Source organism: Acromyrmex echinatior, chromosome 1 (genome assembly GCF_024713525.1).
Source record: "Acromyrmex echinatior isolate Ae372 chromosome 1, ASM2471352v2, whole genome shotgun sequence".
Classification (NCBI taxonomy): Eukaryota; Metazoa; Arthropoda; class Insecta; order Hymenoptera; family Formicidae; genus Acromyrmex; species Acromyrmex echinatior.
In genome coordinates, this window is record NC_141852.1 from 3,514,286 (window position 1) to 3,586,374 (window position 72,089).

Below are 72,089 nucleotides of genomic sequence, written 5' to 3' on the forward strand. Positions count from 1 at the left end.
CATAGGATGTACTTGAGACGTACTTCATCGTTATAATTTTTTTGCTATAAAACAGGTAACGATTCTATTCTTTTATTATATATTCCGATTAGAAAATATTAATGATATACAAATTGATTTTAAATTAGAATCTGGAAATTCTCGTTCTACACTTTTCGTGATAAGACTTTGGGCGTTTTAACATTATTGTATGAAGCATATTCTCATAGAAATGAACACGTTTATACAATCACAACATACGACAGTTGAATTTAATGCCAACTAGATGTAACTCTGCGTCTTAAGAATATTATGAATTTACTGAAGATGGCCAGATTGTGGCCGAAACGTTTAATGTTTTAATTGATGTAATAATAATTAAATATCACAATCTACAACTTGTGCTGTGGTTTCTTATGCTCTTCTTTTTATACTTGTTAAATTTTAAATATTTTGAAGAGATTTTGTCTATCAGTATAAGAAAATAAGCGTTTTTTAAGTATAACTTTGCCAAAAAATCTCCAAAGAGTAACTTCGCCGCAGTACGATAGTCTTCTAATTTAAAATGTTTTGTTATAATAAACTTATATATATTTAACTTTTTTAAATTTAAAATAAATCTAAAAGTTCAGGTTTTGGGATTAAGAAGTATGACGATATGAACCGGGAACTTTTCAAAATACAAGGCCTAACCGCCCCTAATAATAAAAGATTATCAATCGCTTTTTTTGACATCCTGCAGAGTCTGAGAACTTTGCAATAATGTCTCTGGTACAGAGGTTTGGTTGGGTTTCGATTCGAAACGAAATGAATAACCTTTAACACAATTTTGAATAAACTTATCCTTGGTGATTAACCTCCATTTCTCTTGAAAAAATCTTAGTCGTCCAACCACGTTGCTCATCTTTAGTCTGTCTGTAGTGGCTCGATTTCATTCTTGTTGTTCCAAGAAAAGTTTTTCTGGCGATCCTTATACTGGAGAGACCTTTGAAGCTGTTTTGATTTTTGAGCCTGTTGCGGGCCCTGGATTTCCTTGGCAGGCTTTTTCGATTTCCATGGTCCATGGTTTTGCATCTTTAACGGTTTTTGTTGATGTGGAGTGAGTTCTTCCACTATTTTATTCAGAGACTTTGTATATTTTAGGCGTTTAAATAAGTCTTTGCCAAAAAGATCAGACGTTATGTCCGATTTTTTAAATAAGTCTCTGTATTTCTCATCAATACTAGGAATAACAAAGGCTCTTCTCATTACTGAATTTTAATAATGTAATCCTGCCATTAACTTTCCGGCATTCCCCAAATTCTGTAGTAATTTACTAGAAATTTCACCTTCTTCTAGTTCTAGGATTAGGGAAATGCTCTTGGTCACCACTACCATCGCTGAGTCTAACGCATTTTGTACTGTGACAAAATGTTTACCTTTGTTTTTTCCCGACATGAAGGCCAAAATTTCAAGGTTAAGTTTTGGTGCCTCGACAAACAGGGCTTCCTTCCTAAGGAATTTGTTCATAATCACCTCGCGTTGTTTGTTTTCCTCTTTTCCCCGCTTCTTTTCGTCCTCTTCCTCCCCCTCATAAAGGCCTTTATGAATCAAGTTTATCCATTCCTTGACTAGTATTGGATGTAGGGCGACATCAGCCGAATCTGCCGGCTCTGCTCTCAGACAAAGACTTTCTCGAGCCTCCTTGCTGAGACTCTTCGTGCCTTCATCTTTTTTGATCTTATCTATAACCTTCTCTGCTTTCTCATTCCTTCTCACTTCCTCGTCAGTATTCGAGGCATTTGACGAAGAAATGTCTGATCTCTCCTCAGATTCGTCTTCAGAATTTCTCGCGGTTAGGTCCTCCGTATCTTTTCTGACCGCGACACATAATACATCGACTCGAATGAATATTTTGTCTCGCCGAGAGCGATTTTTTGCCCTTCTTCGAGTGGAGGTTCATAGCATGTCCTCCCTCTAGCGAAGACTCATGCTATTTTTGTATGATTTGTCCTCTAGTAAAGGCTCATTACCATTTTGCTTGCGAATATCTATATTTTACTCACCATTTTCTTTCTCCTCAACCTGTATCTGAATTTCTATGGCGGCAGGAAGCTCTTCCTCGGCCGCTGGTCTCTTTAATCTTCTCAGTTTTTTCCGCATCTCATCTGCTCGCTCAATGCCTCTAATTCCGCGGCTTTCGCACTTTTTTTTGACATTATAGCTGTAAAAAAAATACCTTTCTCTAACCACATTTACCTCTGAGTTGTGACTCCTTCGACCACAGAAAATGTTATAAAGCACGAAAGCATAGGACATGGGAAAGGGAAAGAAAAGAAAAATATTTACTCTGAAGCTTGTGGTGCCATGAGAGAGAGAAGACGGTACTACATAGCCAATCATCGAGAACGAGACTTGAAATATAATGTGCATTTGCTTTATCACCAAAGAATTACATTCAATAATAAAAAGGTATAAATACTCACCTGTTCCACTTGCTGACAATCCAAAAGAACTGGAGATTATTGTGATTCCACGTATTGCGGAGCTTTTCGCAAGATAAGTTTTACACACGAGAACGCATCAATTGCACACGCACATCCGGGTCAAGATTCACGGGTTCATACACCCGCAGATGTCAAGAGGATCGTTGCTTAAACGGCCGACGCTCCGCGTTTGCCAGTCAAATTGTTAATACATATTAAGGGCTTGAAACAACATTCAACTGTTTTCTTTCTTTTTACAATTAAAATAATTCCGGCACAAAACAAAAACTAAATTTATTAAGTATTATTTACTATTTTTAAAGTAAACGAACTATATCAGCAAAAACTTTGTAATATCTACTATTATGAAAAAAATATTAGAAATCCAAAATATTTATTTTTCGTATTAAAAAAAAAACTTTTTGAAATGCATTTTTGCCATATATCCTATAGGAATGGGATACATGACTATTCATTTTAGGAGGAAGAGGGTATGTTACGGCTCATAAAACATTACAAATAATGCTTATAAATAAGATATAAAATGGCACAATAACTTAAAATATGTTTACAAAGTTATATCAAGGAATAAAAATGATAAATATATACACGAAGTGATAGATGATAATTACAATCTTCCTACATATATTATAAGTATTATTACATGAAGTATACATTTCATGTAATGTGTTTATTGCATTTAGTGCACTGAATCCAATCTGAGCATTTTGTATGCTTTGGCCATCCCGTCCATTAAAAATGCATATCCCAAACAGATGGGATATACAAGACAACAAACCAAACAAAGAATACAAGAGCAAAGCACTTGTATTTTACAACATGCTTTACTATTTCTCTACACTTATGTATCACGAAATAATCATCATACTAATGCTGGATTGTTTCACCTTCCACTAAACTTCAGTTCACTGTCTTACTCTCTTATGAGTTACATTCTTACTTTTTTACTCTTTTGTTTATCCAATAAGTAAATTAGATATAGTTTATCTAAAGATGAAACAATCGACCCTAAATCTTTTACGCACCCTACAGTAATCATTTTATGTAGATTATAATTTATAATGACGATATATTTATTACAGTAACAAATCGATTCAACAATAATTTCATTAATATTGACAGTAAGAAACTAAAATCATAACACAATACTAATATAATAAGACATGTACATATAATAAGACATGAACATATAAAGACATATAACAGAGAGAATAGTTGCGGAAAAATTATCCTCTCTTCTTCTATTTGTTCTAACTTCTGCGACGTAAATTCCAGCGCGGCGTATTTGCCTAAAGAATTCATATTGTATGTCGTTTTAGGCGTTTTAGGTAAAATTTCCTAACAAACTTGCGTCAAAGTGCTGTATAATATTTGTATATTTGCGTTTATCAAACATTAATTGATCAATTCCTATAAATTATTATTTAATATAAATTAGATTAATATTTGACGAGCGTTAGAGCTCGTATACAAAAGATTAACTGAAAATCCTACAAAGACAATTTGTCGTTATTGCAAACAACAAAAATAGAATAAACATAAACCTGTATAAAAACCATAGCTGTGAAGCATTCACATACAGGATTTTCGGATTCAACATAATAGAAGTCATCAGACGGTTAGTATTCAATGAGATGCAGTGATAGTTTCTCGAGAAAACGATTTAAGACACGATAGGAAATTTGTAAGAATTACTGTAAGAAATTTAGAAAAAATAGGCACAACTGAGAAGCTATCAGCGCCACTGTGTGACTTGGAGACTTGATGGAAGTCTAGTATTATGGAGAAGACTAGGCCTCGGTTCGAATCCTCTCTGATATTTTTCTCATCGCTTATTTCTTACAATATTTGCATGAATCTAGATTTTCTGAATTAACATGATAACAGTCGTCAGACATTTAATATTCAATCAGATACTATATTGTTGAAAAAACGAGTTAGAACACTATAGGATATTTACAAAAATGAATTAGGATTTCCGTATTCAACATGATTGATTTGAGTAGTCAAGATAGGAGTAGGCGGATAAAAGATTCTATATATCTGATTTGTACGATTACAGATATGAAAAATTTGAACCAAATCCCCTATTTATTGTAATATGATAAATACTGATATAAATAACTTTTTATTAATATAAATACATCTAGATAGAAAAGAGTGATGTGAAAAGAGTGAAATGAATATCGTATTAAAACAGGCGGTTTTAAAAATCACGAATCTCGACATTGGAATATATATTAAACAATTACGATATTCAACTTGATATGAAATGTATAACTATTATAAATGTATAACTATTATAAAAATGTATAACTATTATAATTCAGGATCTATTTTCATTAACCACGAATATCTCTTTTATTACATACTGTGATGAAGGTTCTGTATCTGGATTTTACGATTGTGAATACAAAAAACTGGAATTAAATTCAATATTCAATTTGATAAAAAGTTTTCTTATCAGATTCTATTTATTTTCTTGAACAGAGAGAGGTAAAGCAGCGCTAGATGTGATATAGCTTATGATGAATGATCGCTTAGAAACATCATAAAATTTCTCATTTCAGGAAAAACATTTTTCAATTTTAATTTTGCCTTGTAAATTCTGAATTATAGTGCTAATAAATAATATTTATTTTAACAATAAAACTGGATTCATTAATTATAAACATTGTACATAAAGTATAACATACGTTGTATAAATGTATGTATTATACGTATAAAAGTACATATTGTATATTTTCTTATTATACATTACCATCCATAATGTACATATACTCACATACACATACCAACTTGATCAAAAAGTTTCCGGAAGAGACCACCAGGTGATGCTCTGAGTCAGCTGATTTGAGTTCTTTTTTTTGGCTAGGTTGCCACATCTATCATTGACATTTCCATCAAATTTTATCGCCATAGCTTGACATTTGTAAAAATTACGCCGTCTTGAGTACATCTACCTCTGCGCGTGTTTTTGATTTTTTACAGTTTTAAAAATGGAGTTGAATTTGCAACAACGAGTTTGTATTAAATTTTGCGTTAAAAATGGATTCAATGGTGCGAAAACCTTGGAAATGTTGGGAAACTGTTTCGGCAGTGATGTTCTAAAGAAAACAATCGTTTACGAGTGATATGAACGCTTCAGAGTGGTCGTGAATCCGTCGAGGATAACAAACGCAGTGGCAGACCGTCGACATCGAAAACCGACGAAAACATCAATAAAGTGAGAGAAATGTTGGCCAATAACCGCAAATTAATTATCAGAGAGCTGGCAGAGGACTTAAACATTGCTTATGGATCCGTTCAGGACATTGTAGTTAATGATTTGGGTTTGCGCCGTGTTGCTGCAAAGTTGGTCCCGAAGGAACTGAATTTCATGCAAAAAAGGGACCGCGTTGACATCGCCAAAGACATGATTTCCAAGACTAAATCCGACCCAACATTCATCAAACGCATCATTACTGGAGACGAGACGTGGGTTTATGAGTACGACACGCAATCCAGACATCAGGCGAGAATGAAGAGCTCCAAATGAGCCAAGACCAAAAAAACCACGTCGTTTTCAGTCGAAAAAGAAAGCGATGCTCACGGTTTTCATGGATTACAACGGTATTGTACATCACGAATTTTTGTCAGAAGGTCAGACAGTTAATAAGGAGTATTATTTGGGCGTTATGAGACGTTTGCGTGAAACAATTCGCCAAAAAAGAAAGGATTTGTGGGTAAACAACTCGTGGATTTTGCACCATGATAACGTACCGTCGCACAGTGCCATCATTATCCGTGAATTTTTGGTCAAGAACAAAACGAATACCATCCAACAGCCATCGAATTCACCCGATATGGCTCCCTGCGATTTTTTTCTGTTCGATCGAGTCAAAAAACCACTGCGGGGAACGCGTTTTGACAGCCGAAAGGAGGTAATGGAAAAATCGAAGATGGCTCTGATGGCTATACCAATAATAGAGTTCCAGAACTGTTTCGAGAGCTGGATCAAGCGCTGGCATAAGTGCGTTGCAGTCGCTGGAGAGTACTTTGAAGGGGACAATATCACTTTTGATGAATAAACTTGTATTTTGAATTTTCTGAATGAATTCCGGAAACTTTTTGATCAAGCTAGTATACGCACGCAATTAAAGAATAAAACATCTTAATACTTAGACCGTAGTGGCGCTTCGGATTGTAATGTTATTTAAAGAATAAAATTTTATAATTACATTATATAGATCAAACAATTATGTTATGAATTAAAATAACAGGAATGTAATGAAAATATATAAGAAGAAAATATATATACTTTTATACTTACATACATTCATATACGAGTACATATACAATTTTATAAGTGTAGCATATCCAAACGCAATTCAAACTTCGAGAAAGATAGATAAAAAAATGTTCACATCACCATTCACCATCACATCCACCATTCAGATCACATCCACCATTGCAATCAAGACCTAAGTTTTCTTTTCAATTCCACTTACATATATTACTCACATGTATAATGTAGAAAAACCCAAAAGTAAAACAAGTTATTAAAAAATGTCACTTAAACTCATTTTTGGAGCCGCGGAGACTTTAAATCTATTTTTCTAACAAATATCAAATTTTCAAAGCGGATGGTACACATTTTAATTAGAAATAAAAGGTAGAATATTATAACTAGCCGTCACTTTTTCAAAATTGGACATCTAGATAACTAATTCCCTTGTAAATAAAAAAGTCTTGTATCATTTTACAATTTTCGCAATAGTTAATGAGATATTAGTATCTAAAAGTCGGTAAATAACACTGGCTACCGCCAATACAAGCGCGACGTGGTACAATAGAGTCTCTCTAAATTTAATTTCTGTAATCTTTGCATTCCTTACACATATTAATTTTACAAACACTAATGTCGTACCCCTTCCATGTCATGATAGGCTGAACATGTGTTGCATTAATTATACTAGATTCTCACAATGTATTCCATAGGCAGGTTATGTATAACTATTTGTGTAATGTATTCTTTTGTGATACATAATATGTGATACATATGATACTTGTCCTGCTAAAGTTTTGTACACTATAGTGCACTTTGACAGGTGCGCAACTGTGTTCGCGCAAATAAGGGAAAGTGAAGGAACTGTGCACACCTAAGGGAAATTTATTGCCCTGGAATGGTTTTCCAAGTTTAAAGCGATATAAGTGTGAAAATAGAAATATATAAATATTCTTCTACCATTACGTATCCTTATATCGAACAGATTTTCATTCAATAAGATTATATTTAATCAAAAGGAAAAAACGGAAAAGCGAAAAAATTTCTCGCGCTTCGGATAATTATGCGCGTGTGTTGGATAATTGTGCACAAAACAAAAGTTGTAAGAAATGAATGAATTGTGGAATGTTGACAAAGAAATCAGAAAATACATTCATTGCAATATAAATATATTAGGTGTAGTAAAAAGAAATCCATTATTTTTGCAATAGATGGCTTTAGTAATCTGTATCACGCGTAGACGAGATACAGATTACTAAAGCCATCTATTGGAAAAATAATGGATTTCTTTTTACTACATCTAATATATTGTATATATTAAGAAAAAATACAAAACTAATATAATAATAATGCACATAGCCTTTGGCAAAATGAAATGATAAAATAAAATAATAATGCCAAGAAGAAACGAAAAAAATTAATGCTAATCATACAGTATATGGAAGATGTGTGTGTGTAATTGCGCATTTCGAAACGCTTGCGCATAGTTGCCCGCCGCGACCTGACTCGGTAAAAAATACGATTATTTCAACAATTCCTATAACCAAACTTAATAAATAACAGCTCAAAAGATGCACATAATAACGTACTTTAACATATGCAACTTTAAACAATCAAATTAAAAATACGGACTTACCATCTTATTTTCTGAAAGCTAAAATAACAAGAAAAAATATGATTTCACTTTTTTGTATTTCTCTGGCTAGCAATGTGTTTACGTATCTTTTGTAGTTATATCTTAAGAGGATGACGTGCGTAAAAAATTTTACCACGGTGATATCTTCATCTATTGAAAAAGTACCAAACCAGGATGCGCACAATTCCCCCACTTTCCTCTACGTGGTGATTGGTAAATCGTGCTGTAGAGAAGGTACTCTATAATTTTGGCATTCCACTCTTATCGCTCCAGGAGGCCAATTTTAAAGAGACTTTACTGTAGGACGGCTCACCGTCGTAGATTGCTAGGCATGCGAGTTGTTTATTACAAGCAGCCTTAGCAACGCACGAACAGCGAAATAAAACATCTTCCCACGCTAGGCAGTTGTATGTTGTATCATGTTGCGCGCTTGCATTTGGTGGTAGGCTAGGTGAATACGTATTTATTTGGTGATTTTTAGAAATTAATATTTTGTTAACTATTGTGAAAATTGTAAAAATGGATAATTTTTTACTCAGTCCCCTCTATTTCCTCACGAGAGATGATCCAGCAGGTATGAAACGTCCTGTATATGACAAAATTTTTTATCGGAGTCATATCTGGCCAGATCTGTTGAACCTAAATATAATCATATCTCGACAGATCTAATCTTTTTTCCTCAGAAGTAATACGTATTTAGCAACTCTCTTCTATGTGGAAGCTGCTTGCTAGATCATACATCGAGAACAAAGATATTATCCAATTTTTTAATAGATTGAGATGCACTTTCTTCACATTTCTTTTTCTTCCTGCGAATGATCGATTACTGAAAGCGCAACTATAAGAAATTTGAAAAAAGAGAAGCTCTGCACAATTCTACTTGTCGAAATGGATAGTATTTTTATTCAACACTGTACAAACATATTAAGCGATTTATTTCATTAAAATAATATAAAAGATTGGAACATATGAAGAGCTGCAAGGTAAAGACACAATAGGAAGAGAGAAAACTCTAACCTTTTAACAAAATTTGAACATTCTAGATTGATATGAAAACCGAGACGCAGTAAGAAAAGTTCAAGGTTTTCTTTCGGGGCTAGAGATACGTCTAGCTAATTGTTGATGGATGGCAGCGACGTTTTGATCCTTTGATGGCGGTACGATACATTCCTTTTCCGCGATAGTCGTAGCCGCAATTACACATGATTTGTTATTTTCATGGCTTGGCGAAACGTCTCTTACTAATCCATGAAGAAACATCGCGACACATGGCCATGGAAATATCCTGCGTTTTAACGAGTATATAATTTTTTTCATATAAGCGATAAAATAACGAAATAACAAATTTACTTACCACTTTAAAGTAAGCAAAATTTGTAAGTAGCCTGGAATGATGGCATACTTTTCGTTACACCTCATCGCCATTATTATTCTATCGGCTACAGCATTTGGACTTAGAGTCGGGATGTATCTAAAGTTTGAATATTGTACATACTTTCATACATGTAACAAGCTAATTTATTTACATTTATATTATTAGAAAAAATATAAATAATAATATATTTATTTCTAAAATAATAGCTTATAAAAAATTTTCGAGGATTTCTAAAACATTGAGCAATTTCGTATATTCATTATATTATCATAAATATCAAAATCTCATCTACCTTGATTGAACATCATCGAACATGCCAGTACTACGGATAAAATAAGGACATACAACTGTTGTGTTGATATTGTACCCTTCGTACTAGAACAGAATAGAATAAGAATGAGTTGATCGACTAGTTATGTAATAATTATGTAATAGTACCTAAAAAAATATGAGTAGCTAATTCAGATAGCAAAATGTTAGCGGAATGTCAACAAATTGATAGCAAATTTTATTAGAAAATGTTAATAGATTAACGTCAACTGTCACATTCTGCTCCTATTTTGTCGTCAATATCTGTTAAACATTTTATATCAGATTGGTGGTAGAAATTAAACAGAGTATCGATCATGTAACTTTTTCTCTCAAACGGAAATGTGAAAAGTGAAAATTTGTATATATATATATATATATATTTGTATATATATATATATATATATATATATATAAAATTGTATACAGGGTAGGCCATTTTAATCCCTCCACGCGAATATCTCGTCAGGTAAGCAAAACAGCGAAAAATGTTGTATGGTTTTGAGAGGGACATAAGATAGTGTCATTAGTTTAACCTTGAATAATTGTATGAAGATCACATAAAAGTCACTTTTAATTTCTCAAATAAAACGCCTCATTTTTTTATTGCATATTCTTGTAGCATAGCTCGAGAGCTTTCCACCATAATTAAATTCATTTTGATTAAGTAACTTTTAATTAACTTTTTATAAGGCTTGCAAGTTACAGCACTGCCAGTATTAGCATTACCCAAGGTGTCCGACCGACTAAAACTTCTTAAATATTGTTTAGGATCATAACCTGGATAACATTTGTTAAGATCCAGATCTTCCGTCAAAAAATTGTTCCATCCCATCGTAATATAGAAAGGTCATATGTTCGGCACCTGCTGTTATTATATTTACATATAAAGTATATCTCCTTTAAATGTTTTTATTTGGTTTTCATTTGTGCGTCAGTTTTGATAAAACCCATTCCTTTCATTTAGGTTCTAATGATCTATATATATCTATATATTTATGGCGCTTTCCGTCCATTAATTGGATTATTAGTTTTTCGATAATTCAATAAAAATTTCCATGTCCGTCCAGTTCGATCTTTTTATTTTTCTCAAATTTGCATTATTCAAAGATTCATACGAGCATTCTTTGGCTTGTTCATTTAGTAGTGAAAAAGTTCTTATAATATCTCAAAATATTTAGAAAAAAATCGTATTTTAAATTTATAAAGATTAAGAATAATTTTCAGAATAATCTATTGAATAACTTGTTCAATAAATTACAGTTACCTCAAGTTCCATTCGAAGAGCTTCATCAAATCCCATTGCCGCAAATTTGGATGCACAATAGTCTATCAATTTTGGAATCCCACATTGACCGGCTAAACTGGCCACGCTCACGATATGTCCTTTATTGTTTTCCAGCATCATTGGAAGAAAAGCTTTTACAGTCTAAAAAAGAGTTATGGCAAAGTATTTATTAGAGCTCGGAATATCCAAGTACCCGTCCTCCCATTCCGTTATACGTGTAGATCTGAACCGGTTCCGCTAATTCGAGTACTCACAGAACCGTGTACGATGCGAGTACTCGTGGAACCGTGTGCGATACGGATATCCGAAGAATCGTGGGCAATATGGATATCCGTTTTGATGCAAGTATCCGCTACATGCTACAAATATCTACATGTAATTTTGCAAATTTTAAGGGTATGCGTTTTACAATTATTTGTAGTCATTCTCATTCCATTTGTAATTAAAATATTGCGGAACTAAACTATTTCATTTTAGCATTATGAATATTAAATACATTTCCAAATTTAATTTGCTTTGTAGGAACTGTATGACCAGTACATTCTTAATTCAAACTGTTTAACTACAAACAAAATAAAAATTAGTATAAACAATTCTAAAACGCCTTTAAAATTGACAAAATTACACGCAGATATCTGTAACATATAGTGGATATTCGCATCAAAACAGGTACCCGTATCGCCCACGATTTCGCGAGTACCTATATTGCAGATGGTTCTGCGGGTATTCGCATCGTACACAGTTCTACGAGTACCCGAATTAGCAGGTACCCCGAGTCGTATGCATGGGTAACGGATCTACGGGTGAGTAGTCGAATTTTATGTTATTCAATATCTTTTCCAAGCTCTAGTATTTATTAGTTCTATTATCTAATCATTGATATTATGCCTATGATGCGTCCGCGCCATCCGAAACATTATCTTAGCACTGTGAAACTTCGCCAAGTTCATAAGCGCTCGAAAGAAGGGAGTGCATTTATGTTTTGAGAGTTTCTAGTTAGAGAGCCTCACAGGGAGAATGGCAAATTGCATCACGTGACCCATCTCTTTTGATTGGACATGGGCAAAACTCCAATAGCCATGGAAAAAATTGGAGAAAACTGGTCACCCCAGTCTTGATTGGACGTGGGCATTCAAGTGATGCAATTTGCCACTCTCTCCCTGTAAAGCTCTCTAATTCTAGTTCCCTGGTCTCTGAATGAAGAGAGAGTTCACAAGATCTAAATTGGTTCCGCATAACATTTCCAAGTCTTTGTACATAATCATTCAGCAAATACAAAGTTACATATAACGTACCTGTGTTATATTACAGTTATATTGTTGAATGGAAAATCATAACTAATGGGTACGTTACATGTAAATTTACTAGGCAGTTCTGTAATTACAGTTCCTGTTTCTAAACTTATTAATGTCGGTATGCATAGTCAATTCTTATGTCTAAGACTATTTAAGTACTATTTATAATCTTAAAATGTCATGAATCAGAGAGCCGTATTAACAATTGAAAGCTCAGTTCTACAACTCACGGTTAACTCTTAAGGGGATTCTGGATCGATGGCCGAATTTAATCAAGATCGATAGTACAGATCTTTTTTAATTCCAAATTCAATAATAATGACATCTTTCATTTATTTCTTGTACTTATTATATATCGTTGTACTTCGCTCAAACGCATTCATCTGTCCTTATCTTGCAACGCCATCTCTTAGAAGATCGAACACCTGCTAAACACAATTACTGCTTTATTTACCATTCCGAATCTTCGCTTAGCGTTCATATACATATCATTTGTAGATCGATTTCTTTTGAAACTTTTAATCTTAGTTTCATAAATTCAGTATTGTTTGTGTATGTAATGCACTGAGTGCTGCAATATCATTTGATCCATACGAGCTATAAAATTTTTGTAGGAAGGAAATATCTACGGCAGTTGACAGTTCTATGAGTTGAAAAAGTGTAAGTTTTTAACTTTTTTTCGATTTTATTAGGAGTACAAATTAGTTCGGTTCATTTTTTGTGTTCAAAAATGTATTTATTTCAAAACAAAATGAATGAATAGATTAATTAAAGTATTGTCCATCGCTGGCTACTACTTTTCATCTCTCAGACAATTTTCGAATTTCATCTCGAAAAAATGACTCGTCTTTGGAGGCGATCCAATTTTGGAGCCAATTTTCGATTTCTGCAAAAGAAGTGAACCGATGACTTGCCAAATCGTGCTGCATCCTTCAGAACAACCAATAATCAGAAGGAGCAATGTCTGAAGAATACAGCGGGTGCAGTACAACATCCCATTTGAGCGTTTCCAAATATTTTTTTACGACTTTAGCGACATAACGCCGAGCGTTGTCATGAGGAAAAATAACTTTATCATGTCTTTGCTCGTATTCCGGCCGTTTTTCTCGCAATGCACAGCTCAAACGAATCAATTGTAGCCGATATCGATCGTCCGTAATGGAATCGCCAGGTTTCAGCAGCTTATAGTAAACAACACCCTTTTGGTCCCATCAGATACAGATTATGATCTTCGAACCATGAATGTTCGGCTTTGGTGTTGATGTTGAGATCGATGGCAACGATTGACCGGGCTTAGCGTAGTATTTTTTCTTTTTGGGGTTGTCGTAGAATATCCACTTCTCATCTCCAGTCACAATCCGATGCAAAAAACCTTTTCTTTGTTGTCTTTGAATCAGCTGTTCGCAAGTGAAAAATCGCCTTTCAATGTCTCTCGATTTCAGTTCATAAGGCACCCAATTTCCTTGTTTTTCAATTATTCCCATGGCTCTCGATCGTGCAGAAATGGCTTGTTGAGTTACTCCCAGTGATTCTGCAAGTTCCTCTTGCGTTTGACTCTTCTTCGAGTAATGCCTCTAATTCTTTGTCTTCGAATTTTTTTGGCTGTCCAGAGCGAGGCTTGTCTTCAACGCTGAAATCTCCATCCTTGAAACGTCGAAATCATTCTCTACATGATTTATCAGTTGGAGCAGTGTCACCATAAACTTCGACAAGCATTCGATGAGCTTCAGCTACACTTTTCGTCCAATTAAAGCAAAAAATTAGAACCTCCCGCAAATGCTGCTTGGTTAACACAAAATTCGACATTTTAAACACAGTAAAAATCAAGGTTTTTGTATGAAACTCAATGCGATATAAACTGAATATTATTAGCAGATGTCTAACCTCTCTGAAAACGCCAAAATCAGTTGTCACTGTGAACCATTCACAACAGCCGGAGCCAGCTTTTGGAAAATTAACCGAACTAATTTGTACTCCCAATAGTATAAAATCTATTGCAGCACTCCCAAATTTTACGTCTATTTTAATTCAGTAAAAGAATTTTTTATTTCATTTAGTAAATTCGGAGATTTATATCGATCTGCAAAATCCCGATAATTTGATCACTCCCCTTAATCGAGATTCAATTTATTTCTGATCTCCTTCTAGAAAAGGCTTTAGCCTTTACGTTTCAAGACCGAAAATTCAATTCGGAAAATTTAAAAGGAAATTTAAAACGAAATTTAAAAGGATTACATGCGTGGTATATAAATTCACATAAAATTATACAAGTACTTAAGACTCAACTCGACTGTTAAAGGCATTGATCTCTTATTGATTGTATATTCACATGTATATGATCCTATAAGATTCTTAGTTTAATATTGTTTATTTACATCGCCCGAAATAAGACGTTGTACATATGACAGTTATTGCGAAGAGTATTACTAATTGGTAATCTAAAGGCTTAGAATGCATGTACGAAATGCTGGAGATCCGGATTCGAGACCTGATGGGTTGGAAATCCTCCCTGTCAAGATAATATTTTTTCCGCAATACATTATTTATTTATAGATTTTAATGTTATTCGACAGTGTTAAGATTGTTCTAATTGTAAAATGCTTATGAGCATTTTGTTAAATTGCTAGTTAATTTATCTTATGATATTACTGCAGTAGTTCAGTGGAATTTGAGTTCCAAGATCAAAAAATCATTTCGATACGCAGTTTAAAAGGACTACATACATACATAAACTCACGTAGAATTAGATAGTTCCGTATTGAAATTGTATTAGATAGTTCCGTATTTTGAGATTATAAATTAAAAATCGCTAAAACCGAATATGTAAAATTTATAATATTTTAATACATCAAATCAATCAAATCTTAAATAAGTATTCTTTAATTATCTGTACAAAAACCATGGCTGTCAAGGTCCTTTAATTAAAAATTTTAAAACAATGAAAATTACTACTCACATACATCGTCAACGATTCTTATCCGTTAAAATATACTTAAAACGTCATCTCAGAGGATGTTATTCTCAGAGGATGTTCTTTCTCCTTTTCTCTCAAAAATTCTGAAAGGCATTATTTTTATATAAATGAACCATTTCTTTCATGTGAATGATATAATTCCTAAATGTCAATCTGGCTTCCGTAAAAATCACAGTACCATTACCTCTCTTCTTCTGTCAGATTCTGTTCTTCGATTTTTCGATAATAGTTCTTTGTCGGCTCTTGTAGCTTTAGATTTTTCTAAAGCTTTCGATTAATTATGAGCTATTGGCTGCCAAGTTGCATCATGATAACCTATGTGATTCCTCTTTATCACTTTTACATTTCTTTCTTTCTAATCATTCTCAGCAAGTTTTCATTTATAATCTTTCTCCTAGTTTCTCCCTAATATCGGAGTCTCCTCTGGTGTACCTCAAGGTTCCATTCTTGATCCTTTATTATTTAATCTGTTCGTTGCTGATTTACCTTCCATAGTTATCTCCTCTAGACCTTACATGTATGCTGACGATGTACTGCTATTCATATCTTTCAAATCCTCTGAAGCTTTCTCTGTTGCACGCTCACTAAATGATGACCTTTGATCGTTGAATGATCGACATTGAATGGACTGCATTTAAATCCCTCCAAATCTTCACTTTTAATTGCTTGTTCTCCTACCTTACTCTCTCAACTTCCTGTTTTCGATATCTCTATTCAAAATGTTTCATTGATCCCTAGACTAACAAAATTCTAAGCTTGCACATTGACTCATCATGGTCATTTGAACACCATGTTGTTGCTATATGCAGGCTTGCATATTCTCGTCTTAAACTACAATATACTTTTCGCCACATTATGTCGGTCTCTCAGAAACTACAAGTTACAATCTCTAGTAATAGCTCTGTTTAATTATCCGACACTGTATATATTCTTTGTCTCAAATAACATCATCTTCATAGAATACAATTAATCCGAAATTCTTGTCTTCGTTTTTTCTATGGTAGAAAGTACAATCATATTACTCCTTGCTTTCAGTGCTCTGGTTGGCTGAATATTTTCCAACGTTTCACAGTTCATTTATGTTGCTTGATTTATAATGTTCTTCGCACCAATATTCCTAGATATCTTTGTGAGCTAATCCGTTTTAACCTTGACTCTCATTCAGGTGCTCTGATGCTCTTCAGCAATACCAACTTTCATGTCCTACTCATCACAAATCTAAATTTCAGAGCGCCTTCTCTTACACTACAGTGAAATTTTATAATAATATACCATCTGCTTTACGCTCTCTACCGCGGCTTCCTGTATTTCGTTCTGAAATTACTCAATACATTGCGTCCAAATTTTGATGTCGGATCAACTATTCTGTACAATTCTTCTTGTTATTCTTTATGAGTAGTGTATGTTATGTTATAACATTTCTTTCTACTTTAGTGTTCTTACAGTAATTGCGTATTTATGTAATTGTAATATTAATTGTTTTGAATTTTTTTTTATAATTCATTTATTCTAATATACAAGTACGGCTTCAAATCAGCTGCTCAACTATCGCCCAGTTTATTGTAGTGTAACTATTATGTAATACCAAATAATACTGTCTATCTAATGTATTTTATTAACAGTGCACTCAATAAAGTTAATAATAATAATTATAATAATAATATGTTAAATTACATCCTATAAGTTAGCGGAACAAAATGAGAGAAATCAATTATGGTAATTATACAGAATAGGACGAATTTCAACATTTTTCAGCTGCAATGTTGATAATAATCTTTGTTATAACTTAAATAGTGATAATAAGTTAGAGAAGTTGAAAAATAAAAAAAAATTTTCTTTGAAAGCGTTACATATATTGGGAGTACAAATTCGGTCGGTTTTCCAAAAGATGGCTCCGGCTGTTGTGAATGGTTCATAGTGACAGCTAATTTTGGCGTTTTCAGAGAGATTAGACATCTGCTAATAATATTCAGTTTATATCGCTTTCAGTTTCATACAAAAATCTTGATTTTTACTGTGTTTAAAATGTCGAATTTTGTGTTAACCAAGCAGCATTTGCGGGAGGTTCTAATTTTTTGCTTTAATTGGAAGAAAAGTGTAGCTGAAGCTCATCGAATGCTTGTCGAAGTTTATGGTGACACTGCTCCAACTGATAAATCATGTAGAGAATGATTTCGACGTTTCAAGGATGAAGATTTCAGCGTTGAAGACAAGCCTCGCTCTGGACAGCCAAAAAAATTCGAAGACAAAGAATTAGAGGCATTACTCGAAGAAGATCAGAGTCAAACGCAAGAGGAACTTGCAGAATCATTGGGAGTAACTCAACAAGCCATTTCTGCACGATTGAGAGCCATGGGAATAATTGAAAAACAAGGAAATTGGGTGCCTTATGAACTGAAACCGAGAGACGTTGAAAGGCGATTTTTCACTTGCGAACAGCTGATTCAAAGACAACAAAGAAAAGGTTTTTTGCATCGGATTGTGACTGGAGATGAGAAGTGGATATTCTACGACAACCCCAAGAAGAAAAAATACCACGCTAAGCTCAGTCAATCGTTGCCATCGACCTCAACATCAACACCAAAGAGCATTCATGGTTCGAAGATCATGCTCTGTATCTGGTGGGACCAAAATATTGTTTATTATCAGCTGCTGAAACCTGGCGATTCCATTACGGGCGATCGGTATCGGCTACAATTGATTCGTTTGAGCCGTGCATTGCGAGAAAAACGGCCGGAATACGAGCAAAGACATGATAAAGTTATTTTTCTTCATGACAACGCCTCATGTCGCAAAAGTCGTAAAAAAATATTTGGAAACGTTCAAATGGGATGTTTTACCGCACCCGCCGTATTCTCCGGACATTGCTCCTTCTGATTACTGGTTGTTCCGAAGAATGCAACACGATTTGGCAAGTCACCGGTTCACTTCTTTCGCAGAAATCGAAAATTGGCTTTAAAATTAGATCGCCTCCCAAGACGAGTCATTTTTTCGAGATGGAATTCGAAAATTGCCTGAGAGATGAGAAAAAGTAGTAGCCAGCGATGGACAATACTTTAATTAATCTGTTCATTCATTTTGTTTTGAAATAAATGCATTTTTGAACACAAAAAAACGGACCGAACTAATTTGTACTCCCAATACATAATGTCACATAGGGACGCACGACTTTCCACGCGAAGGAACTTTTACTCCACCTTCCCCCCCTCCCCTGCTTAGAGGTGCACGACTTCCACTCGAAGTCGCTTCTATTCGTGCGCCCCCAAGTGGGGGGAGGGGGAGGAAAGTGGGGTGGGAATTACTTTACATGAAAAGTGCCCCTATATAAAGAGGTAAGGTAGAATAAATAATTTAAAAAAAAAGGTAGACTATATATATTGTATTTTGTATTATCGATCTAACTTATTATCACTATTTGAATCATAACAAAGATTAATATCAACATTGCAACTGAAAAATGTCAAAATTCAGAAAGAATCCTATTCTGCATAATTATTTCAATTCTAACTAATATTTTTATTTATTGCTCATTTGTTGCTAAAAAATTATCAAAAAAAAGAATTTGTTGCTATGTCGGTTTTTTTTAAATGATATTCCGCTAAAGGAAGATTAAATTAGCGAAAAGATATACATATAACAAAGCGGATCTACGTAAAAATAACGTAGAAATTTGTTGCTAATTTATTGCTGTCGAAATATCCTAGATTTGAATCCATTATCTACAAAATAAGTTTGTAGACATAATAACAACAAAAACCACAGCGTGCTAGCCGAACAAGAATAAAGTACGAAGTAAAAAACTTGTTGCTCGCTTAAAATTGATACTGAAATGTCATCTGAATTTGTTGCTCTCGAAATATGCAAATTACAAATTTGTTGCTTGCAAACCTGCAAGCAACTGTCAGCATGCTGTCGGAACAAGAATAAGTCTAAGTCCAATTTTTAAAACTCCACGCTATTTCTTCATGCAAACTACTAATCTATGGACTACTATTTCGTAAATACATTGCACGACTTTTATATGAAATAAATATTGCTACGATGTAACAGCTCTAGAGCGTTATATTGGATTAAGAAATGGTAAAGAAGATCCTAATTTCGAAATGTTTTGTCGTCCTCAGCATAGACTTCACACATATTAATACGTATACTTTAATCCTAGAAAAGGATTTTCAAATCAGTAAGAGAGAAAAAAAGTAATTGTTATATAAAAATTATATAGTTTAGTCATAATACAGACGACTTTAGAATCCCTTTAAATCTACTAGTAAAGCTAATAGTTTCATCAATATATAGTATTATTCTTTTGTGTAGTCCGCATAGTACCGTGGTTTCGTTTAACATATATGACCTACAGAATTTTTATACTAACTAAACATTAACTTATACATTTACACTACCCGATTTAGACCGAAGTTTTATAACTTAACGTCATGATATTATTATATCATTGAATGTTATAATTATTGACATTAGACGCCGTGTAAACGTTATTTTACGACGAAGATATTACATTGATGTAACTTTGTAAAATAGCGTTTATATATTTAACGTCAGTAGTTATAACATCGATATTATAATTTTGATGTGAATCGAGCCGTATAAACGCTATTACTTAGTAATTGTCGTGATTACTTAGAAGTTGTACGTACCAGATTGGTGCAGGTATAGTAAATAATATTAAACAATATTAAACAAAGAATTTCTTAGAATAAATTTGCTTACACAATACATAGGGAATATATGCTTTTAATAAATACCTTTGATCTTAAGCTAATAATTTGAATCATTTAAATAATATTAAATGTAATTTTAATGCTTTTTCATTCTTAGCATAAAACTGACACTATTACTTAACATGTCTTTTTAATCATACATAAGATTTTTACAATTCTGTAAAGCTAATTCAAAGATAGCAGAGCGACTGTAAATATGAATAATTTGCTTTAGTTCAGCTTTTTGTTAAAAGCAAGTCTTTTAAATGATCTGTCTGATAATCTGCGTACATACATCCCAGTAAACACGCATGTCTTGCAGATATTCCGAAAAATGACTTAAAAGAGACGTCTGTAACTTTTTCAAAAAATGTCTTTAGGATAATTTTTAATCAAGTTTTAGTATCAATCTTTTTTATGTAAGATGTCGTTTAGACATCCATTTAAATCATCTTTTAGATCATCATTTTAAGACATATTTGGGAACAAAAGATAAGACATTTTTATAAAATAATTCGTAAAGTCGAACTGGCGATATGACGCATTTATAATATATCGCACGTAAAATACGTGATGCTTTCAGTATTGTTGATGTTGTGCTTTAGTTCCCAGTAAACAATAAGTCTTCTTAAAGAATGCCTTGAAGACGACTTAAAATTCCCTCGGACGTCCGATATTTTTTACTAAAAGACGTCTTTAAGATGTCTTATGTCTGTCTTTTAGTAGTCTTATTACACGTCTGTCAGACGTCATATAAGACATATTTTAAACATTTTGATGGTTGCCTTTCAGACAGTCCCTGTAATATCTATAAAACATCTTTGAGACATCCTATAATGCCATTCTTCAGACGTCTTTCAGACTACTTTTGGACATAACGATTTTTATAAGTTATATTGGCTGAGTTTCGATATATACTGACAGCACTGAAAATCTATAATATATACGTAACGTAAACTATAGATTTTCGAAAATCTACAGTTCACGTTACGAATACTATACATTTTCAATGCTGACAATGTATATCAGAACATGGTTATTATACAATTCAACATTTATTTATTCAACATTTATAAGATATTGCAATGTACACATATACAATTTAGACGGTTCGGCGTTCCGCTGAAATTGCCGGAAGCAGAAAATAATCGAAAGAATCCAATAAGCAACTAAAGCACTAAATGTACACATAAATGATTTACGAGTAGACGGTTCGGCGTTCCGTCGAAATTACCGGAAGCAGAAAGTAATCGAAAGAATCCAATAAGCAACTAAAGCATGACACCAACATTACTGAAAGCACGTATTTTACGTGCGATATGTTATAAATGCGTCATATCGCCAGTTCGACTTTATGAATTATTTTATAAAAATGTCTTATCTTTTGTTCTCAAATATGTCTTAAAATGATGATCTGAAAGATGATTTAAACGGATGTCTGAACGTTATCTGTTATATAAAAAAAGTTGTCTTTAAAACTTGACTAAAAGTCGTAAAGACATTTTTTGAAAAAGTCTTACAAACGTCTCTTTTACAAACGTCGCCTGAAAGGCACCTTTAAAAAGATTGTCTTTAAAACTTGACTGAAAGTCAGCTTAAAGTCGTCTTTTCAAAAAAGTCTTACAGACGTCTTTTAAGTCGTCTTTCGGAATGTCTGTAAGACATGCGTGTTTACTAGGTTGCTTATTGGATTCTTTCAATTACCTTCTGCTTCTGACAATTCCGGCAGAACGCCGAATCATTTAAATCTTCAGGGTGTCTCTTAAGATGAGTCGAGGCTACATTGGGGATGGAGAATGGATCAAAGGGAATAAAAAATTCTTATGCCATTTTGAGATACTTGTTGTAGTTTTCGAATTAAAAAAGGAAACGTCTAAGCCAATATGCGATTAAGCCGCGCCGCGCGAATTCGTAGGACGGTCCACACTCGAGTGGCGATGACGGCGGTGCGCAAGAAGGGGGAAAGAGCGCTTCGTCGCCGCTCGAATGTGGGCCGTCCTATGAATTCGCGCGGCTTAACCGCATATTGGCTTAAACATTTTCTTTTCTAATTCGAAAAATACAGCAAGTATTTCAAAATGGTATAAGAATTTTTTGTTCCCTTTGATCCATTCTTCGCCCCAATGTAGTCCCGACCCATCTTAAGAGACACCCTGTATATGTGTACATTGCAATATCTTATAAATGTTGAATGAACAATGGCCATGTTCTGGTATACATTGTCAGCACTGAAAATCTATTATGTAGTATTCGTGACGTGAACTGTAGATTTTCGAAAATTTATAGTTTACGTTACGTATATATTATAGATTTTCAGTGCTGTCAGTGTATATCGAAACTCGGCCAATATAACCTATAAAAATCGTTATGTCCAAAATTAGTCTGAAAGACATTAGTCTGAAGAATGGCATTACAAGATGTCTTAAAGATGTCTTATAGACATTACAGGGATTATCTGACAGCCATCAAAATGTCCAACACATGTCTTATATAATGTCTGACGTGTAATAAGGTTATTAAAAGACAGCCATAAGACGTCTTAAAGACGCCTTAAAGACGTCTTTTAGTAAAAAATGTCGGACGTCCAAGGGAAATTTTAAGGCGTACTTTAAGACGACTTATTGTTTACTGGAATATATTTGTCCTGACGCTTCATTAATATTGATGATATATTATATTATACTATTATATTACTATTAGAATTCTATTCTATAACTCTTAATAACGACTGTAACTGTAGCATTAGTGTCGCTGCGCAGGTTTCGTACATGGTAAAAAAGCTGAACAAAGACTGTGACATTACAGTTAAGAATTAGAGAATAGACCCCTAAATTTTAAAAAAATCTTTATTTAATATATAGATATAAAAAAGAATTTAATTCTTTAGATTTAGAACATAAATATGAAAATACTTTAATATCTTCCTTTTTTTAATGTATAATAAATTGAAAAAGAAAGTAATAAACGTAAAAACTGACACATAAAAAATCAATGCTCAGAATTATAAATCTTGGATAGCACTAATCTAATAACAGTTTATTATTTTAACTTGAAACTTTTTAGAACTATGTACTTTCTATATGATATTGAAATAACGAAATAAAAAATACAGTAAATAAGATAGATGTATAATCAATCATTGTAACAGAGGAAATGAAAATTCAAATATAAAAAATACAAATGAAACGAATAAGCCTTTTATAAACCGAAGAATTTAGAGTAAATATTTAAAAAAGAGACGTTTTGCAAAAATATTATACCAAATAAACTCGCTACATATTAATGTAAATAATTCGGAAAGATAATACTTCTTTTATTTAATAAAAGGATAGAAATAATATATATTCTAATAATCTAATAATCTAAAATACAATAAAGCCATCTCTTTCTTTAGGTAATTTTCTAGATAATTTTGCACAAATTATTGCAAACATTGTTCCAATGATTCCAAATATTTATATTGAAGATATACAGGATGATCCATAATTCATCCGACAGAACTCATGGACAGGTAGAGCGGACTAAACTGAGATGGAAAATCCTCTATCATTTTACAATTTTCGCAATAATTAACGAGATATTAATCTCTAAATATCATCGAATATGCGCGTTCTACTATCAAATGTATGCCTATTGCCATCCCCATACTCCGCGGCCCGCGCGTCGAGCCGGTCGAGCTAGCAATGGGCGTATGCTTGATAGTAGGCCGGGCGAAATACGCGTGTATTCAGTAATCTTCAGAGATTAATACTTCGTTAATTATTGCGAAAATTGTAAAATGGTAGAAGACTTTCCAAAGTTTAGTCCGCTTTACCTATCCACGAGCTCTATCGGATGAATTATGGGACACCCTGTATAATTAAGCTGTAAAAAAATGTGATTTTCATAGAATATACTCTTTAAATTTCTTGAAGCGAAATCTCACTCCAAAAAAGTAGTAAGAATATTGTCACTATTGAAAATTAATAAAAATTGCATTCTTGAATAAGAATAGCAGATTTTCATTCTTTTTTGGAGCGAGGGTTTGGAATAAGATTCACTTTAAAAACGGAGAAACTTTTTTCCTTTGGAGTGAATCTCACACTAAAAGAGCAAATCTAGCTCCAAAAAAAGAATGAAAATCTATTTGAAATCATTCTTACTTAAGAGTGCAAATATTTTCACTCTTTTTCAATAGTGGCAGTATTTACATTATTTTGGAGTGAAATTTTACTCCAAGAAAGAGTGCAGCCAAGATGTTCTTTCAATTCTGGCTTGCCAACTTTGGAACGAAAAGTTCGTGCAAAATAAAAATATATATTTATATTCAGCTCAACGAGATTTTTTATTTAGTATCTATTTTAATTTTTAATTTCACTGCTATAATTAAAGGAACATGCCCCATACCCATTTGACCGCATTCTTTAGAGAGTAAGCAATAAAATTATATTAACATTTTGCACAAAAATTAAATAAGTTATTAATATCATAGAAATTAAATCGATTTTGTAAGATTTTTTTCTTTTATTTCTTGTAACAAAAAAACCTTGACAGAATTATTTTAAAAAATATTAATAAAAAGCCTTAGTGTCAATTATTCCAATCATTAATTTCATGTAAGGTAAGTGGTCCAACAATGAACTATGTAAATTTCAAGAGCTTATATCTCTCTCAATTATTGAGTTGAAGATCTGAATTTTGACATACAGTTTATAAATTTAATTGGCTACATACTAACAATAACTCTTAAGGGAATCCTAAAGTGAAGCTCTAACTCCAACGAAGTTACCAAAGGTCGCTGTTTTTCTACCGCAATGACATGTCTTTATACACTACCACATCAATATCTCACGCACTTATGATACACGCATCACAGTCGCACGTTCGTGTCAATTTTCGTATAATAAATTTATCGTAATAAACCGTTTAAGTCTAATTCTAAGAACTCGACGTTATTTGTTTATGCAAACTACGTGTTTGTGAATTACTATTTTGTAAGTACAGGCAAAACTTTCGTATCAAGTAAATATTGTCACGCTTGATAGCTTGAGACGCCATGTTAAGAAATGGTAAAAAATATATCAATTTCAAAATTTTTGGTTGTTCTTGATATAAACTCCACTTCACGAATACGTATTAATGCGTATACTTTAATCCTGGAAAAGAATTTTTGAATCTGTGAAAAAGAAAAAAAATATTTGTTATACAAAAATTATATGATTTAGTCGGTAATACGGCTTCAGTGTCCCTTTAAGTTATTTTTTAAATTCAGCCACAATTTCAATTATTTCAAAAAACGGAAAGTGGTTCATTGTGTACAAGAGATGTGTACATAAAGATGTGTAACTATGCTATTTTTAATAATGAACTACATGTTTTATACTGCAAATTGTTGGAATTATTTTAGTTTTGCTATATTTTTAAATGTTTACTTTTAAATAAATTATAAGATAGTAAGAATTCAAGAGGCCAACCGCCGCGTTTTTCTGCCAAATTCTTTCGTTTTGAATGAAAACGCGTCGAACGAGTATATTTTTATTAAGATTCCGGGAAAAAATGTTTTATGTATAATTGTATAAAATTATATAAAAATATATAATTTTATATAATTGTAATAAATATAAACTTAAGGGAGATAAGGTCTTCATAGAGAATGATTTGAGCTGGGAGGAAAGAAAATTACAAGAAAAAAATAAACAAGTGGGCGAAGGAACAAAGAGGCAAGGAGAAAGAAGTGAAAGTAGGAAGAGTAAGAATCAATAGAGTATGGAAAGGATGGATAGAGTTAGAAAAGGAGGAAAAAGAAAGGAGCAAAAAGAGGGAGGAAAACGAGAATATAATTGGGGAATAAAGAAGAAAAGAATTTCAGCTAAGCCAAGAAGGACAGTCGGGAGAGACAGAAAAAGAATAAAGGGAGGTATAGAAATAGAGATATAAAGATAAAATGAAGGCAATGAGAAAGGGAAAGAAACAGGAGGAGAAGGGGACAAAAAGAAAAAGACAAAAAGGAAAGACAAAGATATTGCTATTTTGGAATTGCGCAGGGAATATGGATAGGGATTTTTAGAGATTTAGAATTTAAAAAGTTTTGATTTCATGAATTTGTGCGAGATGTGGATGGAGGAAAAAGGGTGGGATTGTCTAAAAGGGAGATTACCTAAGTCTCACATATGTTACGTAACTTTGCAAGGAAAGGAAGTAGGAGAGGGAGAGCTAAAGATGGTTTTATAATTCGAAAAAGAAAAAAATTGGAGTGAACCGAAAGTAAAGTTTATTCAAAAAGAAGGGAAGGGTATTGTAAGCTCCGAATTTATAATAAACAAAGAAAAAATAAAGATTACATCGATGTAAGGAGGCAAGGAGCTAAGAACATAAAAGATAAATTAGAGGAATGTATAGAGGAAGGAGGGGAGGAAAATCTAATAATAGGGGGAGATTTCAATATAAGGATAGGTGAGCTAGGAGGTATGGAGATGGAAGGGGAGAACAAAGAGAGATATAGTAAGGATAAGTCGATAGGTAACGAAGCAAGAAGTTTTGTAAAATGGGTTATGGATAAAGAGCTACAAATTTTAAACGGGAGGACAGAAGGCGATTGGGAGGAAGAATATACGTAGGTGCGAGATGTAGTTCAATAATAGATCATGAATCAACGAGAATGTAACGGAAAAAACTATTAGGTGTTGGAATTAATTCGTAGCGTTTTACAAGTGATGGGAAGTACTTTCATTAATGTATTTTTTAATGCTCATGTGAAATAAATAACATTCTTTCATTAAAAAACGCTACGAATTAATTCCAACACCTAATATAGAATTTAAAAGAAAGGCAAGAGTGGACTCAAATCACATGTCGATTTGCTTAAGGATTAAGGAAGGAGAAGAAGGGGAAGCAGAAGAAGAAGAACAGGAAGAAAAAAGGATAGAGGAAGTTATAATCTGGACAAGAAAGCAATAAGGATATACAGAGAGCAAAGTGATGATAAGGAGACGCACGAGAAGGATGGTATAAAAAGAAAATGGGAAGAGATGTATGATAGTATATGGGGCGCTGATAAAGAAGAAGATAAGGAGGAAAAAAGAGATCTAGGATACAAAGACTGGGACAGAAGATGCACGTGAGGGAAAAGAAAGCTGAAAGAGGTTTACTGGAGCTGGTGAAAAAGAAAAATAGAAAGGAGAAAATATATCGAAGAAAGAAACAAATATAAGTAACTATTAGGGAAGAAACAAAAGGAAAAAAGAGAGAAAAAAAAGAGGAATTTAGAAATTTAAAAAGAGAGGCGGACATATAGAAATTTATAAATAAAAAGAGGAAAGAGGACATGAATAAATAACAGCAATAAGGAAGAATGAAGAAGCTACTTCATAAGTTTACTGGACGGTGTAGAAGAGAAAAATACAGATAAGAAGGATGTCAGAGAGAAAAAAGAGTTGAAGGAAGAGAAACTAGAGGAAGAGGAGATAAATAAGGTAATAGGAAAAATGAAAAAGAAAAAAGCAGCAGGGATAGATAGTATACCGATGTAGGCATGGAGAAGGCTTAAAGAAAAAAATAATATCTCTACTGAAGATGGTATGGAGGCAAGGCAGAATACCCAGGGATTAGAAGAGAGGCATAGATGCTTCTATATAAAAAAGGAGATAAGGAAAAAGTCAAGAACTATAGAGAAATATCGCTACTATGTACAAGATTTATGCGAAAATATTGAGGAATAGACTAGAGAGGGAAGCAGAAGGAAAAGGAATAATTCCAGAGATACAAATAGATTTTAGAAGAGGAAGATCGACAATGAGGAACATTTTTGTGCTGATCCGCATTATACAAAGGGAAAGAAGAGGAGACGGAGGAATTGGGAAAATTTACATGACTTTTGCGGACTTAAAGGCAGCCTTTGACAAGGTAGACAGAAATAGTTATGAGAAAGTTATGGGAAATTATGAGGAGAAAGGAGATAAGTAAGGAGTTAATAAAAAGAATTGAGAAGATATATGAAGAAACAAATGTAACAGTGAGAGTAAGGTCAGGAAACACAAGAAGTTTTTCAACAAAGAAAGGCGTGAGGTAGGAGTGTATAATGAGTCTACTCTTATTCAATTTACATATTGTGGATTTACATCCAGAATCAAGGAAGGGGAATATAGGCAGTGTGGAATTAGGAGGGGATAGGATACGGAATTTAACATATGCGGACGATGTAGTATTAATATTGAAAAATAGGATAACTCCATCATATAAGATATGATGGATACACTCAAAAGATTTTTAGCAGAGAGATGTTTAGAACTGTGTGCGAAAAAAACAAAGGTGTTGGTATGTAATCGAAAAGCTAGAGAAAGGACAGAAATTTGAAAATGGGATAAGAAAGAAATAAAGGAGATGCAGAATTTTTAATATTTAGGTTTTGTCATAAATAGGAGAGAATCATAAGCACCAGATTAAGAAGTTATGTAGAAAAGGATAAATGGTGGCAAGAAAAGTGGGGGTTAGGAGAAAGAATGTGCAGAAATGATTTTAAGAGGAGATGAATATTATTTAGATACTTGGTACAGAATAAAATGGCTTACGTGGTTGAGATATGGGGATGGGAGGAAATGGAGGAACTAGAAAAGGTAGTGATGAATTATATTAGATGGATTTTTAACCTAGACTTTAGCACAAGGTATATAATAATGAGGGAACTGGCTATGGATAAGTTAAGGGTAAGGTTGGGTATTAAGGAGATATAAGGAGGAAAAGATTAGGGAAAAGAAAATAAGGAACCTAGTGAGGATATGATAGAAAGAGAAAAAGCGTTATGGAACGATACATACGGCAAGGAGAGGGAAAGATATTACAATAGAAATGGGTAGGAGATAAAGGAGAAGGAAGTAAAAATGGGAGAGGATGGTTTCAAAGAAGGATTAATTAATAGAGAAAAAGAGGCACAAAGACAGTAGAAAGATAGCAGAATTATGAGAGCCAGATATAATGAGAAATACGCACACACACACACACACACACACAAAGAAATAAGTTGTACACAAAATAATAAGTAGACTGCGGAATCCCAGCATACCTTAAACAAGAAATCTGAAGGAATGGAGTAGAGGAGATGAAATGAGGGCCTTGATAAACTTAAGGTGCGAAAATTTAGATGAGACAATAAGTATTGGCTAGAAGAAAGTAGAAGAAGTTGTGTATGTTGTGGTAGAGGGAGGGACAATCTGAAGCATTATGTGAGAGAATATAACAAAGTCAAAGGTAGATTTATTAATTAGGCGAGGAAGGAAGTAAAGTATTAGAGAGATTGTAGGAAGAAGACTTAGACATGACTAAGGAGAGATGTTAAAGAGACTGTGGAAGGAGGAGAGTACGAGAGAGAAAATAGGGGAAGGAAAAAATGATAGAAAAGAGTGACAGAAAAGGCTGAAAGGATGTAAGAGTAAGAACAAAGGTTAAGATACTATAAGGGCAGGTAGGAAAGTAAAAACTACTATAAATAGGAACTGCGAAGATAGAAATAAGTGCGTAAGTGCGAAAACTGTACATAGGGCTGTGAAATGAGTTGTGATCTAGGATAAGTAGAAATAATATTGTCAGTAATCATTGTGAAGAGAATATAATAAGATAGATTTTATTATTATTATAAAGAGAGTATGAAAGAAGTGGTAGTAATAGGCTATAGAGCTTTAAAAGGTATGGATGGACGAATGAGTTAAGGACCCTATTGTAAACCAAGTCCCCTTCTTGATGATGTATGCTGAAGTGAAATAAATTCTATTCTATTTTATTATATATAATTGAAATATTTTGTATATAAAAAATTTATATAATTATTAGGTGTACAAATAAGTTTCCGCCGTTTGACAAAAGACGACGCCACTAGCAAGCTATGGTTAAAATTGTCTGATGTAAAACATTATATCGTAAGGTTGGACATCTATCAACAATATAACCTTGAAATACTAGCGATTTTGTATCAGCATCATATTTTTTTTTGTGCGAAAATGCCGAGTTTTGAACCGAATAAGCGTCATTTGCGGGAACTTTTGATTTACTTCTTTAATTTATAGAAATATGCAGCTGAGGCTCATGGAGCCTGTAGAAGCATATGGTGAAGCTGCCTTAAGTGAGAGAAGTTGTCGTGAATGGTTTCAAAAATTTAAGAACGGTGAATTTGACGTCGAAGACAAAGAACGTAGCGAAAGGCTGAAAGTGTACGAAGACGCGGAATTGGAAGCATTGAATGAAGATTCGTGCCAAACGCAAAAAGAACTTTGCATTAGGACACTTACATTAGGAGCATTTGAACACTTACATTAGGAGTGACTCAACAAGCAATTTCACATCGTTTGAAATCATTGGGAATGATTCAAAAGCAAGGGAATTGGGTTCCATATGAACTGAAGCCGAGAAACGTTGAACGCCGATTTTCCATATGTGAAATGCTGCTTGTCAGGCATAAACGAAAGGATTTTTTACATCGTATAGTCATTGGTGATGAAAAATGGATCCACTACGATAACCCAAAGAAGAGGAAATCATGGGGATCACCTGGCTATGCTTCAACATCGACAGCCAAGCCGAATATTCATGGAAAAAAACTCATGTTGTGTATTTGGTGGGATCAACTTGGTGTCGTGTATTATGAGTTGTTCAAACCGAACGAAACCGTTACTGGGACTCTCTACCGAACACAATTGATGAGATTGAGCACTCAAGGAAAAACGCGCCCATTACTACTCCAGGCATGACAAAATTATTCTCCTGCATGATAATGCTCGACCACATGTTGCGGCGCCGGTCAAAACCTACATGGAAACACTCAATTGGGAAGTTCTACCCCACTCGTCGTATTCACCAGACATTGCCCCTTCCGATTACTATCTATTTCGATCGATGGCGCATGGCCTGTCTGAGCAGCACTTCACATCATATGAAGATATCAAAAATTGAATCGATAATTGGATAGCCTCAAAAGATGAAGCGTTCTTCCAACGCGATATCTGTATGCTACCAGAAAGATGGGAAAAAGTAATGGCGATGGACAATACTTTCAATAAAACGTTATGTATCGTTCTTTCACAATAAATGCTTAATTTTTTGATAAAAAACGGTGGAAACTTATTTGTATACCTAATATATATAATTATATATAAAAAAAGGTATATATAAAAAATAGGTCATTTTGAAGGGAATTTAGTAAGCTTTAAGATAATGTTATGTAAAATTTAATTTAAATTTCTTTTTTTTTTATAAATTAAAAAAATGTAAAAAGTGAACAAATCGCAAAGTAAAAAAATTGTGCTTCTAATATGATGTTCCAAGAAATCGATAATAAAACACAAAGTACATCAGTATTGCGATTAAAAAACTTTATTTAATGTTTCCAAAATACAAATAAACACAGCCAGTGCGCGTACACAATGAATGAATATGCGATGCATTGTACCTAGCTGATTCGTCTTCAGGTAGTTGGAACCAAGCATCGCAGAAACTAGCACTGTTTATTCCGATTATCCTTTTTATTATTGTATAATTACATTTATACTTTAGCAACGATTTTCACTATAATATAGAAGAACAAGTTATTTCATATTAGAAATATGATGGGTATCTCATTACGATTTCCACGCCTTACGATTTTATGATTATCAAATCTAACTTCTGTAATTAAGCAATTCAACATATCAAATATTTTTCTATTAGTACGATCTTATTCTATTACCACATGAAGATTTATTGCCAAATATTTTACTTATTAAATAATAAACAAGGTTTAAAAGCTCATCTCAAAGAAACTTGAAGATATCTAAATTCTAAAATTTTTTTTTGTAACGACAGGCATGATCTAATAATAAATTTTCCAGTAAACAGTTTTCAATCCAAAAACAATAAATTCATGGTGGAACCAATAGATAGCGTTTATTAGTTTAGCGGAAACGTCGCTACCTCATATTAGGAATCTATTTTTTAATAGCGGGCTTTCCTCTATTTTTGATATTTATTCAATATCTTTATAATATTAAATATGTATATTAAAAATACATTTTAGGAACACTATCTACTGATTAGTAAATTGTTATTTTTCCCATATAGCATGAAATATTTCAGAAATATTCCAATACATATGAAATATTTCAAAAATATTTCATATTTTAAATTATAAAATTATAAATTTCATATTTTAATATAAAAATATATATAACACATATACCATGAATGTGTATAATATACCCAGTAAACGAGAATAAATTTAAATGAATAGAAATTAATTTATTTTGACATTTTCGAATTCGCGCTTTTGATTTTTCGAATCCATGAATACATCTAATTTCAACATATAATAATAAATAGCTCTTTTGTATTTTAATTCATTTCAATCAAAAATTAATATAATATAGACATAAATACATTCAAATTTAACACGATTAATAGCTTATTTCGTATTTTAATTCATTTCAATCAAAAAATAATACAATAATCCTTAGGAGAATTTACTTTAGAAAACTTAAAAAAATACTTAAAATTGACTATAGAGAAAAACCTAAGAAATAAAGGTAAATTTGAACATTTTAAACTTTTTTTTTTAAATAATTTCAAAACTACTTAAGAACAACTAAAAAGGAAAGGAACTAATACTCTGTGCCGATTATTTAAAAATTTTAGATTATTTTGGCTTAATCTTTTACAGACTTTAAATACCTCAAAATTTTTTTAATAAATTCTTAATTACTTTAAAAACTTTAACTTCGTTAAAAGCAAAATTTTCTCAAGGGTAAATTATCCAATTCAATATGATGAATAGGACATTTATATTTCTACCCATTTATATCCAAAGTACTTATGTAGTAAATAAGTACTTAATGAATACATCCTAGTTCAAAATTATAAACATGAACTCAATAAACATAAGTCTCAATAATTTAATTCTTAATCTTTAATTCATTTCCATTAAAAAAAATTCAACATAGCTAATTTGTAAGCTGTGAATACATCATAGTTCAAAATTATGAAAATACGCACTTTTATTTCAATAAAAAAAATTATAACAGAAATATATAAGCCCAGAATTATTTTATATCCGAATACAATATGGAATAAGAATATTTTTGTTTCGATCGAAATCAATATAAAAGTGCTGTTCTATTAAGTATCTATCTAAATAAAGAATTATAATAAAATTAAAATATTTACGAAGAATTTATGCTCTCAGACATCAATTAATTTCAATCCAGGCTCTAAAGCACAAATTCGGATCAATTAAAATGAATTGTAATTTTTAATTCATTTCAATCCATTCTCGTTTACTGGATACACGTATAATATGTACATATATACAAATAATATACAGGGTGTTTGATAAGTAACGATAAAACTCTCATATAGGGATATCGTAGAGGACTAAACTGACAATGAATCAAAAAGTTCTTTCACATTTTGCAATTTTCGCAATAATTAACAAAATGTCAATTATTAAAAATCATCAAATATTGGTTTTTAATAATTTTTTACTCAAGTACTGTTAACTTTACAGAAAAACGGTAAGAGACAAAAATTTTCTTTGCATAGAACTCTAAGAATTTTTTCAGGATTTTTTATTAACTTTTTAGTACTGCATTTTCTTATTAGCAACTATTTTTCTAACATGAGAAAATGCGGTACTAAACAATTCTGAAAAAATTTTCAGAATTCTATAAAAAAAAAAATAAACAATTTTCATTACTTTGTTTTTTTGTAAAGTTGATAGTACTTGAATAAAAAATTATTGAAAACAAATATTCAGCGATTTTTAGTAATTAATATTTTATTAAATATTGCGAAAATTATAAAATGATAGAGAACTCAGTTTATATTCTATCTCTATACTAGAATTTTATCGTTACTTATTAAATATCCTGTGCGTGCGTGCGTGCGTGCGTGCGTGCGTGCGTGCGTGCGTGCATGCGTGCGTGCGTGCGTGCAACGAAGTTTCGACATTTAAAAAAAATTCGGGACATCCTGTATTAATTATATATATGCTTATGTATATATTTAAATCTTTTTTAAGTTCAATCTTAAGTGCAATCTTAAGATGTCATGAACCAATCAGAGAACTATATTAGCATCTTTAAAACATTACTTAACAAGATCTTAAATTAAGAAATATAAATACTAATCTAAATATATATAAAAGTCAATATATGTCATATATGTATTAGGTGTTGGAATTAATTCGTAGCGTTTTTAATGAAAGAATGTTATTTATTTCACATGAGCATTAAAAAATACATTAATGAAAGTACTTCCCATCACTTGTAAAACGCTTTACGAATTAATTCCAACCCCTAATACATATATATATATATATATATATATATATATATATACAAATATACATATACATGCATATATATGTAAACATAAATAAAATAGGCTCAAGTGATTAATGGCCAGTTGTCCCACCTTTTTAAATTTTATCTGTTATGTAAAGCTGGCAATCCGTGTATGTAATTGAATAATCTTGCTACTTAATCAACAGGTAAAATTTATCAAAAGGTAGAACAATCGAGCCTAAATCAAATTAAATAATGCCAATATGAATCAAGATATTTACGTGTAAATTAAAATATACATATACGTGCATCTATGTATTATTCTTGACTTTCTCTTAATATAATATTGTTCTTATATTTATCGATTTTTTAAATATTTCCTATATATTCAGACAGGTATATATTTTTTTATTTCAAGACCTTTTTAATACTTAAAATGCTAATACAATTCTCTGATTGATTTGTAATTAAAATTGTACTTAGGATAGTTTCAAACATAAGAATCGACTATGGATCGGTCTTAATATCATTTTATTTTTTATCTTATATATTTTTAAGCCGCTCTTGTAAATGAACACATTTACTATATTAATTAAGACTGATAAATCATATTTTGCAAACATATTTTGCAAATTTTAATTAAGTAGTTCTACGAACTATCTGTACAAGAATAATATTACAAAAAAATTGCAGAGAAATTATCGAGAATATATTACGCAATATAATACTCATATGGCAATTATTATGATTGAAATATTTAATTTTGATGTATTGTGAGAAGCATAAAGTAATAATGAGTAATAATATATCGAGTGAATACAATATATGCACAAAAGTAAAATCAACGTAATTACATTTTACAACGATTCAAAACGAATGAAAGTCTGTGAGTAGATCATCGATTAAGTAAGAATTCGAATTAAGGAATTATTTGTGTTTAGCAAGCGTGCCGCTAGCTCATGCGTGTCGCAACACACAGACTATGCTACAGTATACTACAGCACCGCTTGTTCGTCGACAACCTATTTGACCGGTTCTTGCACCTGACCACGGCAATAAACGGGAGAAACGAAATGGAATGCCTTTCTCCGTTGATTCTCCTGGATAATCGAATGAGACGGCAGCTCGCGATACTTCTTGAATTCGAACTCAATTTATGGATTTGTGATAAATCATATAATTAAAAATATTAGTCGCATATTTCGATCGATTCAACCATTTCGCAATCAATGATTTGTTGCAAAATCTATGCGCGAAAGACTAAGAACAAATAAAACCTCTTTTCGTAATATCTCGACAATATTTCGATTCTACTTTCTTCGCCTTAAAAAAAATTTTCAAATTATTCCAAATAGTAATTGATATAATTCAGATTTCAAAAAATTTCGCAATAAATGAAATCACATTCGCTATATCGACGTTCAATTTCTCGATACCAATATAAATAACACGAGATAATTTACTTCAGCGATTGGAATAATTTTGTGCAAAGTATGACTTTCTACTTACCCAAAAGTGGCTCATGATATTAACATCCATCGTCCTGATAATAAGTTCGTCCGGAGTGTCCAGAAATTTCATTCCCGTAACAATGCCCGCATTATTGATAAGAACCGTTACCTATAATGTATTATTTAATTGTAAGTAAAATAAATAAATTTTAAAAAAATAATTATTTTTTATTGAAAGTGTTGTTTCAAGCTTGTATGAATTTTTTTTGTGTTTGAAAGAAATAAATACTTTGCACTCAAGTGAAAATAACGATTAGAGAGTATGCATAATACATACTATACTTCTAAACGCAAAATGTCAGAGGCACATCTAAAATGACAAAAAGCCATGTTTTTCGCAGTTCTTAAAATAGGTCGGACTCACATATCGAGTCCAGCGTATCGCAATACTATAGCGCAACATAAATAATTTCATAATATCGTCCGCAGAAAAGTTCTCATCGCGCGATGAATAAATTGGTTAATCGCAGATAATTCGTTTCCTAAAAAGACGCTTTAATGCTGTCCAAGCATTCATAAGCTACTCATGTTGTCAAACGCGATCGCGATATAAATCAAAACTAATAACAAAAAAATAATCTTAAAGTGGATTCCGAGTTACATAAAGCACATGAAGTATCGTTTTATTTTTCTTTATTATTTGGTAAACAACAAGATGCATCATGCGCTTCATGCATAACTCGGAACGCATCGCTTAAATGCATTGATATTATAATTTATAATAAGCGAATTTTTAAATAAGAGAAGAACCTTCGACCGATTTGTCTTTCGACATTATATTTCGAGCAAACATATTTTCGATTAATTTTATTCGATTAATTTTACTAAATAATTAATAGAATAATTTTTACTAAATAATTAATGGAATAATTTTAACTCGATATAACTTTTCGTGAACGTGACAAACGCGATGATACCATTATATTTGTAGTACATTTATACTTATTTAAACTAGAATAATTTCAGTCTTTCATAAAACAATATCATTATCAAAATACTAGAGTTGGCAAACTTTACTTTTTAATTACTTTGTCATTACTTTTTATGGTAAACAATTTGATGACAATGTTGCAATTTTTTATGATGATAACGCTAACTAATTAAACGCTAAGGTTGTACTAAGGTTAGAAAAATCACTTTGAAAAGTAACTTGTCACCATTACTAAAAAAAGTTACTTAAAAAAAGTAACAAGAAAAAAAGTAACACATTACAAATTAGGAATTATTTTTTTTAGTAACGAATGACTTTTTCAACCCATTACAAGTAATTGCCTTTTCTAACTTCGATGTTGGCATTACCGTCATAAAAAATTCACGTCTCATTCCATGTCTCATTATCAAATAATTATTATAACAAGGTAACAGCGTTACAAATAATTCGTTACTTGCCAATCTGCAAAATTATTACAATTATGTTTACCTTGCCGATCTCTTCCCTGATAATTTTGGCCTTTTTATATATGTCTGTCCGATCGCACAAGTCGCAAACGTAGCCATAACACGTACCTCCGGCCGCCCGAACAAGTTTAATAGTTTCCTCAATGCCTGAAATAAAATAAAAAACGATATTCGAAAACGCTATATGTCTTATACTTTACGTATATATTGGGAGTACAAATTAGTTCGGTTAATTTTCCAAAAGCTGGCTTCGGCTGTTGTGAATGGTTCATAGTGACAACAGATTTTGGCGTTTTCAGAGAGGTTAGACATCTACTAATAATATTCAGTTTATATCGCTTTAAGTTTCATACAAAAACTGATTTAAAAAAATTGATTTTTACTGTGTTTGAAATGTCAAATTTTGTGTTAACCAAGCAGCATTTGCGGGAGGTTCTAATTTTTTGCTTTAATTGGAAGAAAAGTGTAGCTGAAGTCCATCGAATGCTTGTCGAAGTTTATGGTGACACTGCTCCAACTGATAAATCATGTAGGGAATGGTTTCGACATTTCAAGGATGGAGATTTCAGCGTTGAAGACAAGTCTCGCTCTGGACAGCCAAAAAAATTCGAAGACAAAGAATTAGAGGCATTACTCGAAGAAGATCAGAGTCAAACGCAAGAGGAGCTTGCAGAATTATTGGGAGTAACTCAACAAGCCATTTCTGCACAATTGAGAGCCATGGGAATAATTGAAAAACAATGAAATTGGGTGTCTTATGAACTGAAACCGAGAGACGTTGAAAGGCGATTTTTCACTTGCGAACAGCTGATTCAAAGACAACAAAGAAAAGGTTTTTTGCATCGGATTGTGACTGGAGATGAGAAGTGGGTATTCTACGATAACCCCAAGAAGAAAAAATACTACGCTAAGCCCGGTCAATCGTTACCATCGACCTCAACATCAACACAAAGCCGAACATTCATGGTTCAAAGATCATGCTCTGTATCTGCTGGGACCAAAAGGGTGTTGTTTACTATAAGCTGCTAAAACCTGGCAATTCCATTACGGGCGATCGATATCGGCTACAATTGATTCGTTTGAGCATTGCGAGAAAAACGTCCGGAATACGAGCAAAGACATGATAAAGTTATTTTTCTTCATGACAACGCTCGGCTTCATGTCGCTAAAATCGTAAAAAAATATTTGGAAACGCTCAAATGGGATGTTTTACCGCACCCGCCATATTCTCCGAACATTGCTCCTTCTGATTACTGATTGTTCCGAAGGATGTAGCACGATTTGGCAAGTCATCGGTTCACTTCTTTTGCAGAAATCGAAAATTGGCTCCAAAATTGGATCGCCTCCAAAGATGAGTCATTTTTCGAGATGGAATTCGAAAATTGCCTGAGAGATGGGGAAAAGTAGTAGCCAGCGATGGACAATAATTAATCTGTTCATTCATTTTGTTTTGAAATAAATACATTTTTGAACACAAAAAAATGAACCGAACTAATGTGTACTCCTAACAGTTATTTCAACAGCAATAATAACAGCAATTACGTGCACGTCTTACATCTTCTACTCAGAAAACAAATTTGTATTATGAGGTGTAAGTGAAATACTACAAATCAAATTTATAAGACAAAAGAAAGTCCCAAGAGAAAAGAAAAATAATTTTTACATTAGTTGCGTTCAACAGAATGTTTATTTTCCTACTGTTTGAAAGTTTTCTTCGCGCTCATTGGATTATACTTTTAGATTTGAAGATATAATCCAATCAGGGTGAAGAAAATTTCCAATAATTACAAAATAAACATTCTGCTAAACGCGACTATTACAAAATCGTTATTACTTTCTTGGTGATTCTAATCTATTCATTATAACATTGACTTACAAGCAATATTCTATTTTAGAAGAAATAGTGATCCATTATTAATATCTCTATAAAAAGTTTTTAATTATACATGTATAAGCATTACACACTGTCCTGGTGCAAAAAAGGACCTCGCACAAACTTTATGGAAATTGAATTTCGGTCGAATTGGCTGAAAATTTTATAGATCTTATTGTCCTGATAAAAAGTTTCCACAGGCACGATTATAATGAACCGTTGCATTTCTATGATTCATTTTTTTAAACGAGCTAATACTACAATATCTTATTTTCAACGAGTACGGTGTATTCCTATGTCATTATTTGCATTTTCTATTTTTATTTTTAAGTAAAGAATTATAAAGATAGTATTAATTGGTTCTCACAATACGTGCTTGATTATTGTGAGTTCCCTTGCTTCTCATAAATCGAGATGGTTAAATCTCTAAAATCAAGTTATCGATCTCGATAGATTAGAGATTTAATGTAGCTTTTTTTATAAGAAGCAATCAATTCAACATTATCCTTATAACATTTTTTTACTTAAAAATATATACAAAAATTGCAAATAATGACATAGGAATGCACTGTACTCATTAAAAATAAGATATTATATTAGGTGTTGGAATTAATTCGTAGCGTTTTTTAATGAAAGAATGTTATTTATTTCACATGAGCATTAAAAAATACATTAATGAAAGTACTTCCCATCACTTGTAAAACGCTACGAATTAATTCCAACACCTAATAGTATTAGCTCGTTTTAAAAAAAGACACCTCGTAAAAGTGAAACTATTCATTATAGGGAATCGTGCCTGTGGAAACTTTTTATCAGCACAAAATTTACAACATATGAAATTTTCAGTCAATTCGACCAAAATTCAATTCCCATAAGATTTATGCGGATCTTTTGTGAGAGTTTGTCTGAAAAATATAAGTGAATAACTTTGTTTCCGTCGTTTTCCTATAGATGGCTTTAGTTGTAAGTGATGGTCGAAATAAATAGATCATAGACGTCATACAATAAACTTGGGCATCTGTCAACATAACACCATAGAAACATTAGTCGATTTGTGTCTGCATCATAAAGTTATTCTCGATTGAAAATGTCAATTTACGAGCCAAATTCTCGTCATTTGCGGGAGGTTTTAATTTTCTGCTTCAATATGAAGAAATCTGCGGCTGAGGCTCATCGAATGCTCTCAAATACTTATGGTAAGACCGCTGTTAGTCAAAGAACGTCGTGAGTGGTTTCAACGCTTCAAGAACGGCAAATTTTGACGTCGAAGACCGACATAGCGGTGAAAGAGAGAAGATTTTCGAAGATGCAGAATTGGAGGTATTACTTGATCAAGACTCGTGTCAAAATCAAAAAGAATTGGCACGATCATTGGGAGTGACTCAACCAGCCATTTCAAAACGCCTCAAAGCCATGGGAATGATTCAGAAGCAAGGAAATTGAGTGCCATACGAGTTGAAGCCGAGAGATATTAAACGACGTTTGTTTGCTTGTGAACAGCTGCTTGAAAGGCAAAGACGGAAGGATTTCTGCATCTCATTGTGACTGGAGACGAAAAATGGGTTCATTACGATTACCTCAAGCGCAGAAAATCATGGGAAGTTCCCGGCCATGCTTCCACGTCGACGGCCAAATATTCACGGCTCCAAGGTCATGCTCTGTATTTGGTGGGACCAGCTCGGCATAGTGTATTATGAGCTGTTAAAACCGACTGAAACAATCAGGCGATCGGTATCGAACGCAATTGATGCATTTGAGCCGAGCATTGAAAGACAAACGGCCGCAATACAACGAGAGACACGATAAAGTGATTTTACAGCATGACAATGCTCGACCCCATGTTGCGAAAGTGATCAAGACATACTTGGAAACATTGAAATGGGAAGTCCTATCCCACCCGCCGTATTCTCCAGACGTTGTTCCCTCTGACTATCACTTATTTCGATCAATGGCACACGGTCTGGCTGACCAGCACTTCCGGTCTTATGAAGAAGTAAAAAATTGGATTGATTCGTGGATCGCCTCAAAAGATGACCAGTTTTTTCGACGCGAGATTTATACGCTGTCCGAAAGATGAGAGAAAGTAGGTCAGCGATGGACAATACTTTGAATCATAAATGTATATAACCAGTTTTTTACAATAAAGCCTCGAATTTCGGAAAAAAAACGGCGGAAGCAAAGTTATACACCTAATATAATAGAATGTATCATTTAAAATCTGTAACTTTTGTAGAATACAAAAAAAATATTATTTTAAACTGTAATGTGTGAAACACAATCGATAAACTATATTGGTCGAAGCTAGATTTTTTATGCTTTAAAATAATTCAGTGTGAATTATATATATATATATATATATATATATATATATATATATATATATATATATATAGGGTGTCTGGAAATTATCGTCAAATATTTCATGAGCAGGTAGAGCGGACTAATCTGAGTCGAAAAGTCCTCTATTATTTTATAAATCTCTAAATCCAATAATTAATGAGATATTAATCCTTAAAGAGTATATACGCCTACCGATCGCTTGGCGCGCGAACAATGGGGATAACCTGACAAGCGTATTGTCTGAGCTATGGCGCGGCGCGGGGCATGTATACACTTCGCAGTAGGCCGGGCGAGTGCGCGTATTCGGCTATTTTTAAGGATTAATATCTCAATATCTTAACTATTGAGGAAACTTACAAAATGGTTTCGACTCAGTTTAGTCCGCTCTACCTGCCCATGAAATATTTGGCGATTATTTGGTAATTGATTTAAGATAATTAAAGGATGTAGAATTTAAAAAAAAACAAGCGTTTTATGATCACTTTTGCAGTTTATTGTTCTAAAATTTGTTCTAAAAGTTCAAAAGGATCCATGTCCAAATCAAACCTACAGTACAGTAGATAGGCATTTGTTTATTGGATCCTGACATTTTCCAAAAAATTGACTTCCTACTCAGTTCAGCAACTGATCGGCCAATCGAACATAACGAGATAAAAGTAAATTTGAATGAAATACTGCAATCTATTTGTCCACTTCCAAAAGCGCCTCCACGTAAAAATACCAATCGGAAACGAAAACCGGAAAAAATAACTATTTTAACTGATGATGCTACGATTGAAACTATTGCTATAAAGGAAGCAACGAAACAAACGCATCATCTAAAAAAAAAACGCAAAGGAGATCAAGAAACACTAAAGAGCCAAATAAGTCAGCTAATTCATCGAAGAAAGAAGATTTGCCTGATTGTAGTACTGGTAAATAGTGTTCCTTAGACCAGATCTGGTCTTAGGAACACTAAATTAATAAAATATCATCAGACTCATATTAATTGAATTTTTATTGATTTCAATTTTAATAATATAACTGTCAGTTTTTTCTAATAAAATTTTATCTTTAACTATTAAATTGCTTATTTTTGCTCAATATTAACAAAAATAAATTAAAATCTTGTAAATTTCTATCTAAAAATCCATAAAAATAGGAGGATCCGATTTGGACCAGGGGTTAGTCCGATTTGGAATCAATAGTTCCAAATTTTTTCTTTAAGTACATTTCGAGTTATGAGGTTCGAAAGTTACAGTACTGCCGGTATTTGTATTACGCAAAGTGTCCGATCGACGGTTAAAACCTCTTGAATGTTATTCAAGGATCATATCCTGGATTTGTTAAGATCAAAGTAATTTTTCGTAGTTTTATTTTTGCACTAAAAATTCATTTTTATGTAAAAATAAAAATAAGAGAAACAATCACACCAGTGATCTCAAGAGATTTTAGCTGTCGGTCGAACACCTTGCGTAATGCAAATGCCAGCAGTACTAACATTCAAACCTCATAACTCGAAATGTACCTAACGAAAAAATACTTTATTATAGTTTTTAGAAAACTCTTGAAATAAGCTACAAGAATTCGCAATAAAAACTGGAGAGTTCCATTAAAAAATTTTTATTTAACATCGACCTGACCTTAAAGACTTCTTATTCTAAGCTAAAACAAGATCACTGTCCTTTTCCCCCTTGAAACCATAAAACTTTTGTCTGAAACACTTTTTGAAAAAATTTCTCCTTTGCAAGATGTTCGCATATATTGATTAAAATGGTTTACTTTATATATTACATTATATTGAGTAAAATTTTTCTTGAAGAGAACATTTTGGAATGTAGCTCTAATATACATTGTTTAATACTTAAACGCGTCGAATGACCTATAGTTTCATCAAAATCGGAAGTGTGGGGACTCATTTTAAGGTTTACCAAGAATTCTATACATTAAATCAATTCTACACATATTTTCTATTGAGAAGGAATAATAGAAAAATTAATAAATACTAAGAAATTGTATAAAATCTCATTGAACAGCGTTTGCACTATTTCACGTCAAAATTTGGGCATACACATCACGTCCACATATATATAGCTGTCAAGGATACGTCTTTTTGACGTAATATAACGACTATTTTAATATTTAAAATCACGTCATAATTACGTCTCACTTACATGACGTCACTGTCATTAAAGTCACTGTCTTTTTCACGTCATTTCGATGTTATTAGCTGGGTATTAATATAATCTGATAATATACAATATTAGGTGTTGGAATTAATTCGTAGCGTTTTACAAGTGATGGGAAGTACTTTCATTAATGTATTTTTTAATGCTCATGTGAAATAAATAACATTCTTTCATTAAAAAACGCTACGAATTAATTCCAACACCTAATAATATATATACAATATAATATGAAATATATCAGGCTAAAATTTTATATTAAAAGTTTGCGTCATTGATGCAGAATTTTATTCTTTTCAGTTAAACGTCTTGCACAGTTCGTCTTTCTTTTTTTTCTTTTCATGTTGAAAAGATAAAGAAAATTATTATTTTTCCTTATTTTTCTTTTTTAAGCCTTGTTTCAAATAGCCGACCGGATATCCGTAGAATTCGTATCCGGTTGGATAATTACCCTGAATATCCGAATATCCGACATCCAGTATCTAGTAATTTTACGATCCAGTGCATTCGTACTAAAAAGTGATTTTATAAAAGAAAGAATGCTGATTGGCTCCATTCTGTTTATATCCTCTATGTACGAGACGAGTCGACATTGTCCAATCTAATAGCATTAGACGATATTAACATGGACCGAGCAATGTAACTCAAATAATGCCGACACTGTTCATTATACAGATTTTGCCCTTAATATAGACCGGTATTCACAGTCAGATCTTATATTCAAGACGTCTTAAATACAGTCTTAAGAAGTCACGAACCAATCAGAGGGCCATATTAACGTCTTAAAACATTATTTAACAGTCTTGAAATAAGAACGGACTATGAATGCCGCCTATATATACAAAGTGTTATCATACAAATGACTTTTTTCTTGTAAACTAACAGAGACAGATCTAATGTCCTAATAAATATAACTAAACGGCTCTAACTAAACTTTATTGTAAGCATAGTCATTATTTATGTTTTAGAAAATATTATTTATGTTTTAGAAAACGGAGCAATATACATAATTTTTGCATAAAATAAATATTTTAATAATAGTTGTATCGTTCTAATTTTATTATATCATACATCGTTCTAACAAGTATAACGATGTGTGATAATAAAATTATTTTACAAATTCAAGTTATTCCAGTTTAAAATTTAGCGGATAATTACTTATACCTTTTTAGATTCGGCGCTATGGTATAGCCAACTTCTGATCACATATAAACTACTGGGACGAGCGCTGATATTGGTTTCGCGATCTGACAGAGAGTGTTTCAAATGGTATCTTTATCCTTTTCTAATCTACATTTAATTTATGATTGCGCATGTGCAATACGCACATGCGCAATTATAACTGTACAAGTTAGAAAAGGACAAAAATGCCACTTGTAACACTCTTTCTTGGATCTCTCTTAATAAAGGCAACATAGAGCCGCGTTCGTTCCAGTAGTATTATATTTCAGTGCTTCCAACTCGCATTGACGATTGATATATAATATAATATGTTTTCATCTGATCATGTCAATCGACAATGCACGAGTCAGAAGTTGGTCACACCGCAGGACCGAAACTAAAAAGGTAATAATAACCTGCCAAACTTTAAACGGAAATAACTTGTGTAATTTGTAAAATAACTTTATTATATCATACATCGTTGTACTCGTTAAAACAATACAACTTTTATCAAAATATTTACTTCATAAAAAATTATGTATTAGGTGTTGGAATTAATTCGTAGCGTTTTTTAATGAAAGAATGTTATTTATTTCACATGAGCATTAAAAAATACATTAATGAAAGTACTTCCCATCACTTGTAAAACGCTACGAATTAATTCCAACACCTAATATTTATATTATGCATATTATACTGTATTTTCTAAATAATTTTAATGTGATCACTTATACATTCTGTATAATACAATATATTGGGTCATCTAAAAAGTAGGTTGACCATCAACACCATCTAGTGACAAAAAACCGCGGATACTTTTTAGATGACCCAATATATTGAATGTGTATAACTTTGCTTAAATCGGTAAGATGTAAACTGTATATATTTACCCTCATTTAAAATGATTTCTAAAGAAACGTTTTTTAACCGTTTATTTACTATTTTATTTTTCAAGTATTTATTTTTCACGAATTATTCATGTGAGAAAATGATAAAAATTTGTTAAATTGCTAGTCAATTTAATTCGTGATATTATTGCGGTAGTTTAATAGAGTTAGTGTTTTCAAAACTGAAAAATCATTTCGGCGCGCGTTTCTGAGGACTACATACGTAGTATAAATTCATACAAGTATTTAAGATCCAACTAGACTTTAAGGCTTTGATTTCTATAGTTTGTGTTATCATATACGGTCCTTTAATTTGTTATATTAAAAAATTACAGATTTCTTTACACTTTTATCTGAGCCAACCAACGCTGAAGGTAAAATGGATAAAGAAACCTGTAATTACAAAATAAAAGTAAAAATTGACGTGATAATTATAAACAATATTTAAAAAAGGAGCATTCAGCCAAAACACCGATTATTAGCGATATCATATATTTAAAGTTATTATTACAAAATCATAAACGAACGATATTCGGCCTTCTTCAGTATGTTCAATATATAAGTGAAAAATATAAAAATGCCCATCAGAGCCTATTAGCTGTTCAGATGTACAGAAAATTCTTTATTTTCGTGTGAATGTAATAAAACGAATAAAATAAACATTTTGACCCTTCAATTTTTTTTTATCAATATAAAATATAAATCGAAATTACATAAATAACGCAAATTCCAAGTTGATGATTCCCGACAATTTAGTTCTTCTTTATCCAATGTCAAATTAGCTACATAATGAATAGCCCACCAATGTGGGGATATATGGCTCTATTGATGAGCCAATTCTCAGGACAAGCCCACGCTTGTCGTGTGATGTGATATAAGAGGTAGTAATCAACACTTCTCTTGTAACTGGTAACGATGAATCTTTATTACTCGAGTTCAAAATGAATATGACCGACAGGACGAGCGCCATAATCTATCTGTTCTCATTTTTCGCTGACGCTGCTTGTAGGCAACTCGCAACCTACAAAATCCCTAGGCTTTTTACACTCGCTGCACTAGTGAGATATTGAGAACGTAATTCCCTACATACTCCCCCCGAGTGATTATCAAAAATATTAACTCATACAATAATAATATAAAAACTTACATAAAGTAAGTAGAAGTCATATACATTGCGTTACTAAATAGAATCACATCGCTCATCAGATTGTCAGATTTGCTGTATAGTCATTCAAAGGAAACACGAAAATGAAAAATTAGAGAATTATTAAAATCATTTATGAATTTTAATTATATCAACTTACATGTAAGCGTTGATTCGACGTAAATGTCTTGTGGTGTCGACAGTCAGAGATAAAATGAGAGTCAAAACAATAAAGTCGTATAATTATTGAAATAAAAATAAAAATAAAAAACAAAAAGGGATAAAATTAACGTCACAATTCCAAATCCGTCACAATTTTAAATAAATTCATGTATAGTGGGTAAAAGAATGCGGGTTCTAAAGAATAAATAGGTTCTAAAGAATGCATATCATTCTGTAAATTCAAACTCTGTCTCTGTTGCTTTATATGGATCGCTTCCGAAATCAGTCTTTTATTAAGTATCTTTTGCTTGTCTAATATCTTGACATTTTCCCAATCAAAATCATTGATGAATTATTCTGTGTTCCATTATTACGGAATGCTGTGTACGGAATGTAGTGTTTTAATTTACAACAGCTGATGTAAGAGCTTTTTTACATTTTTCGCTGATATCTTGATGATTCTTTTAAGCCTCATTTTACATATTTGTTCAATATATAATGTTCTAATCTACAATAATCATTCCTTTCCAGTCGATTAACAATAAAAATAGAGAACTTGAAAGAACTAAGTTTAACTCAGTCATAATGGTATTTGATGATCAAGTAATATACATTATTTGAGTGTATGCAACTAATATATGTTCTTGTGACATAGATGATTTTTGCGTTGATATTACAATATTGATCTGTTCATTTCATTGCGAATCCTCATGTAGTATAAAATTATCTTTCTGTACTAGTAAACAAAAACCTGTAATTTTTTATTTTTTCCAACTTTGAACACAAAATACACCAGCGACAAATACATTAGCATGTACATTTTAATCATGGAAAAGAAATTTTTATTCTGTGAAACCATTACGAAAAAATTCAACAAGAATAAAAATGTAAAAAACGCTAATTTTGTCAATAATATAGGCGGCTCCATATATAGACAATAAGAACTGTGTGTGTATTAATACTTTAAATTAAGTGGCGTAATGGATAAAGTACAAAAGACTTCTAACTTCGATGTCCCAGATTCAAATCTCGTTAAGTAAAAAAAAAATTAAAATGTAATGAAAAATTACAATTAATTATAATTAAAAATTATTTAAGATTTAGGCATTGTTAATAATAAATTTTAAAAATAATATATGTACATACTTTTTCTAATTTTGTGTGTTTAAATGTTAAAAACATTTTTTCAAATGTTAAAGACTATTTTTAACATTAAAAAGACATTTTTTTCTAAGCTTAAAAAATGTTTAAATAAACATTTTTGAAATGAAAATAAGATAACTTAATCCCTTATTTTTAACATTTTTAAAAACGTTTTCAAAGATATTTTTTAAATGTTTTTAAACATTTTTATAAACATTATCTGCTGATTGTAACGTTGTTATCATTTTCTGTAATAATAATTTGATAATGTGTGATTTTATGTTTTCATGGCGATAATGATAACGACATATTTTGAAAGAAATCCTTATACTAATTCACTTTTACTCCTTACGTAATGAGTAAAGTAATGAGTTACTTTTTTTTAATGAATAACATGACGTAATAATAATAAGTTACTCTTTAAAACTTTTTCATTTCTGACTTTATTGTCATGAAAAATTATAAAAATATTATCAAATCGTTATTGTAAAAAAACAATAATAATGAAAAGTTAGTGTTAATTAAAAAAGTTATTAGTAACTCGTTACTTCTCCCCATTCCTATATTTTAGACTTACCGGTCTCGTTTATATCCCAAATAATTACGATGGCGCCTAAGTTCGCCAGCCTGAGGGAAAGAAGCCTCCCCAATCCTCCACCTCCCCCTGTTACCAGGGCAATTTCGCCACCTATATTCTTCATTTTATATTTCTTGGGAATGAATGACCTGATAATGCCATCCAATATCGAGAAGGTCGACAATAACAGGAAGCCAATTACTTCCCCAATTGATTGTAAATATGTCATATTGGCACTATATACACAGACCTCGTATCCGTTGTACTTGTTGCGTAAAGTTAAATTCACAGCTTTTGCTCGTCGAGTTCTTTGCACGGCTTCTCTGCGACTAAGACTATCGATCGTTCAGTTTGTTTTCTGAATCGCAGTATATCGAAACTATTTTATAACTTACAGAGTAGCGACTGACAATTACGCTGATGATTCAATGGTTATAATGAAGTCTGAAATATAAAAAAGTAATCTTTAGCTTTAGATAATATATCATCATGTTTACAAAAAAAAACAGATAACACTATATATAATTTATATCCACGTTGAATATATTTATATAGTGAATATCAAGAGGCATCAAAACTTAACGCGTAAAATATGGATAATAGGAAGTTTTGTAATATCATTTATCCAGAGACAATGAATGCTAAGGTCAGATTATCTTCTTTTTAAAACTAATTAAAAAAAAGATAACATGAGTTTAACGTTCATCGTTCTGGATCCACGTTATTGCAAAAACTCCCTAATAAATATTCCCGAGCTTAGAATATAGCACTTAAAATATATACATTTAAAATACCGTAAATATTTAATTATAAATTTTAATTACAAATCCGTGTGTGATTTTCTTTACATATCTTATGTAGACATATCTTCTCTCTTTATCTTATTGTTATTAATTTTGTCAATTCTATCTTATTTTTCTTGATATGTAGCGAATTCAATTGGATGCAGTCTGTGGTGAAAATAAAAATCTGTAAAAATACTTATGCAGAAGCATACCTTGTTACTTCCACCATGCTCTGTGCACATTAATACACATTAAAATCGTCGCGTTGTACACAAATTGTTTAATATAAAAACGGATTAAAATCATCAATACATTTTATTGTGCTGTTAATAACATCATATTTTATAATTCAATATATTTGCATTTAACTTTTACACAGATTAAATCAATGTAATAACGATTTTAATATGTATTAATACGAATTCGCTGATATTAAATTATTCAAAATTGCAGATCCCTATAAGAACCATTACTATAAGAACCATTACACTAGATGTTCATGTGTATATATAAATTTTTTATTAAAGTATGGATCAAAGACGATTAAATTATTAAATGTTTCTATCTTGGAAGTTCTATGTTGGAGATTGTACCTCTTATTTTCATTTTCGTACTAAAATTCATTTTTACGTAAAAATGAAAATAAAAGATACAACCTGCTCCAATAGCCTTGATCTTGACAAATCCAAGATATGATTCTAATAATATTTGAGAGATTTTAACCATTGGCTGGATATAATGCTAATGCCAGCGGTACTGTAACTTTCAAGCCTTATAACTCGAAAAGTACTTAATGAAAAAATATTTTATTATAGTGTTTTGAAAAGCTCTCGAGGTATGCTACCAGAGTATGCAACGAAAAAGCGGAGTTTCATATGAAATTTCGAAGTTGATCTTTAAATGACCTTGAAATATCCTTTAAAGTCAAATTTAAGATCACTAACTTTTTTCCCCCCTCAAAATCGCACAATATTCCTTTCTTATTTTTTTTTATATTGTACATATATATATATATATAGGATGTCTGATAATTAATGATAAAACTCTCGCTTAGCGACAGCATAGACTAAACTGAGTCGAAAAATCCTCTACTATTTAGCAATTTTCGTAATAGTTAACAAGATATTAATTACTAAAAATTGCCGAATATTGGTCTTCAATAATTTTTTACTCAAATACTATCAACTTACAGAAAAACAGCAAAAAACAAAAATTGTTTATTTTCTTCTTATAGATCTCTAAAAATTTTTCGGAATTTTTTTGTCAACTTTTTAGTACTGTATTTTCTTATTTTTACCAACATCAGAAAATACGATATTAAAATTTCTGAAAAAATTTTTTTTTGCAACAAGAGCTCTACGAGAAGAAAATAAACAATTTTTGTCTCTTTGTCTTTTGTCTATTTTGTTGTAAAGTTGATAGTGCTTGAGTAAAAAATTATTGAAAACTAATATTCAATGATATTTAGTAATTAATTCTTGTTAATTATAACGAAAATTGTAAAATGGTAGAGGACTTTTTGACTCAATTTAGTCCGCTTTATCCCTATACGAGAATTTTATCGTTACTTATCAAACATCCTGTATATAAATATACAGGGTGTTCAGCTTAAAAGTCCGTACGATTTTTCAGATACTTTTGACAGTTAAAAAAACTATTGAAGACTGAGTATTCATCTGTTTTATATAGGCTACAACAAGCAATAAAAGAATCTGTTTTCATTAAAAAATCAAAGTCATCTTAAATTTTTTAAATAGCACCATACAATTTTTTTCCCATAATATTGTAAGGGTTATCTCTACAAGATAAATTTAAATCACTATCGAAATGTCAATAAAGCATGAATATTCACCTTTTAATTTTTTTTTTAACTGTCGGAAGTACCTATCTGAGAAATCGGACCGCTGAACATCTTGTATATACAGGATAGACAGTAACTCTGTTCACTTAGAATATTTTCGTTATTTTTAGAAATATGAAATAATATATTTATTGAAGTTGTATGTATTGTCGATTATAATAACCATGCACACAGAAACTTGCTCGAAACTGTCTCAAAACTTTATGATTTTTTTAATGTTATGTGACTTACTATGGTACGCCATCTTATAACGTATTATTATATTCTGCATTTTGTTGTACATATGTGTATCAACTATGTGTTTGATATTCATATGTTTAAATATGTACAATATATCTGCTACATATTATATATGTCTTTGATATGCACAATATATCTGCTACATATTATATACATATTTCATCTTTGATGTGCGCAATATATCTGCTATTTATTATATACGCATTAAAGAGATTGTAAGGCAAATGCAATATGTTAAGAATTACTTGAAAAAATTACAAATTATTCTAAATTGCATTTAAAAGTAATATAAAAAAATTTGAGACAGTTTACCATCTGGATCAAAAGTTCTAAAAAAAGTTTCTATAAAAAGTAATATTTTTTTTACAATTTAGAATAAAGAAATATATATAAAATAGGACACCTTATAATTGTAAAATACAGATTTAAGGGGGCTAATTTAAAGTCAGCGCGGTAAAAAGTTGTGCAATTTATACTTATATATTAGTATAATGTGTATTAAAAAATATTTGAATGTTTCGATTATCGGTTTAGCCATCTTCAGCAAATATATAATTAATATACTAGCGCAGAATATCTTCTTATCTTTGAAAATATAAGATGTCAACTTTCTATCTAATCGAAAAGTAAGAAAAACACAAACATCGCACAAAGAAGTTGCCTGTCTTCTTAATTAACAAGTGATTACGTTCTAATAATGTTAAATTAAAGGTTAAAATTACGTAAAAATAACGTTGAAATTATACAAAGAAAGTATAAAGTACCTCAATCTCCATATAACACTGCAATTAAGTATAATTCAGAAATCATAAATATAAAACAGCAAACAAATGGTCTCAATCTTTAAAAAGACAGTGGTTTAGAGCGTACATATAATGACATTCTTAATAAATATAAATAAATTTAGATTTAACTTACACAATGACAACATCGTTCTATGCCCTTTCAGTATCTGTCTTAAAAGCATCTTGTTTATTACATTCTTAGATGTGAAACAATTAAGAACATTCGATACTTTTTGACGATTTCTAAGTTGAACATGTTTTATACAAATCTTTTTCATTTACTCAATATTGTATTATACTTAATTGTGTTATATAGAGATTGAGATAAGCAACCTTACAACCTCCTTAAGTACGTATTTCGACTCGGACATTTCACATCCGTTACGTTAATTATATATTTAATACATTATATTTGATATGAAATGAAACGCAATGTACGCAATGCAATATGGATACGTATTTAATATATATTTACAATGAAAGGTGCTGCGATATATATTGGGTCATCTAAAAAGTATCCGCGGTATTTTGTAACTAGATATATGACCATCAACACACATCTAGTGACAAAAAACCGCGGATACTTTTTAGATGACCCAATACATATAGGATGGTCCTTATATATACAGTAACAAGCAAAAACCGATTTTATTTATTTTAAGCTGAATAAACGCGATTTTAATTTGTCTAAAAAATTGTTGTCATTCATACATTATTCAAAGACATATAAAGAATAGAAAGACAATAGATTTTTAAATGTTATTTAATATGTTATAATATTGTATATTGCGATATTATGAATTATGTTGGAAATATTTTAAGCAATTTTCATGATATAAAGTTGAACTTATTCAGCAATATTTTCAACTTTAAAGTTTATAGTAATTTCACAATCTATGGTAAATGAATTAATTGATAGTATATAGAATAGATATAATATTATCAAAGTTCACGATAGCCCAATTAAATGTTAATAATGTATTATATTATAATTGCATTTTTATTGATTTAAATTCCTGTATTATCATAAACAAATGGAAACGTGTAAAATATATTTAAAAAAACCTACTTCTTTTATATAAATATAATGTTTTTCACAATTAAATCTTCTTAATATACGTATGTTATTGTTTCTTTAAAAACAGCATTTATATCTTCAGAAAATAAAATATAAAAATCACGTATTTTTTCGCTGGTTACTAGCATATAGCTTATTTTGTATAGGTATGTGCATATTAGTTCGTGTGTGTACTTACATACGTTCATAAAATTTATCCTGTCCGCTTAAAAGTTCATTAACCTTTCCGTCATGACAGGACTCTCAGGACCTCATCTTTTTCCGCTTAATTTTTAATTATTTTGATGAATTTTTTAACATTAAATATCGGTTTTTTGTTTTCATAGAATCCATAAAATATTAATAAAGTACTCCAAAAAAGTGTTAAAAAAGTAAGTAGTAAAAAAAGACAATCATAAATTTTTATTTGCCACAATTACTGTAACTGAACAAGTAGTCAAAATTTATATTTTTTTGAAAAAAATGCATTTTCTACTAAATTATTATCAATATCAAAATGGCAATTTAGGCACTCATTTAAAACATCCTAAAATATTTTTTCAGAATTTTTCAGATTGTTCGTTTTTTTTTAACTTATAATCTTTGAAAAATAAGAAAAAAACAATATTTTCTACTGTAAATCCAAATAAATAATTCAAATATCTCCTGTAAGAAATAATCTTATTATTTAAAAATTTGGTTTCTGGGTATTTTAATCACTGCATCTGAATCTGAGATGAAGATTTTCGAACATCGAAAATAGCAACATCGAAATGAAAAAGATAAAATGAAAGATAAAAGACAGACTTCACGGCTGACTCAACTACTCATAGCGGACGAGCTGCCGCCGCCGCCGCCACTGCGTTGATCGCGTACGTGAACTTAGGAGTATCCCAATATCAGAAAAATATTGAAATTGTACCTTCTATCATTATTAGAACCTATTTATTTATGAAATAATTTATTTTTATAAATAATGAAATACTAAATATTTCACTCAAAATTATTTGAATTATTGATCTGCCATATTGGATCAGCCATTTTGAATTAAAAAAATTTTGATTTCTGATTTGTAATCAGTGGCTCGAAAAATCCCTGGGTATAAAGTTAAAAAAAAATCGGTTTGATACAAAAATTTGTAACACAAAAATCTTAATTAATATTTTTACATTCTACTTTATTACTTTTTTGTATACAACAAGACAACGATTTATGTATGTATTAATTAGCTTTGAGATGATGCAAAAATTCACAATTAATTTATCGATTTGCGAACATTTTGTCATATCGGTGTGCTAGCGCGCTGCTTTCTAATAACCGACGAAACTCACTTTCAATTTTTAACCGCGATGTTAACTGCTACAAGATCATGTGACATAACAGACGCCGAATTAAAATAGTTGCGTAATCATTCGAGTTAAAAATATTTAAATAAAGATTGTAAAATGCGCATTTTTACATCTGTTGTTTGTTATTTATTACATATATTCTGAAATCATTATTCTTTTCAATATAGATTTAAATTTCAGTCAATTTAATAAATTTTTTGTAAAAGTTGAATCTTTGATTTTTACATCCTTCAGATCCTGTATACGTAGTAATGTATTATACATTAAATTTAATAAAAACATTATACATTGAAATTATTTAATTCTATCGACACGATCCATTCGAGATCTGATAAACATAATAATGTGTATGTTGAAAAAATAGTCCAAAAAATAGTCCAAATTTAAAAAAATAATTAATTATTCAGTATGAATTATTTATTGAAATGCTTATAAACTGAATTAAAAAAAAATTTTTTTAACATGGTTCCAATAAAATCAAGTCTGAAAGGATGAAACAGAATCCGCTTTAATAGAATTTTAATTTGGAGATTCATGCTCTTCCGAGTTTTCAAATTAAAATTTTATTGATTATAATTCCATTTCTGTTCCACAAATGTGACTATATGTTTTTAGTTACAATAGTCTCTTAGTTGATGTAATTATAATTTTCTAATCGCAATTACATTAACTAAGAGATATATATAATTAAAAAGACTATAATTAAAAAGACATAGTCATATTTATGGAATAGAAATGTCTGCAACTAATAGCAGACATCTCATTGAAGCAACTGATGTAATTAATAGAAATCTGATAGTTCGTTATTGGTAAATGAAGAGAAAAGATGAACTTATTTCTTGAAAATTAGATTCCTGAAGTATCAATACGCGCGCAAAATAATCTCACGTTTCGCATATGTTGCGATTCAATTGCAATCAACGAGCAATAAACTGTAAATTTTTCTTATATGATGAAGGCAGACGGTAAACGTTCCAGTCTTGCTGTAGAATTAATTGACTTTCACTGTATAAATCTTCTTACCGTTGACGTATTGTATTGTATTTTCCATTGCATGTTTCTAATATAGATCATTAAATCTTATTTTTGCCTTAATTATCTTAATATGACTATAATCATAAAAATGGAAGAAATAAATAGAATCGCAAATTCGTATTGCGAGATGGCAAATATACATTATTCATACTCTTCCAAATTTTCAAATTAAAACTTTATTGATTATAATTCTATTTCTGTTCCACAAATGTGACTATATGTTTTTAATTATAGTCTCTTAGTTGATGTAATTACAATTTTCTAATCGCAATTACATTAACCAAGAGACTATAATTAAAAAGACATAGTCATATTTATGGAATAGAAACCAATAGCAGACATCTCATTGAAGCAACTCACATAGATATAAATATCAATCTAACATATTATATATCATTTATATTATTAAGCAAGACAGATGTGCGTTGCTCACATACTATTTAACTTTCAATATATAAAGCAAAACATTAGCATATCATACATATATATATAATATCATACATATATATGACATACATAATTATCCATATTGAAAGTAGTCAACATTTAGCGAATATGTGCAAAGTTGGCTTATACATTGGCCATACCGTCTAGAGGCGCCTTTAAATACAAAAAGTATACAAATATACAAGTATTTAAGTACGCAGATTAATCATCAGATAATCGATTTTTGTCAGAATATCTTGTGTTGACAATTACTCTCACAGTACGAAATGAGCAAAGTGAGAGAATCAATCAGAATCATGGAAAAGGAGCAACAATAAATTCAACTATTGTGATTTAATACGCAAATTTTATTGTAAGAAGAAAAGAGAGAATTTTTATAATATTTAATTTATTGAACTTAAATTTTGAATGAAATTAAAAATTAACTCATCATAAAATTATATTTGATTTTATTCTCAAATAATCTAATTTTATTAAAAATGAAAATTATTTAATAAAAATATAATACAAAATAAGATTATATACTAGAAGGTTTAATCATATAATAACTTAAAATACATTGCAACAAATTTTGATCCATTTTTTATTTTTCAACAAGTAATGAGTACTTCTTACCTTGAGGGATCTTTACACTGAGAAAAAGAATATAATTTTTTTTAAATTTCATCACTTTTCCATTTTTTATAAATTCTGTTTTGAATCAAGTAATAAATTAATTTTGTAATATATAACTATAAGGAATTTAAATATGTTTTACAATATGAAAATAAATATGATAATATGAAATCCCTTTTATTAACAATTTTAAATGATATATTAAAATAATAAAATTTATTATTAATAATTTTTTATTAATAATATTTAATGTTAAAACATTACATTAATACGCAACGTTCTGTTTCTTAACATTTGAATAATTTTTATGTATTTTATTTCGTAAAGTAAAAAAAGAAAAGTTGTAAATTGTTTAAATTTGTAGAATAAATTTTCAAAAATAAAATTTTCCATTTCTTAAAATCTGTGATGGAACTTTTTTAATTTTATTTTCTTTTTTAGCAATTACAAATATATAAAAATCATTCAAATATTGAAAAACAGAAACGTTGTAACACGTATAACAAAAAATGTAACACATATTCTTACCTATCGATCATTGTTCCACACGAGAAATTGAGTTTATAGTCATAAGCGGAAGTATGAGAAGAAAAACAAATATTCACAAAAAAAATTATTTAGGCACGAAAATGCCCACCTGTGTTTACACAATGCAAGACATACTTTGCGGAAAATAGTATGTGTCTTAGCAGTACTATGGTCGTCGGTATACTGAATGGAACGCGTTGCTTCGACTGTGCCTTCACCTCGAAATGATCGTCGAATCAGCGAGACGCAGGTCGTTGCGAAAATCGCATGCATGTATATCCAATGTAGATCCTCATATCCTCGCGTGTACGTTACACACTATTCACCAGCAAATAAACGTACGGGATGATGCGCATGAAAATAGTTCTCCATTGATAAGTCAATGCTGATAAGAATTTTATTGATAGTAACAGAATAATGAATGAACAAAAAAATTCTTTCAAATTATAATAGTAAAGGAAAGATTAATCAGTCTAAGTAAATTGATGATAAGCTGTTATAAAATAAAAAATAAAATAAAAAACTGAAGTGAAAAATTTTTACACATTTTTACACATAATTTCTATAAGTACAAATTGATACTCTTTTAAATGGTTCTTTTTTATTTATATAAAAATATTAAATAATGTGTATAAATATTAAATAATGTGTATAAATATTAAATAATGTTAGTGAGAAATGAATGTTTTATAAGTATGGTCACATATTTTGATATAATTAAAATATGAAATATTTTATAAAATGTTTTTTTTGGATAATTTAATATTCAAACATTGATGCATGAGATATTTTTCCATAATGTGCGTTTTGGCATTTTATGTAATTAATTTATATGACATCATTCATTTATATAACATACATATATATATATATATATAATATGTGTGTGTGTGTGTGTGTACTTGTACTAGCTTAAATTAAATATTTATGATGTATAAAGAAAATCTTGTAATTTCAGAAATTTAAAATTTCTTATTCAAAATTATTCATAGTTATACGAAATTAACAGTTCTATTTACTGAAATTTAATACTTTTATTATCAATATGACTCGAACGAGGGACTATTTTTTAAAAATAACTCATATTTTTTAATAAGTTTAATAGATATTTATTATTTATTTATTATATATTATATAGTGTGCGGCATGTGTGTTAAGCACTTTATATTTAACGACCATATACACGCAGATAGAGTGATGCAAATCAGTGTAATTTTTTGACAAAAATAAATAGTAAAATAATATTTCTTATATAAATAATATTTCTTATATAAATTTTTTGTTTTCAAAACAATTGATTTTTTAAAAATCAACTATTATTTATTTGTTGAAACAAGATATAAGAAAGGCATTAAATAAAGGTACACTTCCTTTCAGGTCTAAACTTTTTTTAGAAATGGGATATACAGGATGCCCCGGAACAAATATTTATCCTTAAAATCTCATATTCCTGACTTATTGCTAAGACGATTCTTCCGTTATCAAAATTTTATCCTATTATACTTAGTTTATCACCAATCAGAAATCACGACGCCGATGTCGCTTCTCTTATATATAAGACTTTATCTTTGATTGATCAATTCAATTTAACAATTCTTTCTTCTGATTGACTCCAAGCAGAATTGATTCAACAATTTGAAATCGACAAATCAACCATTTCACGACGTTTATGAGCCATGGAAAAGATTCACAAAGAAGAGAAATGGCTGCCACATGAATTGACCGAAAATTTTCTTCTGATTGGTCAACGAAATATTTGCAACGTTTAAGTGGATCACACCCATATTTAGTGACAAAGGTAAATGTTAAGAAGAGCCCAAATTTTAATAAAAATACACTGAATCGATGCATTTTTATGTAAAAATAAAGATTTGACAAGAAAAAGTGTCGCTCTGCTTCGCGAACCGAGATATTAATCCTTAAAGTCGACGACTTTAAGGATTAATTATTCGGGTTAGAAAATCTGTCATCAGTGGTTCACTATGTATTTTTCACTATGTATGTGTTCACTATATATTTTTAAAAACATAAATTCTCTACTAAAGTAGTGAATTTGTATTTTAAAAGCATGAATTTGTGTTTTTAACGCAATGAAGCACTGCTGTGACTTAAAATGGAACGCAATAAGTTGTTCTTCCGATACATACTTCTACACTACTTTGATTTCAAAAAAAGTACAGCTGAAACTCATCGATTGCTTGTGGAAACTTATAGTGAATGATCCAACGGAAACAATTTGTAGAGATTGATTTTGATAATTCAAAAGTGATGATTGTGATGTTCACGACAAACAACGGCCAGGTTAATCAAAAAAATTCGAAAATGAACAACTGCAAACTTTATTGAAAAAAAAACTCTGCTCAAACACTCCAAGCAGAATTCAACAATTTGAAATCGACAAATCAACCATTTCACGACGTTTATGAGCCATGGAAAAGATTCACAAAGAAGAGAAATGGCTGTCACATGAATTGACCGAAAATGCCATTGCCAGTCATTTAAAGATCTCGATTTCTTTGCTTGCAAAATAAAAAAGGAAGTTTCTTGTGGCGCATCATAACCGTCGATTAAAAACTGAATCTATTTTGACAACCTGAAACGTAAAAAATCATAAATTGATCCTGGCCAACCAGCAACATCGACTCCAAAGTGAAATATCCATGGTCACAAAGCAATGCTCTGTATTTGGTGAGATATGGAGGGTATAATAAGTACAAATAAAAACAAACGAAACAATCACCGCCGAATGTTATAGACAACAATTAGAGCGTTTGAATGATAATTTGCAAAAACGACCATCGCCGAAAGGTGATTCTTCTCTTCTTCTCCATGATAACGCTCGACTCCATGTTAGCTATGAAACAAATCCTGGTAGAATTCGAATGGGAGATTTTCCTGCATCCAGCGTATTCTTCAGACTTGGCATCAAGTGATCATCATCATTTGTTCCGGTCGATGCACGCTCTGGGAGATTCACACTTCCATAATTACGGCGTAGTAAAAAATTGGTTGTAAATTGGATTGGCTCAAAAGACATTATTTTTTCGTCGCGAAATTCAACTTCTGCCAGAAAAGTGGAAAAAAGTCATAGCTTTATTCCGAGGATAAATTTAGACATTCTTATCACATTAATGTAGGTGTACGCAAAAAATAAAAATTTGTTTACAAACCTAGAAATGAAATACTTTTTATAAATTGTCTGTTTAAGGCTTAGTTTCACCATTCACGATTAACGCTTAACTGAGGTTCAATTTATTTCTCATCTGTTTCTAATTCTAACATTAGAAAAAAAATGAAGAATGAGTTAAACCTCGGTTAAGAGTTAACCGTTGTGAAACTGAGCCTAAAAGTAATAATTTCTTATAAATCTTTGATTTATTTACAATAGAAATAATTAAATATATTACATAGCTTTTCTCTTTTGAGTAAATATAGATCCAGTGCTTACATTATGTCGTGTAGCAAAGAAAAAAAAATCAAAATTCAAAAATCAAATTTCCAATAGTTTACTATGAGGAGTAGAGCCTACATTGCGGCTGACAACCGTTCTCAAAATCGGCCGGCAGATCAAGTTAGAAAAGAAAGCGCTCTGACGACTGACTCACGAGCCACTAACTGACAGGCTTGAAATAAATACAAAAAAAAACAGTCAATGCCTCCTAATACATCAACAGTCCACTTAGAGTACTTATCAAAGTACTTTAAGACTCATAGTCTTATAACTTACTAAAGCCGGTATTCATAGTCTTATATTTGAGATCATCTTAAGTACGGTCTTAAGAAGTCACGAACCAATTAGAAGGCACACATTAGCGACTTAAAACATTACTTGAGACGATCTTAAAATATTAGGGGGTTGCATTAAAAGTTACTGTTTTTTCTTTGTATTTTAGCACTTATTTCAATAACAAAATATATGAATACCTCAATCAAAGTATTTTCCCTCGGAAGCTATGACTTTTTGCCACTTTTCAGGCAGAAGTTGAATTCCACGACGAAAGAATGGTCTGTCTTTTGAATCAATCCATTCAGCAACCCAATTTTCGACTTCGCTATAATTATGGAAGTGTGTATCTTCCAGAGCATGTTGCATCGATCGGAACAGATGATAATCTCTTGGTGCTAAGTCAGGAGAATACGCTGGGTGCGGGAGAACCTCCCATTCGAGATCCATCAGTGTTTGTTTCTTATAGCGATTATAGCGACATGCGGCCGAGCGCTATCATGGAGTAAAATCACCTTTCGACGATTTGATGCAATTGATGGTCGTTTGCATCAAATTATCATTCAAACGTTCCAATTGTTGTCGATAACGCTCGGCGGTGATTGTTTCGTTCGGTTTAAGCAGCTCATAATACACGACACCCTCCATATCTCACCAAATACAGAGCATTGCTTTGTTTGTCATGACAATCACCATTTTGAATCGTCGAAACCAGTTTCTACATACTGTTTCCGATGGAGCAGATTCATCATAAATTTCCGCAAGCAATCGATGAGTTTCAGCTGCACTTTTTTTCAAATCAAAATAGTATAGAAGTATACATCGGAAAAATAACTTATCATGTCCATTTTAATTCAGTTATAGAAAAGCACATATGTAACCAAGGATGACGTCTGTTGACTGAATTTTAGTAGGAAATGTTCACACTTCAAAATGATATAAGTAGCAGATGTCTCTGACCATACGCAGCATACGCAGCTACTGTCATCTAAACGTGAACTTTTAAGTAACTTTTAATGCAAACCTCTAATATGAACCGACTATGAATACTAGCCTAAGACTCAAAGTCAAATCTTACATTCAAGACCATCTTAAGTGCAGTCTTAAGAAGTCACAATCAGAGAGCCACCAATCAGAGAGCCATATTAGCATCTTAAGATATTACTTAAGATATTACTTAAGATAGATCTTGAAATAAGAGCGGACTATGAATACCGTCCGTAAGCGAAATGGTTGAAATCTATTTCGCTTACGGACTTATTCTACTCTCTATTACATCCCCAACTATAAGTGATTTATTGATTAATATTGAATTAACATCGATCGATATTGAATTAACATCGATTTGACGTCCAGCGACGTTGAATCAACATCCATTTGATATTAATCAATCAACGGCCATTTCTGGCTGAGCCGGAAAACCAACTCCCGACGCTTAAGATAAATTTTAACTGTTTGAAATTTGCCTTAAAGACAAGTTTTACTATTTTTATTTCCGTCAGATTACATAGATCTAAAGCAATATCCCGATTGGCTTATCGGCTTAAGTTTACGCCTTATGCTTACTGTTACGGAATTTTGTCTGCGGTAGTCCATAAGCATTGTCTACAATGAACAGTAGCAATAAGAGGCTGTAGACACGTTGGGAGTTGGTTTTCCGGCTCAGGCTTAAGCTGATTTTCTGGCTCAGCCAGAAGACCAGAACAGAAATAGATGATCGATCAACGATCTTGACTTTGCTCTCCAAAGTGTTAACCTTGCTTCCCTCTTGCGAACAGCTCCTCCTGCTTTTTTTTTCAAAATTTCGAATTTTTTCAACGAGATTCCTAAGAGTCAATACCCTTTTTTATCGCTTTTCTAGCTAGATCGTCTATTCTCTCATTCTCTTAAATTCCTTTGCGGGATCCAAGTAAGTTTCACTTCAGCGTTCTTTTCTTTTACGAGGCAAAGGATCAGTGCCTTAATTTATAAAGCACTAGTCACCTGGCACTAGAATTTTTATATTAATTGTTATTTCTACTAAAAACTGTGGTTTTTTTTGTAGAAAGTGTAAGGCTCAAATCATAAAAAATTCTCCCTACTCGTTGCTATTTCTACTTCTCGCGGGAAGACTTACTTTCAACAGGGATATATCGACGAGTAGATATAAACATCGTTCGCATATTAAAGTATCTTACAATTCTGTGTATTCGAATCCAATTTAATTACATACATATATATCATGTAGAACAGAGGACTGAAGCACGTTACGTCAAGCCCTCTTTATATGAATCCTCTAAAATACCTCTTTGAACTTTCCGAATCTGCAATGGACCTGTCAAGCCGCTATTAAGGTGTGATCAGACTATGCAATGAAGATAGAGATTGAGATTAAAATTGCAGATTGTTCACACTATGAATTATAACCAACAGCAGTTGAGATTACTAAGAATTGGATTGATACTAATCACGACATGTCAAAAATCTTTCCTTTATTTCAAATTTCTATTTTTGGAAGCATTTTCCATATACTTTCATTAAATTTTAAAACTTATACTTTTATAATCTTTTATAATTCTTATTTGTACATACATACATGATAAAAAAATTAATCAATTGATGCCTTTTTGGCCAATATAAGATGTTGGTATGAAAAATAATTTATTCAGTTTCTTCACCATACATTTTTACACATGTTATGTAAACGATATTGCTCTTGCAATTAACAAGACACACATCAGTGACTTCTGCCATAGAAGTGTCTAGGTTATATAAAATTAACTTCGTATCAGCTGCGGCGTTGCCAAGTCTCTTACTATTAATGATCCATGAGATAAAGGTAAACTTGTGACAATAAAAGTTTAAATCTATATGATAATGTCCGATTTTGATTTTTTGTACACAATTATTGATATTTCATTTGCCAAAATCTTTTTTTAAAGTCCTAAGTTGGCTGAGTATGTATTGTAAGAATGGCCTTGAACAATTTTAGAAAATTTTATCAGGTTTTCTCTCAAGGAAAGTTTGATAAGAATGAAGGAATCCTGAATAATATGTCGGAATGGCTTGTTAGGAAATCGTGTGAATAAATAGTCCTGGTATTGTCCTGATAGCCGATTACTGGCTTTATTCGTACACGACTTGTAAGAGTACAAAGAGTACCGAGAATAGTATAAAAGCGTTTTGGTATGTGACGAATCTCGACCGAGTATGTTCGCGAAAAGTATTCGGCGAAGAGTGAGAAGAGACCGTGCTCCGCTAGCTCCAATTATTATACTCGTGTGCTTCATTTCCGGAACATGAGCACCATAGTTCTGCTGAGCGAACTAAAGTTGATTAAATCGAATGTAGTTTAATAATCGAATGCAATTTATAGACGTCGCCTAAATAAAGTAAAATATTGTGTGGCTATGTTGTGGCTGCTGTTGGAGAGCCTGTAATCAGAGTGGCGCCGACGAGAGATGACGTCATATTTTAGCGAAATTTTGCGAGAGAGAAAGAGATATACGGTCTCAGTCTATCCAACAGACTGTCAATTTTAGGGTTAGGTGCAACAGCATTGAACGACATAGATACGTAAAGGTACATTGATAAAAATAAAATTATTTTAGAAATATGGTTGTATAATACCATTTGGTAACAATTCATTAAAAAAAGGATATGTTATGAAAATAATTCCGAAAGACACAGAACGCCGAATGAATTGGTTAAAGAGTATAAATGGCAAATATAAAAATTGGACACCGTCAAAAAATTCATCTGTATGTGAGGTAAAGTAATTTCTTTATAAATAATGTATTTAATATTAAAATAAAAATATAACATAAAATATACACAGATTAATTATAATATCTGAAGTGTCTTGGCACTAAGCATATGTATAGTCATCACATTGATTACGAATTTAATTCTTTCTCTTTTTGTCGTAATCTTTTCAATTATATATCATTGCATTGTGAGTCTAAATCAAATAATATGATAATTACGATATTTAATATATAATATTTTATGAAATAGTATATACATATATAATATTTTTCTGAATTTTTTATTTCTTTTATATTATTACAGATGCATTTTGCTCCTAAAATGTTGGAACAGAGAATGGATAATAAACTAGCGCATTTAATAGCGCAAATAATGTGCAATAAATAACGTTTTGTATAAAGTAATGTGCAATATTACAAAATGTACAATATTGCAATAGTACAAAATAAATGAAATTTTATAATAAATAATATGTAAAAGTTTTATTATTTTATATATTAGGTGTTGGAATTAATTCGTAGCGTTTTTTAATGAAAGAATGTTATTTATTTCACATGAGCATTAAAAAATACATTAATGAAAGTACTTCCCATCACTTGTAAAACGCTACGAATTAATTCCAACACCTAATACAATATTTATTTATTATCATTTTTTAATTTGTCACAATTTTTGAGCATTTTTTAGCATGAATTCAAAATTTAGAAAATAATGCATTTAAAAAACTGGAGGGAATGGCTAAAATATGGCGGACCAATCACAAGTGATACCCGTATGGCGTCATTCTGATTACAGGCTCTCTAGCTACTGTGTCTTTGTGGCGCCATGCGTGTCTGGGCGCCGGCGACGAGCAACTAATGATCAAGGCAGAAAATCGCTAAGTTCGCAAAGAAATGTTACTCATTGATTCTGACTCATATATCATAAGGCGGTTTAATATAAACTCAAATGAATACTTAGGTTCGAACCTGCGAAGAATATTTCCGAAGCCTCAGTGGTCGAGTTGGCATTAAGACATTCTTCCCAGCAAGTTGAGAGGTCCCAGGTTCGAACCCTGGGTGAGGTAATATTTTTCGCAATAAGTTTCTTTCCGTTTTTTTAGGGGTTTTATTTAGAGGGGGATTAATTTCATTAAAATGTTTCATAATGATTGTGTTGAAAGTCCGATAATTATCGGCGCGCAATCACATTTGGAACAAAAAATTGATTAAATATATTCGTAACATTTAACTTTGACCGTTCGGCGTTTTTTATTTTATTCAATTTATTAATAAAGACTTAACAATAACAATTTTAATACGAACACATTTTCCTTATGAGCTAGAATAATATTCATTAGTTTTTTGCACTGGGCGAATCCAAGATCTTATCTGAGGACAAATTTTGTTGACAGATTGAAGCCTGGCATGTCTGAAACCATGTATTATTGTGATCTGAATACTTTGATAATTTGGTAAGATCTTTTATAAGGAGTGTCAAACTTTGGACTTTGCCCTGATTTCGCGTACAAATTTCTTATAATTATTAGATCATTAGAATTTATTTCTTATACTTAGACGATACAACCGTGTGTCATAATATTGTTTGTTGTAGTCGCGTAATTTTTTCATGGTTTCAGCCACCAATCGGCGTTTCGTTCAGATTCCAGACCTAAATCTATTTTAATTAAATCATTAATAAATTCGACAAGTTTTTCGAAGTAACTATGATGATCGTAACCAAAAAGTAATTTCAATGGTGTGTTTTTAATGCTAGAGTGAAACGTGTTGTTAATAACGTATTCTGCTTTACTCAGACAGGCTTTTCAATCTTCTGGAGACTTAATCAATTTTTTTAAAGAGGATTTAAAAAATCTATTAATTCTTTCAAGAGACCATTAGACCAAGGTGACACTACCGCAACTAATTGGTGTTTAAGCATTGGCGATTTAATGAAATGCTGAAATTCATTGGAACTAAAAACGGATCCTCTAGCGATAACTTTTCTTTAGAGTTTCCGAAAATATCAAACAGCAATTTCATATTATAATTCATTTCATATTATAATTTCCTTAGAATTTGTTTTAGTAGCAAAAAGCCATGTAAAACGAATGAAAGAGTCTAATATTACTAACAATAAGATATGCCGATAACCATCAATAGTCTGCTACAAAAGACCAAAGTGGTCGCAAGATTTCAAACGGAACCGTTGAAGATGGTAACAACTGAGTTTCACCTTCATGTGAATGAAATAAAGTTAGACAATAAACGTATCATACAATGTTCAATATGATTTAATATGTTTTCTTTTACCTTTTTCACATATATTCAATTCGCTTTGTAATTTGTTTTTTTCCAAGATATTGAAAACCTTAATGCAATCCATATTGAACTTAAAATTAACCGACTTGCGTAACAAGTTTCTAAGCGGTGCAGACTTAACTGAGAAGTCTTTAATGAACTTGTGGAAGAAATTTGTCAACCCAAAAATCGTTAAATCTCCGTAACATTACGTAATTGCGGAAATTTTCTAATCGCGTCTGTATGTCGCGAACTGATTATAATTTCATCGTGTGAAATAATGCTCTATTCGTTTACACAGAACATTGAAATTTATATTAGGAAATATTTAGTTCGAAACCGTATCGATTCAAGGTTGTCAGAATATCTCGAAGTGTTTTTATATTCGCATCTATTGTATTCGAAACAATCATAATATTGTCTCTGTATAATTACTTTGTTTTCACGAATAAACGGCAACAGAATATGAACTAACTTTTAGAATTCAACCGGAGCCTCACAAAAACCGAAAGATAAACGAATATACTTGTATTGTCGTTCGTGTGCGACGAATGAGAAATACTTCGTGTGATCCTCGTCGACCTTAACTTGATAGAATCCATCACGAAAATTGAGAAAAATGAAGACTGATTTATCAAGGAGTGCTATGTAGTCCTCGATAATAGGAAATGGATATTTCTGTTTTAAAACTCGCTGGTTAAAAGGACGAAGATCGACACATAAACGTAGACATCCGTCTTTCCTTTTTACGGGGACAACTCGCGCACAATAGGAAGAATTATTTCTCTTTATGATTCCCCGATTCAAAAGATCATTCGTAATTTCTTGAATTCGCACCTTTCCGCACGCACGCACGCACGCACGCACGCACGCACGCACGCACGCACGCATACTTTATTATGAGAATACTTTATCGTATACAAATATAACAGTCTACACAATAAAGTGTCTCCGAAAAAATTTAATTTTTTAGTAAAACGTAATTATTAACCCTTTGCCATACTTTTCTCTTACAAATTAAAAAAAAAATTAAGTTTTGTACCACGGCTCTCATCCGTGATACTCATGTTTGGCCCGATTTCCTTACCACGAATCTCACACAATATATATTGTAGGCGGAAGAGTTAATTATATTTTATTGAAAGGAGATCCAACTAACTTAACTTAACACCTGCTCTTTCCTTGCTGACAGCAGCCACATTCCTGATTGGAAATCGACACATGCGCACTAAAAATTGGAGACCACATGAAAAGTTCAGTGTCCATACTGTATGTTAGAGCCTTCGAAATCGGATATCACTGGCCCTTAATCCCTTTGCCTCTCGCCCGTTCGTGCTTATCCCCCTCCATAAGTCCAACGCTTCTCTTCTATTCGTAGTTGCACGGGCGCTGTGACGCGGCGTATCATTTCGTATAGCAGTCAGACGCGGTTTCATTGAAAGATAAACACGTATATCGAGGAAGAAATAAAAGCAGAAGAAGCCATATTTATTTTATTTTCATTTGGGATCTCTATTAATCCTAAGAATTATATTTGCATACTTGCACACTTGCTTGCGACAACTTTAAACGTATGTGGTAGGAAGACTGGAAGGTAATGTTGGAGAGGGTAAAATTGAGAGTGGCCTGCTTACCATTGAAATCTTAGTGAGGACACGATCACGTGATCATTTGGAAGACTGCTGTATGTACTTATACTGTGGCATCGTAGCCAATACGATGGCAAGATTCTAATCCAACTAACAATCCAGCAGGAAAACAAGCATCGTGTGTCACAGGCTTTACAAAATCCCAGGCCACGTGAAGGACAACTGTTATAAATTACGCCGCAGGGAATAGCTCTCGCAGCAGCCCATTTCTACGTCAGTGTCTGCAACCTCTTTGATTCCAATCGCTACAGGCTACAGTGTCCGCCTACGAAGTAACTACCAAGAATTCGATAATAGCACATGTTCAACCTAACAATAGGAAAATTAATATAAAAAATTTAGCGTTAGAGGTTAGCGCGTTGAATAACGTTAAGTGCGATTTGCGCGCACTCATAAATACAGATCTGATCTCATTTATCTCAAAGTTTCCTGTCTTTAATAAGTTTTTCGAATGTAATAAAGATTCGATTATGTTCCGGAACTCACCTATTGTGCGTTGAATGGTGAGATAGTCAGTCGCGATAATCGGTCTCGTTACTTTCAAACAATTAGATAATCAAAAGTTCAGTATTACGTTAAATATTGGGTCATCTAAAAAGTATCCGCGATTTTTTGTCACTAGATGTGTGTTGATGGTCATATATCTAGTGACAAAGTATCGCGGATATTTTTTAGATAACCCAATATATTAAAAGATGATGGTTTTTGTACTGACCTTATTGTTGGTCGAGATTTTTTTAACACTCACAAAATTACGGCGATATACAATTCGCCGAAAGAATCGAGATATGTTTTCGCGCGCGCCTCCTCGCAAAAATGCTCTCGCACATACTTGCATGTTTAAAGGTTAATAACAACGATAATTGATTTAACGAAATTGAAACTGATTTCGGTCCTGATTGTACTAACAAGTCAAAAGAATTACTTCTCGACGTTTCAAAGATCGTAGAATTTTATAATGATTACAAAGTCAAAGTGCGTCTTAGAAACTTTTCGCTTTTGCACCTCGCCGTTTCGCGCATAGCAAATTCAGAAATTACGAATGATCTTTTGAATCGGAGAATCATAAAAAGAAATAATTCTCCCTATTGCGCGCGAGTTGTCCCCGTAAAAAAGAAAGACGGACGTCTACGTTTATGTGTCGATCTTCGTCCTCTTAACCAGCGAGTTTTAAAACAGAAACATCCATTTCCTATTATCGAGGACTACATAGCATTCCTTGGTAAATTAATAAGTCCTTGGTAAGTTCCTTCACTCTTCTCGATCTTCGTTATGGATTCTATCAAGTTAAGGTCAATGGAGGATCACACGAAATATTTTTCATTCGCCGCACACGAAGGAAAGTCAAAGAAATGCTTGATCCGGATACTTACACCAAAGTAATAAAAAACCCTATCATTATTTTTACAAAAAAAGTCCACGAACTATTATCACACTGGAAAAATAAAAATTACATTTCAAATAGTACGTACAAAAAAAATCTCATGTAGCGAAGGTAATTTAGCTTGTGCACTTCCAAAAGTGCATAAACCTAATTGTCCCTTTAGGATCATAATATCTTCAATTAACAGTTCTTTATATTCATTGGCTTCATTTTTACACATTATTTCTGAAAAATCCCCTAAACCTTTCAGTAAAATCGGAAATCTTTCAGTAAAATTGAAGTTTTCATCTTGCACAGAAGTTAAGAGGTAAGCGGTTGGAAGCTGATTATTCTTTAGTCTCTCTTGACATCATCTCTCTGTTTACTAACATTCCATTAGATTTGGCGATTGAGAGTCTACCTAATAGATGGAATTATATAAAAAAATCAACGACTATTTCAGAAAAAGAATTTTTTATAGCATTAGAACAGGGTTGAGTAGAAACTAGTTAAAAGTTAAAAAAAAAAGTTAAAAAGTTAATAACTTTTAACTTAACTGAGTTAATTTTAAATGCATTAAATTTTAACTTAACTAAGTTACTTTTAAATGTTAACTTTTTAACTTTTTTTTAAGTTAAAAAATTTTTTTATCTTTTTTAAATATCTTAGAAAAATAATAAGACTAAGGGCGTATATTCGTAATCTGTTCATATTTTAAGACCATCTTAAATAATTTCTTAATCCATCCCTCTAATCTTAATCCTTAATACATCCCTTTGATTGGTTTATGCGGTTATGCCTTATGTAAGCCTTAGTCCGGATCTATAGTGTTTTAAGCCTTAAGTCATAAGAAATTACAGTCAATATTCTTCTCGCATTCGATTGTAATTGATCGATTTCTTATGGCTTAAGATTTTGATCTTGTATCCTCTCTATGTGCTGACTATTTTTTTAAAATTATATAACTTATATGAGGGCAAGTCAATAAGTTCTTAGAAAATCTGTCAGAAGGCACTCGCAGTGTCATATCACATTACTTTTTGACAAGTGGCATCTTTCAGCTGATTACTGTCAAATTTTGAGCGGAATTCATCGCGTGGTTTCATTTCTGTAGACGATTAAAGCGAACAACCTTCGTATTTTTTGCAAAAAAAAAACGAATTTCGTGCAGTGATCAAACATCTACATATGAAAGATTTAACACCGAAAGAAATTAAAGCCGAGTTAGATAGCACATCTATTGTTCATAGCATATCTGCACCAGCGTTTGCGACTGTATACAATTGGGTGAATGAATTTAAACGTGGTCATACATCCACATATGATGCACCTCGTTCGGCATATCCAATTGAGGCTGCTACGTCAGAAATCATCGATAAAAACACGATATTGTTTTGACTGATCGACGAGTGAAAGTGCGCGAGCTTGTTGAGGCCACAGGCATATCACATGATACAGTGATTTCAATTTTGCACGAACAATTAAATATGAAAAAGCTATCGGCAAGATGGGTGCCGCGTTTGCTCACTGTGAACCATAAGTGCGACCGTGTGACGATTTCAAAACAATGTTTGGAGATGTTTCAACTGTAATCCAGACGAATTTCTGCGTCGATTTATTACTGTGGAAACATGGATTCATTACTTCACACCCGAGATGAAGGA

At 31.7% G+C, this 72,089-nt stretch overlaps 1 protein-coding gene and 1 long non-coding RNA gene across 2 annotated transcripts; one reads left to right on the forward strand and one right to left on the reverse strand.

The window, feature by feature from the left end:
* Positions 1–9,242: 9,242 nt before the first annotated feature.
* Positions 9,243–57,880, reverse strand: LOC105143793 (epidermal retinol dehydrogenase 2). The gene is made up of 9 exons (XM_087410493.1): positions 57,664–57,880; positions 49,357–49,405; positions 48,962–49,296; positions 37,532–37,656; positions 36,110–36,220; positions 11,320–11,481; positions 10,036–10,118; positions 9,723–9,839; positions 9,243–9,653 (listed from the first exon to the last, which is right to left on the reverse strand). Exons 3-9 carry the CDS (start codon positions 49,188–49,190, stop codon positions 9,446–9,448), a joined length of 1,035 nt encoding a protein of 344 aa, XP_087266619.1. The 5' UTR covers positions 49,191–49,296; positions 49,357–49,405; positions 57,664–57,880; the 3' UTR covers positions 9,243–9,445.
* Positions 57,881–63,566: 5,686 nt separating this feature from the next.
* LOC147910842 (uncharacterized) lies at positions 63,567–65,613 on the forward strand. The gene is made up of 2 exons (XR_015545710.1): positions 63,567–65,136; positions 65,438–65,613. It is a non-coding gene; the product is annotated as an uncharacterized LOC147910842 (long non-coding RNA).
* Positions 65,614–72,089: the final 6,476 nt, after the last annotated feature.

Excerpts from the sequence above, each read along its gene's own strand:
- LOC105143793 (XM_087410493.1), bottom strand. The coding sequence starts at position 49,190 with ATGACATATTTACAATCAATTGGGGAAGTAATTGGCTTCCTGTTATTG. Across the intron at positions 36,221-37,531 it reads TCAGGGAAGAGATCGGCAAG|GTAACGGTTCTTATCAATAA; the intron begins GTAAACATAATT and ends AATACATTATAG. Across the intron at positions 9,840-10,035 it reads TTCGATGATGTTCAATCAAG|ATACATCCCGACTCTAAGTC; the intron begins GTAGATGAGATT and ends TTCAAACTTTAG.